This window comes from Elaeis guineensis, chromosome 1, assembly GCF_000442705.2.
Source record: "Elaeis guineensis isolate ETL-2024a chromosome 1, EG11, whole genome shotgun sequence".
Lineage (NCBI taxonomy): Eukaryota > Viridiplantae > Streptophyta > Magnoliopsida > Arecales > Arecaceae > Elaeis > Elaeis guineensis.
In genome coordinates this window covers 14191160-14249722 of record NC_025993.2, presented here as the reverse complement: position 1 = coordinate 14249722, position 58563 = coordinate 14191160, and the positions used below count along the sequence as shown (strand labels likewise).

The window sequence follows — 58563 nt, the reverse complement described above, 5'->3', positions numbered from 1 at the left end:
TTGTTGAAATTAATCTATCATCAAAAAACCATATAGTTTACAAATTCAAAGGCACAACGAAGTGTGAAAAACATAACCTAATTTTCAATGTTGATTCAGCAACACATTGATTAACATATTAAGGACCAACATACAACAATGCATATACTGTGCTGCATTTAAAGCCAACCAACTCATTGGGCACATGCAGCATTAATTATACTACAGATAGGTCCTTAGACTGAGATGGCTTCTAACCCAAACAACAATCAAGTTTTCGATATTTACCTCGAGTTCAATAATGAGAGTCATACAAATAAACTAATACAAGAAGTAAAAAAAAAAAAAGAAAAAAAAATAATCTAAGAAAACCACAAAACCGATTACAAAATCTACATAATGACAAGACCTGAGCAAAATCGGCCTACTCCCCTCGGTCCGGCCCAACCCAACATGATTTTTGTCAACCTGAGCTAGGCCTCAATTTTCTGCCCCAACTAATTTTGGGCTGAGGCTAGGGCTTCACATTTTTCTTAACTTGACTCAACCCAATAATATATGTTATATTTATATAATTTATTATTACATACCAATCATATTGTAATTTTTTTTAAAATTTAAAATTTGAAATGAAAATGGAAAGGGGAAGAATTCGAAGACCCAATCCCAGATTCTCTCCTGTCTTCTCTACATGCAAACACCACTAACCTCCATGGTTTCACCCCAACCCACCTCCTCCTCCTCCCCCCACTCCCCCACAAATCTTCGGTCGAGGCCCCAAAACCTCTCGGCTAGGGACAGACATCAGGCACCTTGGGTCAGGCCGTATATGGTCTCGAGCAAAGCCCAGGTTACTAAACACCTAGCCAAATCAGCCCAAGTGCCCAACAAGTTAGAAATAAGCTTGGGCTAAAATCAAGCTAGCCCAAATTAGTAACAATCAAAATTCAAAAAATCTTGCTACCATTCTCCCTCTGTAGTCATGTTTATAATACCAAATCTGCATCAATAATTTATATGCAAAACCTTAACTAGAAGAACGATTTCCTAAATGACTAGCATATTTACCTATATGGTATATAATTGTTAGTACTTAGTACTATATCTGTAATATTTGGTATACATGCTATATAAGAATTGGGCTGCATTGGTTAGGCTATCGAGCTCATAAATCACCAGCCCAGGCTCTGCCCAATTCTATATCAGACCAAAAGTATGCTACGCAAGCTTGGCGAACCCCATAAAAATATTGGCCCAACCTTCTTATAATGCGAGCTGGGTCATGTGGACCAAGGGCTGGCATGGCCCAATATGCACCCTTGCCCTTGGTCGCTAACCAAAGCCTAATGTTTGGCCAGCCATGGTGCCACCCCTCTTCATCTATTCTATCTCTTTCTCTCTCGTTCTAATCTTATATCAAGGCCCTGAGACCCTCGTCAGCGAAGCTTGATGGTCGGCCAATAGCAATACCACCCTCCCCTCCCCCCCCTCTCTCTCCTCCTTCCTATGAACGTCGCCTTGGTTGGCCGATGGCACTACCACCCCTCCCTTCCTCTATCGTGAAAGTCACCCCACTACCCCCACCCTGACCTTGGTCTAGCCAAGGCCACGAAGACACAAAACCTCTCTCTCTCTCTCTCTCTCTCTCTCTCTCTCTCAATTGATATCAAGCTCAAGTCGGTTCAGACCCAGGCCTCAAAGATTTGCATTGGGCCTCTAAGATTTGTGTTTGGCTAGGCTCAAACTCAAGCTCTCAAATCCAAAGTCGAGCTAGGTCATGCTAGAGCCTATGGAGCTTTCCTTGGTAGTTGACCCTGGCCTAACCTGAACCTAGACCAACTCGACCTTTGTGTAGGTCTACCAATAACATGTCTATATTGCTCAATATAATATCATCTTGCGCACTCATGATATACTCAAACAATCAACGTCATGTTTCCCAAACTATAATTACCCAAGTCCAAATCTTTGGGAACACACCATCCAAGAATTGAACCCGGAATGTCCTAGTTGCTAAGTAGAGCAGAAGCAAGAACATCTATAACTTCTTGTAATGAATAAAACAATAACTACCAAAGAAGATAGAATCAATAGTAAGTCTTATGCCAAGTTCCAAATTGAAACAAAAGACTTGTACTTATTATTCTCGAAGCCCTTTCAAATGCACACTATAAGTCACAGCAACACAACCCACACCAACCCAAACCCACTCCCATCCCCCTAGCAACAAAAAGAAATGAGAGAGAGAATCTAGATGTGAGTATGTATATATCCTTCAGACACATATAGCTCAAGTTTATATATGCATTTGAATCTCTTAATTATGTCACGAATACATAGGCAAAAGCATGCAAATAAAATGAAGAATAACTTGTATTTAGAATGGCCAATAGTACATTGGATGGAAAATATTTTTTTTACTTCTCATTTACAGACTAGAATAACCAAGTCAGGGTATATTTATGTCACAGTACAACTTGCCAATTCAAATGTTTGACTAATGGACTACGGCCCAAGAAATACTTCATTATAAATAACACTAGTAGCTAGCTTTGTGAATCTTAGTTCACTTGTTGTTCCATTTATTTGAACTGTATCCATGCCACTTGCTTTGGTTCTATCCTACTTGATGATCATTACACATGACAAGCCATATCAAACAGTTCGCAACATTGTATACTAATTTAGTGGTAATTCCAACTCTCTTTTACGTACATATTTCGAACTAAACACTTGCTTATATACTCTACAACATCCTCATCTATGTTAAATTAATCCAATCAAAGTATATATGTCATTTCAAGTTGCAGCATGGTGTTCGTCTCTGGACAGGATGAGGCCATGCTTTGAGAAGCAAGGAAGGTTAGGGGCTATAATTTTTCGGTATTTGTATGTAAGCTAAATTTGATTAAAACTGCTTCAAGCTTCTCTTGTTCCTAGAAAGGCGAATATAAAAACTAATGAGAAAGTGAAAATGGAGCCTAAATGCTGTTTAATGTATTCAACTTTATTGGTTGTAATGACAAATGGCAGTCTCAAAGTGAATATATAAAGAAGTAAATTACAAAGGAGAGATATCAAACAGCATAATTATTAAAAAGATTCTCATCAGCAAGTTGAAGTGGCAGCGCACTAAATGGTGGTTTCAAGCCTTAAATTCACTTCTTCCCTGTAAAGCTAGAGCCTTTCTTTTCTTCATGGACTTCTAACTGTTAAAAAAAAAAAACTTGTTGCTACTTAAAGTATAATTAGCATTTTTACTTGAGGACTAGAGCAACTTCACCGATGAAGGAGGATGTCTGAAATAAGGAATAATGGAAAACAAATTGCAGGCATCAACCAGCTTTGCCATTTGAAAAATCCCAAGTATGGTTATAGTTAATTATATGCCAAATTTTTGGGAAAAATTCCACCTGGAAAATCTTCAAAAAAAATCTGATGATTACTGTTTAATGCTGTCTGTGATCCCGTCCCATATTTAAGTCATAACCTTTCTTATTTGATAAGACTTACTTCTTTAAAATTATGGAGACTGATTATTAAAATTAGGGACACTGAGTATTAAACATGATTTCAACTCTGATACAATCTTAGCATGCACATATACAAAAGGAAGGTGAAACAAGACCCAGCATGATTTAGAGTTTTCGTGTGAACTATATATAAAGATAATTTATTTATGGTAACTAAATTATATAATTAAGTCAACAAAAAAAAAAGTTATATATACGGTATGCCTTTCACAATAAAGAACCGAAGCAAAATTAAGGAGTCAAGGGTTAAGAACTTCGCTAATTATACATTAATAATGAACACTGCAGTTTATGGAAGAACTTCAGTCAACCCTGCCTCAAGCGTACAAAGGACTTAAAAAGGCCAGCATAATTCATATACAAGGTGAACACCTGCATAGTGCCTAAAGTGATACTGTTGACTATTTTGACGTTTTATCCTCCCCTTTGCAACATGAAGGTGAAGAGAGGTCTAAAAGAATCAAAATATCTAAAATACAAAACGGCCAGAACCAGGTAGTTCCACTAACTTTTCTAAAAAACAAAAAATACCATCGATGATGGGGACCCTCTTCTCTGCCATGTTGGCCAAGACACTGTCCATGGCAGTCAAAAGTAACTTCTTTAAAAAAATTAATGGTCAATTTGTTGGTAAGGAAAAGAACTTTGAGAAAATTATGAATTTTTTTCCTCCTCCACCGTGCCACTATTTTCAACTCAAGGTAGCGGAACCTCTTTGGGACTTTAAGGTTGCATTTGACCAAGAAGATGATTAAAAAAATAAAAAATCTAGAAGTCACGACTTCATAAGACTGAACCTCAACCAACGTAGAATTTTGGAAACAAGAAAATAAACTTCTAGCACCAGAAGTCAAGTTGGGATGTGGATGACAAGTTCCCTCCTTGTTAATAAGTGTTCGTAGCATGGGAAAGGGCTAACGGGTGATTTATCTCATGGACACTGGAAGGTTTGCTTGTGCACCCCACCTCCAGGAGAACATCGGCAACCAGATCGAACCATGGAATGCTGGATTGCAGTTAGTGCTTGATGTGGAAAGTTAAGAAAATACACCAAGATTTGAAGAAACCCGAAGCTGATAGAGTTTCAAAAAGATAGAAAAATTCAGCCTCTTCGCACCATCAGCCCTTCCAATTGGAAATCGAATCAAAACCAAAATTCCATCATTTAAAGCTGGAGAGAAAGGAATCACTTGAAGCAAGGTCGTAGCATATGTAATGTAGTTCCTGATCCTCCCTTGAGCCGTTATGCGAATCTCGTTCTCGTTGATCGGCTCCTCGGCCCTCGGCTTCTCCACCCTCTGGTACCGATCCATCCTGGCACACGAGCCGAAAAATCGATAAACAGATTCGAATCAAATCGAACTCCAAACCCTAATTCCAAGCATCCACAGGCTCGGAAAACTCCAAATCCTCGTATATTACCAGAACTTGGAGAAGATTTTGCTGGGATTAGATCTAGGGTTAGGGTTTCAAACCTTCTCTCGACGAGCTCCTTCGGGGTGAGGGGAAGGCGAGATGGTGGCGACCGGCCAAATCCACTGCGTTCCGCGCCAAGAGGGACTTTCGTGCTCGTGACCTTATTTTATGGGCCGATGGGTGAGAGTGCAAATGGGATTGGATCGGCTCCAACGAGCACTTCAGTCCGATGCTTACAGTTAAATCACCATCCGTCCGCTCAGCCGAGTCCCATTGATCAAGCGGTAAGTGAAAGCGAGTGGAACGTTTATTGATATGGGACGGTGGAAATTGATCGAGATGGAACTGGAGAGGATCCCTGCAGCATGGAGATATCCGGTCGTGGTGGGATCCGCTACGGAGGTGACGTAACAAGACAACTACCAGGAATAACGTGTCGCCACGTTATTTGATCCGTTCTCGGGTTTATGACCAAAGGACCGTCTGTCTTCATGTGAAGGATTGGCAGTGCTTCCTTAACATGAGACAGCGTCTCAAGAAGTTGTCCGGCGAGGAAATACAGAATTTCTGTGGGTTTGGTGTGGGCCCCACGTGGGTGCTGGTTTTTCTGTGGTTAGATGGTGCTGTTTCGTGTTCCGAGTGCTTTGGGTGACTCCCTGACTTGTTTTTTTTTTTATTCCATTTCGGGTGCCCCTCACGCAATCCGGCGTAAAGAGGGTCACAAGCCCATAGATTCGGCGGCGTCCTGGTTGATTTTTTTTTTGGCAGACGTAAGGTTGGGTTCGTTGAAAAACTGATCATGCAATATACTAATTTTTAAGTTCGTCACGTATGAATTTATAAATTATATTTATATAATTAATTATATTTATAAAAAAAATTTAATAATATATCTATTTATATTTTTAATATTTATAAAAATTTTAATAATATCAATAAATAAATATAAATATATTTTAATATTTTTATAAAAAAAATTATGAATAACATGCCCATTCACATCTTTGATGTTCATAACTGAGAATCTTAATAACATCAGATAATAGATATAGATAATTTTTAATTTTATTCATTAAAAATAAAATATATATATTTATACTTTGAGATAGAAGAATTCCCGTAGCATGCATAGAAAAAAAAAGATCTACTTATGTGGACAGCTTCATCTGCAAATCAATCTTCTCTCACTTTCTGCTTTCTAATATATATATTAGATTATGTGCAGTATAAGATATAGATTAAATTTATAGGTATTTGCAAAAGATATGCGATGGTGTTGCGTTAATTTTTTTTTTTAAGAAGATCTTGAAATTACATGCATACCTATATGTGCATAATATTTATAAATTATTGCTTACATTATATGATGCTAGTTTTAAGTAGCATCTAATAAAAAAAATTTAAATACATGTATCATTATAAATATTTAAAATATATATATATATATATTTATAAATTTATTATTTATATTTTTTTACATAGCTATTCTTGTTGAGTTAATGATATTTCAACTATTATAACTTTTAAATGACTTATTTTTCTACATTGTTGAACATAGAATTATATGATAAATGTGCAAAAAATCATTTAACGAAATATATAGACAAATAATAACCTATAAGGATATGTATGTAATTTTAAATATTTATAAGAATAAATTAAATTTTGTTTTTCCTAAAGGGATTATAAGCAAGACAATTGTTACTAGTTTCTACTGGAGTCAAGGCTTAAATGTAACAGCTCAAACTATTGGGGTTCGACTGAGATTAATCCATCCTGTATTTTTGGACTGATTACGAAATCTAACATCCCATCACTATATTAAAAAATGATATCTACACCATCGCAAATAAATTTTAAGTATGTTTAAGTATTATATAGTCATCTCTTATTATAAGTAACTATGGATTTGAATTAGTTTCTGCATACTAAGTTGCCTAAATTGGCTCAAATGTAATATATGCACAAAAATAAAAGTGATATTAAATCTAATGAATACAAAAAAAAATTTTGTTAAAAACTTGAATTCAACTATTTTCCACTCTCCATATATATAATTTTAGTAAATATATTAGAACTATATTGATATGGATAGTTGGTCACTCCATTTTGTTGATTGTCCATAATAAGATACTGGATAAGTACTATATTAAATATACTAGTATTTTTACATGATACATATAAATTATTCGTGGCAAATATTATAAAAAATACATAATCTTGTGAATAGTTTTATATAAACTTTATAAAATTTTCATTACAGTAAAAAAAATTCGTACAAGATTATTCATAATACAATTTAAATATTGTGATAGAATACAAATATCTTATAAATGTATACAAATAAAAAGTAAAGTCAATACACATCTTCTCATAAAGCTGAGTATAAAGTATAATGGAGTGAAATAGGATGATGACGTCCTTTCGCGACCCTTCATAATCATTAGTATAGTATATTTGGCATACAACTCCGACACATTAACATTTGTAATTATGATCTATGACCCCGTCACCATACTCTCCATAAAGTAAATAACACAGATAACACCAAGCCTACAAAATAGCACATGCTCATAGTTTTCAAAATAAATAGATAGCATGGTACATTGGTTGATATGAATGTGTAGTTTGGCATGGACCATTATCTATCATGGTGTATTAGTTAGCATGGGCTATTTTTTGGCACTTGATAAAAAATTGAAGGACAATATTATAAGCAAAGTAAGTATCATACTTAAGAGACAGAAAATTTAAACAATAATTTTTCTAATAATATATGGGGCATAGTATATTAGTTAGTACGGATCATTATTTGACAAGATGTAATAGTTGGAAAAAAAAATTTTAGCACAGACCATTACTTGGCATGGTGTATTAGTTGGCATGGATATTATTCGATATGGACTATAATTTGGCATAGATCATTATTTGGTATTGACCATAATTTGGTATAGACAATTATTTTACACGAAACATTACTTGGCATAAAATAGCTTAGTTGTCATATTTGTTATTTTAGAAACAAATATGTCATTTACATGCATCATGTCATTTACGTGTATCATGTAAAGATGCTAGCAAACTTAATTATAGTACTTACCCAATACCCAAATGTAGGTAGTCAATAAAATAAAGTGACCAACTATTTATATCAATAGAGTAGATATCTCGTGCCATCTGAACCAAGTTATCTATAAAGATAAGGTTGTGAATCAAAGATTGTTAGCAATGCATTAATATGCACCACATTCTATAAACATGGTTCATTATCATAAATTTTCTGATGACTCTTATGTACTTTGCATCAATTATGGATGTAAAGTATTTGAAACATTTGCCCTGTAAATCCATGATAAGCATGTGCCACTATACTGATAAGTTTGTAGGCACAAACATCTGTTTGACTCAGTTAATAAATGAGACATGAAGTCTCACACAGTTTTATCAGAAACTTTCCACATGCCCAGCAACATGCTATAAAAGGAAAAAAATGAAACATACGTTAAAAGACATAGAACTAGACCAAAGTATGACATTAAATGAAAATATAAAATAATGACCATAAAGAAAGATTGCAACATAAAGCATAAGTCCAAATACATTGATGGATCAATCAATACATGCTACCGTAGAAGAGACCAAAAAACTTCTAACCTACATACTATATTACAAAAAGTAAAAATTAATTTGTATATATCTTTATTTTTGATTGATTAGTAGATAATCTTACATCGTCATCTATTAAATTATAGGATAGAATGTCATGAACCTATAGTTGGTTGATGACACAAATGCCATAACTCCAAACCTATTATCTATATGAGGAAATTAGTATCAAAATTAGAGAGAATCAGTTTTAAAGATATTCAAATAAATTAAAACTTCATAACCAATGACTACATACCAATCATTTTTTGTCCTAGAAAATCTAGGACATAGCTATGCTCCCCGTCATCTAGAAGCTGCAAGCCGGAGAAGTCATGCTAATTTAAAAAAATTACTATATATATGTTGCATAAGCATGTTGGATATGAATAAAATATAAATATTCAAGTAAATTATAATTTTACTTACCACCACATCGTCCCTTCTGCAGATTGGCTTCTTTCTAGTTTTTTTGTGGGAGCCGGAGTACTTAAAAATAGTAAGATGAAAGGACTACATAAGATATGGGAGTCCTTAAATATCTACTATATAGCTTGTTCCTCAGTAGACTGTGATCCACATGCTCCTGAGATACTGTTAGGCTATCGACACTCTTAAATTCAATATGTGTCATATCTATATCTATCTCATGGATGCTCCTCTCTGTATCCTTCCCCCCTCCTTACTCTTAGATGCTGACTATAGCTCGGTAATCAATCTCTGCTACTCGATGACAATGCTTTGGAGATCCATCTTCTTGGCATCCTCTCGAGCTCTCATCTTAGCCTCTGTAGAGGCACACTAATATTTATGCAGGAATTGCAATTAAGAATAAATAAATAATAAATAAAAAATTATGAATAAATTTTAAAAAAATATAAACAAAGCAGAGGTCAATATCATGATAGTGCTAGATACATTATCAAATCTACTTATCTTTCTAGCTGTCTTACTCATTTTGCCTTCATTCCTCTTCATCTGGTGATTAGAAAATTTTATCTCGAGAAGCAACACCTTATCCTATGTTGCTTGTAGTAGGTCTCTAATCTAAAAATGAAAATAAAATTATTAATCCTCTAATCTTACATAATAAATAAAAAATACCAAACATCAAAAGTAGTTATATATCTTCTTTTTTTATGCCCTTCAAAATCTCTCCATAGTGAGCCCATTCCCTGAACTAGGATTTCACCAATTTAGGATTTTAGAAAGCCAACTATAAGTATTTCATTTGACTATACTCGTTCTCTCAAAAAGTCAAATCCGAAAAAAAATAATCATTTATTAAGCGACATAACCAACAATTACTTATACAAATTCAAAATGATAAATATCATAAAATAAGTAAATAAATAATAACTTAATATCTCACTTACTATCAAAACTATAACGCAACTATTAATGTAATCGGTGCTTTCCTTCGCATCTCTCTCCTTTCTCTTTATCTTTTCAGTAGCCTTCGAAATGACTTGGATCAAATACTAGTGGACTACTTTGGTCAATACACGTCAACCAATCTGCCCTAGGGGGTCAACGGAGGAGAAGATACAGTGTAATGCTAAGATTCAATAAAAAAAGAAAGATTGTACCTAGAAAATATGCAATAAACAACTGCGCCATGAATCAAATTGCTTTGAAAGATGAATCAGACAACAATATTTTGATTATATCTTCCAATGCATCCCTCTTAACTATCAATTTTAAAAAATATATGAATCTAACCATACTTTAGGAAGTCTTCTTCATATCAATGGCTACCCCATTCAATAGTAACCCTAAAATAATGACAATGCCCTTAGCAGGGAAGATTAGTATCTGTCCTCTCATGCGAAAACCCCTCCTACTCTCATCTCATCAATGAAGAAGTTGGTCTATGACTATCCATTCTTATGTGATCATTGGGATATCGAGAATATAATAGAAAAGAGTTTGTCTTATCAATACCTTGTGGGCATCTGTCTGCCACTCCTGGACGCTCTTAACAAACTCAATGTACTGCTTTAAATAGCAACGATAATTAATCAACCAAGATAAAGCTCTCTTTTGCTTTCTTGAGACTCCAGAGCTCTTCTCCTGACTTCTCGAGGACTTCGCACAAGCCATCTATAAGAAACAATGGAGATTAGTTATAAATTATCTATATCTTACTATAAAAGAATATAAATAAATAAATTAATAAATTAAGCATCTTATTACAAGAGAGAAGATACTTCACTTTGCACTTGCTATAGGTCTTAATAATAATATATGATCTCAGTGTTCCATTTTCACGTAGACTTATTAACTAAAATTTACATATAATACAAAGTCTGAATATAATACTATCATTACTACATACATACATCCATGTATACATATATATATATATATATATATATATATATATATATATATATATATATATATATATTATGATTGAAAACAAATGAGGCGTTAAATACCTAGAGTCGGCTTCAACCAAATAGATAAAATAGAAAGCTTTATAAAGTTTTGATGAATGTATAGTTTGGCATGGATGCAAGCAGTTTAAGTTAGATTTACTAGCAAATGGTAAACCACTTTGAACATTTTTATATGGGTTCTCATCAATTCTATCCATTTAGGTTTATATATGATGATCTTTCATCCCAATAAAAGTATGGCTGCCTGCCAGCAAAAGGATGACTATGAAATTAAAAATATAAATTAAAAGAAACTTGCATGAGTATAGGATTTAAGTCTATATACATATACAGATTAATCAATATGTGCATATGCTAATGCACTTGCATGTGCATGGACATCCACATTAATGCTCAATAGTTACTATAAATATAAATATATAAAAAGACATGATCATTTAGTTCAAGTAAATCTTTCTTTTGTCAACCTACTATACGTGATATATTCTACCAAGGCAACTTAAGCATCAATACTTTTTATATATGTGTATTGCACAATATTCATAGCAATAGCCTAACGTCCCTATTTGATCTATGTTGAGATTACAATCATCAATATTTCTATCTGTTATCACTCTTATCACAAGATAAATCTATCAAATAGAAACTATTTAAAATCTTCGCTTACAATTTTCAAGAGTCTTTGGTTTCTTTTTCATGACCCATCAATATTATCCAAACATCAATTTCCATTAGAACCTTCTCTCATTTCAACTGTATCATTATCTCTCTCTCTAATATTTATTATTTCTAATACATAATAAAGAGGGACACAACAAGAGTGAAAAATTAAGGTGCTAATCCAAATAAGATATATGTTACCCCCTCTGATAATTAATGAGTAATTATATGTTATCTAAAACTATGATCCTCAATAAGCCTTTATAATTTCTCACTCATACGATTTCTAGTATTATAATGGAAAAGACTATGCAGATGAAAAATATTCTAGTATGACATAGTAGCAGCACATAATCTGCATGATTTTTTTTTATTTCTAAAATTTTAAAAAAATGAGGAAAGAAGAAAAGATTCTTTGATCCTTGAATAACTTAAAATGAGAGCTGACTCTAATTTATCGAGTTAGCAATCGGATTGGATGGATCATAAACAGGTTGTGTCAGATGTGGATCAGATTAGAAAATTCTAAAGCTAATCTGATCTGTTTATTAAATAGATCAGAATTTATAATCGAAATATAACATGTTTAATAAACAGGTAATCCGATCCGATCTGTTTAACTTATTTACTAAATGGATAACCTGTTAACCCAACCTGTTTAACCTATTTAAAATAAAATTTATTAGCTAACCTCATCTAATCCGGCCCAATTTATTTAACCTATTTAAAACAAAATCTGTTAGCCCAACCTAACCCAAGCTAATCCAACCTATTTAATACATTAAATAGTTAAAAAAAATCTAAATATGAAAAATTTATAATAAATTTTTCTAGGTGACAACATACAATATAATAAATTTCATAATGATATGCCGATGTATCTGATAATATACAAAACTTGAGAAGCTAAGCCATAATCCTGTAAGTATTTCTTGATTCTAAAATATAGTACTATTGAAAATAAAATTATATTCCATAAAAGCACATACCTGAAAATTAATTCTATTATAAAAGAAGAATATAAACTACAACTACCATAAAGTTAACTACCATCATAATTCATAACTCCATACATCAATTGATAGCATCCATAGTCAAATAAAAAAGAGTCCCAAACTATGATAATATCCATATTCAATAAAAAGCAAAAAAATTTCAAACAAAATATAATACAACGAGATAATATATCCAATAAATATTAGCATCACAATATAAAAAGGTATCCATGACCATGATTCATTCATCTCATTATGAGTTATGAGTTGGCATTAATACTGGCTGAGCATTGAGTTGGATTGTGCTTCATTGATGAAACTCGAGTTTATCATATCTTCTACGATCACATCTAACTCGAATTCCAAAATATCTATATTAAAATATTATAATAGTTAATAATAAATTCATTCAAAATATAATAACAATGTAACTAATAAAAGTATAAATATATACCTTTTCTTCCAAACACCTAATCTCGAGTGCAAATCAAGACCTCGACAATACTCGATTTAAGTATACTACATAACTTATCAAATACTCGTCCACCAATACTAAAAGCAAATTCAGAGACAACTGTAAATATTAGACTCCTTAAAATATCATGTGCCATAAGAGAGAGTTGAAAATATCAAAATTAATTGACTTTTCAAAAATAAAGAATATCCAAATTAAACTTTCTATCAACTCTAGGCTTATCCAAATATAATTTCAATTGCTGTTTTTATACAGTAGTCATAAAATCAAAGCTTTCAAAGTTATCAAAATCCTATTGAAAAAATAAAATAAGTTATGTATCAAAATAATACCATATACAAAGATAATAAGTTTATTTTGATAAAAAAATTTATGTTACTTTAAAACAATCTACTTTTTTATATAGATTAGTAGTCTCATAAGAAGTATCAATCTTCATGTCTCCATAACTTGATATGCTAATTGCTGGAGTTTTAGAAGAAAAATTATATATTGATTAAAGAGAGCAAATATGTAATTATGAATGTACATGCCCTCAGTATAACTAATTTCATTTAATTTTTTATAATAATATTTTACAAACTAAAATTTATATTGAGGATCTAAAATAACTACCATAGCTAAAATTAAGCAATGATTTGATCAATACTTTTCAAATTTTTAATACATCTATCATATCATTTTTTGCATAAAAGTATCTACACACCGCATCTCTTATCTTAAAGTAAGCTCAATCAAGAAAGTATGAGAAAAATATAAGTTTGATATAAGATATTTAGCTCTAAAAAATATTAGAATAGCATCGTAGAACACATTCAATAACTTGCTGATTTTCTCAATTTTGCCCTACTCATCTTCAGATAAATAATATTTATAATTAGAGTCACTAAATTTCAAATTAAAAAAAAATATAACATAATAAGTGCACTCTCTAGCATCAAAAAAGTCAAATTTCATCTTGTAGAAATATCTTACTTTAAACCTTTTTTACTTTCTAAAGATACTTGTTTAACACATTTCAAAAATTTCTGCTTTCGAACTTGCGAACCTCTAATATATTTAATACTTTCATGAATCTTGAAGATAGCTTCATCTATCTCTTCTAATCTCTCTTATACAATTAAGTTAAAAATGTGAGCACAACATTGGACATGAAAGAACTTGCTATTTAAATAAAGTGCATTCTTCAAATTAAGTTGAATCTTTAGCATATTAACAAAAATATCATTTACGGATGTAATGTCCAAAGTATATAACACAAATATTTTTCAATCCTTTAATCAATCACAAAACATAAATTGTTTCATATAAAAAGATGCCATTATATAGAGGAGGTATGAAGTGAAAGTTAAGAACTTTTTTTGCAATATTCGATTTTTATCAATAAAATGGGTGGTTAAATACAAGTACCCATCAATAGTAATAGATGTCCATAAATCTGAAGCCAAATTTATTCTACAAGGAATTGAGTATAGTGAAAATAGTAATTTTTCTTTCTCTTTTCTATACAACTTCAGCATATTTGTCTTTATAATATTCTTTGATACTAACTTGACATCCTTACAAATGTAAGTAAATAATGACCTTATATCTTCATACTTAACAAATTGAAATAGTAAATCATGCTTAATAATTGTATATGTTATTAATTTATAAAATTTCTTAAGATCAAATTTACTAGAATGCATAGATATAGACTCTTAAGATTATGATAGGATTATCTGTCATATATCACAATTCTTTTTATAACTCTGTACATATCATTTCAATTTTTTATCTCAACCTTACTATCAAATACATATTCCATATTACACTTTATGCACTTGCATCTATGGATTGCTTTATTTATGTAAAAAATTTGATACACTAGAAAAGTTAACCTTCTTTTACGTTTGTCACTTGTGGAATCACCTCTTATAACTGTATTAGATCCAATGGGCATTAATTCATTTATCGTATCATCAGCACTTCCTAAATCTACATCCACGACAAACTATTTATCCATTTATATCATGTAATTTAATTATATTAGAATATCAATCTAGAAAGAAAATGATTGACTTTCATAAGAAAAATAATATAATTTACTCTTGTACTAGAATTACAAAATATTAGATGTATAAAAAAAAATTAATCATGTTGAAGAAATTAAAAAAAATATTTAAGAAATCAACATACATAATTATTAAATAATTAGAACAATAAAGAAGAAAAAAAGAAGAAGAGGCTTAGATTTATTATTTAATCTACAACTAAATTAAAATAGCTACAATCAGTTGTCTACAAAAATAAATCATTCAAGATTATTGCTATTAAAAATAGCTGAATCAGTAAAATTCAATCCAAAATCATCATAGCCTCTTCATATAAATCTTAAAATAATTTAATTAATGGTCAAAAGCTAATCATAATATAAGTAGCTGTAATAAGTTAACATAATAATAAATAATCCTGCTTTCAATGGAGCCATCCCAGATTCAACAAAAAAAAACATCAAATATAACAAATAATCAGAATTCTAATACTCAGATTTCAGTATAATCAGAAGTCTAGAATTCATAATATTAAATATAACAAACAAATATTAATGATATGTATAAACTTTGGTAGAAGTATTTGGCTCTCTTTGAAATTGCAACTAAAGATAAAAGATTTGCTGATAAATTTGCAAAAACTTCAGGCAACTTGGCAATATAGAAAGATAGAATCTGAATTAAGAAGACCATAGGATCAACTCAGTATAGCACTATGTTGGCATATTTGGTTAGAAAGAAATTCATAAATTTTTCTTTGAAAGAGATCTTCTATCAATGTGATCCTCCATAAGATTCTAATTATATATTTTGCAACTTTAGGGACACTTAGCTTGTACAAAAGCAGAGAAACATGCATCGAAGGATAGATAAGAGAAACATCTAAATCCTCAGTCTCCAAATGATCGATTTTTTATTGCAAAAATAAAATTACAAATAAATTGTAGGTGTAAAATCATTTAAGACTCATAATTTAAGATGAAAAAAAATTAAATAAAAAAGATCTAAAAAATAACATAGAACGGGAAACAAGAAGATATCTTATTATCTTATAAATCGAGAATAGATGAATCTATATCTCTTCAGATTCTTCTCTGTCAATAGTATGAGAACATAGTGGCTCTTGACTGAGAGAGTGAGCATAAGAGAATGAGGATAAAGTGGATGGAGGATGAGGAGAAGAAAAATCATCAAAGAGTTAGAGACACCAAAGAGGAGGAAGAGGTTACCGCCTTGTCGCTTGATCGATAAGAAAATATGATGTCATTTGGTTGGCCAAGAGCAAGAGGAAGAGAATCAAAGAAAAAAACTTAGGGTTAGAGAAAAAAATCAATAAAATCAACCATTCAACCATGACATGAATGAATCGTAGTGGCTGATGGAGTAAGGCCATAACTCGTAAAGTGAAGCCACGTAAGGAGAGGACTGATCGGACGGATCCATGGCTATAAATCATAAGGGTGATATTTTGAATTTTAAATAGACCACCCTGGATTAATTTGTCTAGAAAGATAGAAATCATATACATGTTCAACAGGTTATCTAACTCTTAATCTGACCCAAAAATTAAATGGATTAAACAAGTTAAATTGATTAGATACCTGAAACCTAAATCTGATCCAAATAATAAAAAGATTAAATAAGTCAATCTGTTTATAATCCAAACCTATGTAATGCAAATCTAAACCTATTTATAATGGATCAATTGTAGATCGCATTAGCAGGTTGGATCATATGTTACCACCCCTATCAATTTATCTATCTCCTTACTTTTTTTCTTGATATTTAGATCTCCATTTAAGTCATATCATACTTTTCTTTCATAAAGAATCGAAAAAGAAGAAGAACTATCAGTTTATATAATTATAGAAAATCTTTAGTCAAACTAGATCACACAAGCATGATGCGTGCTAAACAAATAAAATTCAATATATCTTATCAAATTATATGAAGAAATAGCAAAGGAAAGAAGATGTGGATCTTAAAATCTTTAAACAAAGCATTACCATTATTATCAATGTTAACGACAAGAAATAATAGAAATTGCTTCAATGAAAGAACCAGTTAGCTGGATAAAAAAAAAATTGATAGTCGTAGCTTTTCCTTCTCTATATAACCAATATAAAAATATGCATATTATTGAATGCCAATAAAGAACAAGAGATTTTTGTGCTTGTTGATTAATTATTTCTAAAAAATTAATTTTGATGCATTAAGATCAATAGGAAAGAGCTTTTAGGGCATGTTCATAATTTCTTAGAAGATAAATAAGATTTATATTGTAGTATGTATAGTTTTAGAGGAGTAATTTCTATGCATGTAGGCAAGAAATTTCTATATATATAGGCAACAAATGAATAATTTATGTTGTTAAAGCATTGCCATCCAACTAGCATCTTCTTATCATCTGCTATGTGTTATACTTCTTAAAAATTAAAGGCATATTACCGCAAGCTTTTTAGGAAAACTTTAGAAAAAAAATTATGGAGTCATTTTTGAAAATCAGAAATCTAGAAAAGTATTCACAAATCAATCATATATTTACATTATTTCATAAATGATCAAACAATGTATCCATCAAAGACATCCATGTCAAAAACAACACAGATATGGACCTAAAAGTTGACATATTTTTAGATTTCATAAAGAATTAACTGCAGCTTCTGATCAATTAAAGCTCATACTATATTATTTCAAAATTGTCAAGATGATCATACTCTAAAGAAATACCAGAAATGAGCGAATGCTAGATACCCTCTCCCCCAAAAAAATGATTCACCGACTCAAAAATTTTATCAAATAATTAAAAATTCAAAAGTAAAAAAAATGAAGAATATAACTAATATTGTTCTATACAGGCATAACTGAGATGCATAAAGAGAGAATTTTGGCTTAAGGGTTCTAAATACTATAATACTTAAAAATATTATGAGAATGTAAAATACTAATTGTTGGTCCGTATACAATGTATGCACTTTTACAAGATCAAAATATTTAAAACCGTACTAGATTATGTACGTGAATGCATGTATGCTTACATTCGCAAAAAAATTGGTACGTACAAATTCATGCACAGTCAATCAATCTCATGAAACACCAAACTGTGGAGCAATAAAAGAAGCCCACAGAGACATACTTAAGTAAGCAAATGGGGCATAGTCATCTAATGCAAAATGATGGAAAACTTGATCATGATTAAAATCTTTGGATGAATGAGATGAATATATTCAGATGAAAATAACTCTTTTTCATTCTTCAGGTAGTACTCTCATATCAAACTAATGTCTTTCCTTGAAACTTTTGAAGTGTCACATTCGGATTGATGGTGGATGGGGTTGGGGAAAAGAGGAGAAGAAGAATTGACGATGGTGAAATTTTGAGAAAAGAGAATAATATAGGCTGACAGATGGGGTTGGGGATGAGAATAGAGGGCTAGTAGTGAATTGGGAGATTTGGGAGGAGAGGAGAAGGGCCGACGACCCTAAATGGGGAGAAAGGGGGGGGAGAGAGAGAGAGGAGAGGGGATGGGGGGTAATAGGTGGGGGTCCTCCTCTAAATGGAGAGAAAGAGAGGAGAGGAGAGGGGATTGGGAGGGGGGTGACAGATGGAGGTTCTCCTCTAAACTAAGATAAAGAGGAGAGGACTTTCCATGTTCAAATTGATAGAATATGTATTATCAATTATATACATATAAAGTAATAAAGTCTGGTCTAAAGGCTATCATTTGTCACTTCAGATTTTTTCCTCCAAAAATTACACTTCTCTAAAGTAGAATAGTCTGGTCTCAATGTCTGCCATTTGTCACTCTCTCATTTTCTTTTTTTTCTTCCAAAAGATATATTTGATTCACTTACATTTGATCTTTTCGAAAATATTATAAATCACATTTATTGATGAGTAAAGTGAATAGCTATAAAATTCATATATCTCGATATCAATAAATCTATTATCAAGACTAAACCTCAAATACTGCAAACTCATATCGATTGATGAGTACAATTAATAGTTGTAGATCACTATTCTCTATATCAATAAACCTATTCTCAAGACTAAACTTGCTGTGCTGCAAACTCATAAAAAATTCTAACAAAAATACGTTAATAGAGGCAAACATATACCATTTCCAAAATTTTCTCTAGAGACCCAAGAATGCTTCAAGTATCCTCATCTGTATAAAATTTTATTTGCATGTACTAAATGCCTCTAAGTTATTTTCCTTCCTCTAGGCCATCCTTCTTCCTCCATTTCTTTCTTCTTTCTGTATAATTCATTCTCAGGTAATTAAGAGACTAATATATCTGCTCTTTTTATTTAATCCTTCGATCTTATATATAAATTGATAATATTTTATTATTATTTTTTTTTTCAAAAGATCACCTCTGAATGTTTCATGCCTTCATCAGACTGACCCCTATTGTAAAATACTAGAAAATACATAGAGAGCTTGACTTTTATCTGATAAATATAATAATAGTTGGATATATCATGTGTTAAATATTAAAAATAATAATTATTATTGAATCCTGATTTATTAGTTTTGCAAGCAAGCTTGGTTATAAACTTTACCCTCACAATGACAAATATCTTTATCATCTCCAATGTGTTCTTTGATTTTGTTGCAGTGGTTAATAGTAACGATTCGATGTAATATGAAAGTTCATCAGCATCATGGATCATTAGCTCAAATATAATTTTTATTTTTATTACAGTTATTAATAATAACACTTAGGTCCATGATATATTTTTATTATGCCTTGCCTTCTATCGCAACTCTTATAGTTATATTAAAAAAATACAGATTGTCATCTTTGTTTTATTCTGATGCTATGTTAACTATAATAATGACTTCAAGATTTAATTTCATTGATCAAATCAATGTTGATCAAAGAATAAACTAGACGTTAAAAGTTTAGATAATATGAATGTGAAAAATACCTGGATATGTGAATCGATAATATGAATGTGAAAAATACCTGGATATGTGAATCCTCAGAAAATCAACAAAATAGAGATAATTATTATGGATGAGTGGGTATTGCCTTTAGTAATACTTCTTTCATTATTTTTTTTTTTAATTTTTCTCTGGGTTGTGATATTATTTGATGTTATACATCATCATATTAGGGAGAAAAGATATATGCCACAATCAAGAGATAGCTGTTGAGCAAAATTAGATCCGTCCTAAAAAAGGAGGTTGCCTAATGTGATATCAAATTTTATTATTCGATATAACAATGACAAGTATAGAATAACTAAGCACAAGTACATGTTGAACTTTATGCTAAAAACCTCTGTAACTATTTATAATAATATTAATATTTTAAGAAAAGTGTTTGTGTTTATCCTCTTTGATGAGATAATTTCAACAAAAGATGAAACCCACTTAGTTCGTGAGTTCTTGTGATTAAATTTTTATAATATATATTTAATATATTATTAATTTAAATAATATTTTACTACTGCAGATATAATTCATGAAGTTGTTGGGAAAGACAATACATAGAGAGAAAAATCGAGGAAAAGATGACCAGAAGAATGAAAATTGTGCTTGAGGATCTAGAGTATATTATGATATTTAGATTTATTTTAATATTTAGATCTTAAAAATTTTTATCAACTCTCTCAAATATTATAAAAAATTATATTAAAATCAACATTATTTCAGGAAGAAAAAATTATCCTGAACTTTATGAGGTGAGTTTGCTAATAAAATATATCCTTATTTAGGAGATGAAATAGCAAGATCGATAATAGTGATCCTATAATTATATCGTATGAAGATATTTAAAGGTAAACTTTTTTTTTTATTTGATAGTTGTAAAATCTTTATTTACCAATATACATTGAATATCTATATATTGAATAAAAATATAATTTTTTTTGTATGGTTTTATAATTTTAGAAGAGGTAAAGATATCAAATGCTTACTTTGAGATGAAATTATTGATCAATCCAGATGTTGCAGATGCTATTTAGTTTAGAAACAAATACTTAATGCCTCTTAACTCTTTTTCTTTTGAAGATATTTGTTCAGTCATTATATTGATGGATGAATAAATATATTTAAAATAATTTATCATACTATTTATCCAGCCATTACTGATATATATTTTTCTACACTCTATTTTTCTTTCGATGCTTTTCAATAATAGAGAAGAATCCTGCTCTCAAAGAATTAGCTAAATATCGAATCAATTAATTTATTTAATCTCTGATGATTTCTTAAGTTTGACTAAGAGAAAGATGATTGATGAAATACTTGAGTCTATTGAGGTAATTATGTAATAAAAATATTACAATAATAATTAATTCTAAGAATAATTATCTTTTAGTGTTAGTATTAATACATTAATAATTTATTATTTGTTTAGCCTTGCACATGTATCACTTTGGCTACGATAATGATAATAAGTACGAAATATGACTTATATTACAATTTCTATAGAAAATATTCAAAAAAATTGAAACAAGCTAATGGAAGATTTTTTTTGTGAATAGTATAGTAAGTTTTATTCCTCTGATATTGCAAAATAAGTTATTTATAAATATATATATATAAAGTATTCTTTCATATCTAAGTTTTATGATAGTTTAATGTATAATGTTATATTGTAGGTTCAAGGTTTAAGTGAAAGTGGGTGATGAGATTGGTGCCACTTCATTTTTGATATTTGACCGTCAAATAGTATAATTTTTGAAAAAAACTATTGTTGAAATATTAGACAGAACTGTTGAGGCAATATCTACTTTATAACCTACCACCATTTTTAACTCAAAATCTAAAAAAATATCACTTGATGTAGATTTAAATTTACAAATTATATTTTCTTTATTACACTTTCCACAGGTTGGAGTTGATGACACCTATCCTGAAGAATAAAATAATTTGCTAGAAAAGAAATTATTATTCAGGATGCAGATCAATCAATCCAATGGTGAGATGGAGGACTGTTGGTAAATTTATCCAATTGTAAAGATAACAAATAATTTGAAGTTAATTGACATATTAATAGCAACTTCACTACCTGAACATGTTTTGTATTTTTTTCACAACATGAAATAGTTCTTTTAATTTGTAATATACCATAAAATGTCACTAATTAGCATGTACATTATAGGATTATGATAATCAAATGACTGAAACCTAAGTAGTTTTTTTTTTAGCACATTGGTGATAATCTTAACTTCATGTATTATTCTTCTTGAAATAATACTTTATTGAATTTATTTTTTATATTAAATTATCTAATACTATATTACTTAGATGAATGAAGTGAATCCTATATATAATCATTGTAGGAATTAGTTTCTAATAATACAGAAGTTACTTCTCCAAATAAAAGATCGATGAAGTGTATACCATTTGAACGTGCAAATAAAAGTATTGGTGATGAAGATCCATATGCACAACTATCAAGCAATAAGATGAAAAGGACAATCGAGATTGAGAAGGATTGAGTTTGAAAATGATATTCTTTCGTAAATCTTTGTTATCAAATATGTGATTATTATAGGTGTCTATGTTTTGATGATCTTGAACATTTGAAGTTTCTTAATATTTTACATCTATTTAAGAATATTAAGTATATATTTTTTTATTATTTAATATTTTTTTTTAATAAATTATGAAATATGAGTAAGGTCATATGAGCATACATTGACTGCTCTATTGATTGTGAAGAACAAGTGTTATTGAGTCTAACCGAAAGAAAGATTATTGACGAAATCATTGAGTCTGTAAAGAATGAAGCTAAAAATATAATGAATAATAAGCTTTTTGCTTTTGAAACGATGCTAAATGGTACTGTGGCTAAAATATACAACACAAAGGATCCAATCATCTGGAATGAGAAATCTCCTACACCAGTCAGTACAAATAAGAATGCCAAGAAATTTTTATACAGAAACCATAATTCTTGTAATTCATATCCCATAATAAGAGATGATCTAAATATAGTTAGTAAAGGGATATTTGGTTTTAAAGTTTGATTGGGGTATTTGTTATTTTTATTTTTTGCTTCTTCTATTTGAAACCTACGAAAGTGTTATAAACTTCATGAATGTAATATGTTTAGTTTTTTGAATGTAATAAACCTATCAAGTAATATTCTAACTATTTCTAACTCTTTTCCATATTAATTCCCTATCAAACTCTTCTATCCCATATAGTAGAAAAAAAAAGTCTACTTGTTAGAAAAAAAATTACTTGCAAAAGGTGGTCAAATTTTTTTTAAATAATACACTTTATAGAAATTGATTATGAAACTATTTGCCATGGTATTTATAGGTCTATAAAAGTCTACTTGCCAAAATAAAATAAAATTATTCGTCATTATGCGACTGCCATGGTACTTGATAAAAGTCTATTTATAAGACTATTACTTATAATTTAATAATCATGATGAATAGTTTTGTCATAAATAGTTGCCAAAATACTTTGATGCCATTACTGGGATCATAGCTGATACTTTTACAATTACTTACTATTTTTTTGAGCAAGCATTCTAGATCCCATGCCAAAATTTTATTTGTCATGAATCAATAAATAAAGTCTGTTGTAAAAGCCAAATAAAGAAAAATGAATTTTACCTAGAACTTAAATCCATCAAAGTGTTCCCAATAATAGCCAACGATGTGTGAGCGTGAATAAGTCTTATCCATGATATTTTTTTAATCATATTAACATTTTAGAGATTCATTTTAAAATCATATGAAAATATTTAATAATTACTTAAAATATTTTTTATCTTAAATTTAAATTTTATATATCGATAAACAATGATTGTAGATATTTTATAATAATGTGTAGACTTAATACGATATTCATTAAACATATAAACAGAAATTCATTTTTCAAAATTATCTCTTGAGTCGAATGCATCTCTATATATTAATTTTTCTATTAGTTTGAATGCCAACCATCATTATATTACGGCCTCATTGATTAGTTACTTAATTATCACATTTGCATGCTATCCAACTTGTCGACTCAATCTACTAATTTGTATTCGTTGTACTGTATTTGAATGTAATAAAAAAGTCAATCGAATAGATTAGACGAACCCAAGTTTATAAGCAGTCATTCCTCTTATAATATCCTAAAATTCAAAAAAAAAAAAGGAGAATTGGGCCAGCATGTGCATAGAATGTGTTGGGCTTAGCATGGAAATGGGTGCAAGTGAATTCATGGAAGAACTTTTAAAGGAGTTCTTCTCCAATTTGAACTTCAAAAGGAAAAAAAAAGCAAAAAAAACTTAGAATTAGAGCTTCAATCAAACTCTAATTCCTTCTTATTAAGAGGCCTATTTAAAGGCCATAATCCATAATTTTTTTGATGATTAATTCCTCTATTTTTTCTCTCTTTTTTTCTGATTTTTCAATGGATTATTTCTATCAAAGAATGAGAACAAAATTCCATCCAAAATATCAAGTAAATCTTTAAGATCATTTTTCCTTCATTCTCCATAGGATTTAATCTTAGATTTTGCTGAATTTATTGCCAAAAAAATCTTAGAAAATATGGTTTGGATCCCCTATTTTTTTCCATTCTGTTCTTTTTTTTTTGCTGCCTGTTGTCACCATCGATAGCTGAATCGGGCTCATCAGTCATCGGCGTGGCTTGATCTTCCAGCTATGAGTGTCGCCAGTGGGGAGAAAACCCTCCTAGCTTGAAAATAAAGGGAAGACAAGCTTTCTTATTTCGTGGAAGAAAGAAGAAGAAAGGGACACAGGTCCCCTCCTCTGTGAAAAAAAACTAAAATAAAATAAAACAAAAAAATAAAAAAATAAATAAAAATAAAAAAAAAGAGGGTTTCTTTTGGATTTCTTTCTCTTCTCTCTCTTCCTTCAGTCTGAATCCCTACTTTCTCTCTCTAAAATGTTAGATCCTCTCTCTACTTTCTCTTTCTAAAATTTTTTATTTTTTGATTGTGTATCTCTTTGATGGATTTCTCTCTAAAAATCATCTCTCTAAGATTAGCTAGGGAAAAAATTTCTTTTAATGATTCTGATCTGATTTCAATAAAAAGAATCTTGATCTACGATCTTTGGATAGCATATCGATACCCACTTTGACTAAATTGGACACCTCTAGATTTTATTATCTATAATTTTTATTGAACCATCTATACATTAAGTCAACTATGATTTGATTAAATCATCTTGATTAGACCAATTGAATTATTGGATAGTATCATCTGATTAATCATATTTTATCTTATCAATTTTTTTCTCTTCTGATATTCTCTCTTTTTGTGATTTATGAAATTAGTGAATCCAATCTATTGCTTTAAATTTGATTCAATTTCATTGAAAGATTTTAAACTACTTTGTCCATCGATATACCAACCTCCACTTTGACTGTTATTAGACACTATGGATCTGATCACCCTCTGAACCATCACACTCTAGTCTGATTTTTATTGAATAAAGTTAATATAATTGGACTGACTCAATCCATAAAATTTGATTACCGTTCATCATGTCTTCCATAATTATTCATATCTTTTTTGATTATTAGACTTATTATGTATATGGGCGTAGTTGTCTCGATCAAAAGATGTCTAATAGTGGAATATTGCAATATAAGCTGTAAGAATTTTAAAGAGAAGAAATTTATGAAATTATTTGGATGTATTGAAATGCATATAAGATAAGTAATACTTCATTTTTTTAGAGTTATTGATAAATTATTAAATAAATTTTTATATTAAAATATACATGATTTATGGATTTGATACATGGTATTTTGAATTGCCAAATATGCTCTTTTTTTTAAATATTAAATGATTTATAATCAAATATATTAAATTTGATATGAATCATTTCATTGATTTCATTATTACATTGTTTATAAACTTTTTGAATTAGAATATGAAAATATATTTTGAATTGAGATGGATTTTGATTCACAGCCTGATTATATATCAAATCATACCAGTGGGGGTTAAACACTATAATAACTTTGATATCCTATCAGTAGGATGGTTAAATATTGATAATTATTTTGATATCCTACTAGTAAGATGGTTAAATACTGGTACTTTGATATCCTGTCAGTGAAAATTGTGCGTTGATACTTTGATACCCTACTAGTAGGATGGTTAAATGCTAAAAATCGGATATCCTGTCAGAGAGAGTTTATGTATTGGTTATTTTGATTTAGTTCATGACTGTTGAGATGAATATGATATTTTAAAAAAATTTGATTTATGAATAAAAATAAATTTATGTGGATCTTATTTGATTAGTGATGTATGTTTTGAATTGATGTATCTTGCATGCTTATTTTTAGTATATTATAATTATTTTATTTATCTAGTTAAAATATATATTGCTTATCGGGTTATCTAACTCATTATTCTTATTTACTATTTTTACAGATCTAAAGGATTAGTTTGACTCGAAGATTCGATATAGGAGAGCAAAATAGAGCAGTCATTGATATTTATTTTAGATTAGGATTTACTGAAATTTGATACAGGATTATTTATAAAATATTTAATTTAATTATTTAAATTAAAATTAAATATTAATTATTTAAATTTTATTTCACTGTTGCTTTATGATATCATGATAAGATGCCTTGCATGCTTATGGAGAGAGTTCTTCATAAGTATGCAGTGGTTACCATGACCCTCGGCTCGTGATCTCAGGTCGGAGGTGTGACAGCTCCATTTATACCTCTTACATTTGTTAATTTTACTTAATAATTTTATTAAAAAATTTGTATTGTTCTTGCTTATTCATTTTCAAGTAATAACTTATATTAAAATAATTAAATTTATTATAAGTGGTTAAGTTCCCCAATGGTTATTATAAACAAAGAAGGTTGTAATCCCACTACGAAGTCTTTGGCTAATATTAATGCACCACCACCAAATATTGTATTGGTAAATGCATGGTTTTAAGTTTTCCAATCAAATAGATGCAAACTCACATGTTAACCTATATCTGCTTAGGTGAACTTCTATTTTAATAGCCTAACAACTATCATATTCATAACCATTTAATGTAAGACTCTTCATCTCTTTTTATATATGTTTGGTCTAACGTAAAATATCATACTTATTTTTTTATATCTTTTCTTCTTTTATTTTTTGTCACGCGCTATTTTTATTGTAAATGCTTATAATATAGTACATGTATACAATTTTTTGTCAAGAGACAACTAGTCCTTCTGTTGAAGCTCTTTCATATTATCAAATTGTTTCAGTTCAAAACTAATGAGTCCAACAACTTCTCAATAGAAAATTGATTAATAAAGCACACAAGTCTAAAAAAAACAAGGATGAGAAGGGCAATGATCAGGAGTGAGAAATATATGTGCACAGCATTTGGATTTCAAGGAATAAAAAATTTATTTATATCCAATGAAACCAAAACTCTAACATTAGTGAATAGATTAAGGACTCCTTTGAGTGATATTCTAAATGGTAAATACAAAAACTTTCTTATGAAATTATTTATCAATAACATTATTGTGAACGTTAGTAATATATGAATCTTTGTTATTTCATATAGTTTATTCTTCTTTGATAAACGAAGCCAATTATGTTACTAAATCCAAAGGATTTGAAAATAAATCTGGAGAGGATGCAACTATGAAAACTTATAACTGCCACCTATCATCTACAATATGTGCATCAAGTATATTTTTTAACTAAATGCAAGCTTCAACATTATCTCATCAATTATTGATGGATGCTGATCTTCAGACGAACCGTTAATCGTAAATTATATAATCATTTATAAATAATTTTTTATTTATTATTTATGTTAGATTAGTATTCCTACATTTATTTTGATATTAGCATTATTATTATTTGAAATAAAAGAATTCTTGGCTGTCAACTATACTATAAAATATACTTTTGAATCTTAGCTTTAATTTGGTAAAAATGGGTGTTGATTAATGTATCTTTGATGTTTGATTGAAAATAAACTATTTGTTTCCATTAATTTTATATCAGATTTCTAAATTTTATCATTCTGTATTATTGATGTAATTGTCCAATGTTTGTTAGTGATATTGTTGGTCTTCAATACTGATCCCTTTTAACATTGGAACTGAAATTCAAAGTGGTGCTGCTCCTGCTATTTGTGGTAACCAGTGAGTTTGTCCCTCAATTTTTTATTTTTTGTTGATATGGTGATCGATTACGGTTTTATATTTGGACAACTAATTGTTATAAGAAGTGCATGAAGGACAATAGTTTATAATAGTAAACCTTTTCTTATTGTATAACTCTTATTTATATGGTAAAAGTAGAGCTTGACTAACGTTTTCTTAATTATAGTTTATAGGCAAGAAGATTATTTATACTCTAAGGTAGCAATATATAAGTTTTGAGTTCAATTAACTCTACGATTAGGGTTGAATAAGTATCTTTCATAGGAAAGAGTGAAGCAATGAGAAATTTTATTAAGCCCACGGCAGCTTCTTAGAGTGCTGAGATATTTGTATGACATTGGACTTATCTATTTCAGGAGATAGCTATTTTTAATCCCATTTTGCTTGGAAAAGGTCTCAATTTTGGTGATGCCATGGCTTCACATTTTGCAAAATATGCATACAAGATAAAATATGTAAGGTGATCAAGTGGATTTTTATGTTAAAACTGCTAAACTTGAAATTTTTTATTTAAGATTGGATAATGGGCATTTATCTTTTATAGTTTTTTCATGAGTACAACATGCAAACATCATACAATTTTTTTTCAAAGTAATTATATCATGGCACTTTTAATTCCAATACTGCTTCTCCTCGGTGGTATTTATGGAGGATCAATAAAAAAATCATGTATCATCATTGAATTTGATAGAATGTATTGGTGCACATATTGTTTCACTTCCAAGATTAGTGCTTGTCACTAAAATTTATATGAAATCAAGTATAATGAAATTGGCATTGCTAATTTCATAAGCATGATTGGATACGACAAATATATTTTATATGTCATTCCAATTAAAATATTCTCACTCACTGTTTACATGATTACGTAAGATCATTATTAAAATAATTACACCATGGAAAACACCATATCAACTAACTCATTTTATTTGCATATGAAATTATATGATCAACAATGTAATGAAACAAAACAAAAATATTACTTAGATGACATGTTTTTATTTTCCTATCATGGCTCCATTTAGTATAAGCAAGCGATTTCATGTTTATGTTGCAAAATAATGAGAGCCCTTTTCTCTTAAACAGAAAAATTTCCACATGAACCATTTCTACTTCAATCAAATATCTGTCCCACAAAGTCATTCACCTTTTTTTTTTTTTTTGTGTTTTGTAAGAGAAACTCATTCACCCATTTGATCCCATGTCTTCCTTCAACAAAAATCACCATTTCAGGATAAGTAATTTCAAAAAATCTGCACCATTGAGTCATGCCATGGGTCTTGACGCAAGATGAGCGCTGCCCAAGCACGGCAGAAGAGGATTTTTTTGTCAATCAGCACCGAAATGGCCCTAGGGGTACCGAACTACAGTCCGACAGAGATAACTTACGCCGCAGGTCCAAATAACATCCACACAACCACGGCGCTCCTTCAAATATCTGACGTCCATTTTGCCTACGGCGATGTCATCGAACGGCCGCAATTTTCCTATCTGATTCCTGCCACAAGCAACGAATCAAATCTTGGAAAAATTGAGAAAGAATCAAACGTTCGTTGTTCCTCGGAGCACCGTAAGACTTCTAATCGGAGGTCGCGAACTGGATAAAAGATCCAGAGCTAGGGCAAGGGGAGGGGACGCACCGTTGCGCCGTTGGAGCCCGATCTCGTCTTCCGATCCGCCATTTCTAGGGTTCGAAAGAGAGCCGGAGGGGGAGAGAGAGGGGTGGAGAAAAACCCCAGCCAAACCTCATGCTTTTGGATTTTGTTTAGCTAGCTCAGCTTCCAACTCCTCGGAACCCTCGCAGATCCTTGGAGCTTTCGTCTCTCAAGGTGAGCTCTTGCACTTTCCTTCATTCATTAGAGCATCGTTGGTTTTCTCCGTCTTTGTCTTCGATTCGCTCCGGTGCGGTGTTCTAATTCGGGTTTAAGACCGTAGCTTGCGTCTGGTGCAGTAATGGGCCTCTAGGGTTTGTGGTGGTTCCCATTTTTTGCTCTCTTTTGCCGTTTTATTACTTGTTCGATCATTTGGAATTGAATTTACTATTTATAGTTGGTCTTTTGACAAAAGGAGTGAAGAAATTTGTCATTTTTGCTGCTTTTTTTGTTTGCAGAAGAGATCGAGCGAGGATGACGGAGCCCTCCAAAGTCATTCACATTCGTAATGTTGGGCATGAAATATCGGAGGTGCTTTTTTTATTTTTTATTTTTTTGGAATGCATTGTTTCAACGAAAGCATGAAAGCTTTTCTGTTTTCGGTCAGTTTGACATATTTAGTTCTATTTTTTACAGAACGACCTTCTTCAGTTAGTGCAGCCATTTGGCCCTGTCAATAAGCTTGTGATGTTACGGGCTAAAAATCAGGTTTTACACTTTACTGTTTTTCTTTTTGTAATGATTTGTATGGATCGTATTACTCATGGGTTAGCTCTGGTATCTTCCTATTATCTCAGGCTCTTCTCCAGATGCATGATTTGCCTTCTGCTGTTAATGTCCTGCAGTACTACTCAAATGTTCAACCAAGTGTCAGGTATTATTATGTATAATTCCCTCCATTTGTCTCTTTTGCTTACATTGCCCTAAAGGGATGTTACATTATGGTGGGCACCTTTTTTTTTTTTTTTTTTCCTTTATTTATGAGCTTGTAAGACTAATCTAGTATGCATATGATGGTTCAAAGACTGCTTGTGCTGCCGCTGTTCATTTGAGAAGCATAATGTACAATGGACTATTTTTTCTAAGAGGATTCATGTCTAAGATGATCTAGTCTGGAAGTAAAGTTGTTGAGAGGACATAGAATGCACATTTTTATATTTATATTATTTTGAGAAACATGTACAAAAATACCCTAACAGGTACATTTTTGGGCATTAAGATGGAGTAGTTCTACGATAATAACACTCTGAGAATTAAATTGCAGGAACTGGCTAGTGAATTAGAAATTGGTTCTAAAAAAATGATGATATATGGAATGGCTTTGGAAACCAATAAGAATAAATGTGAAATATAGATGAAGTCACTAGGAAACCGCTCCATCAGTTATCACTTATCAGTGGTTCTCTTGTTGTTTCATCAAAATTTAACCATATTTCCATGTTGGTCTGGATCAGATATCTCATGCCATAGTCTTGTTTCCTGGAAAGTGAGTGAGGTCCATCTCTCAACTGGATTTCTTGAGAACTTTTGGTGGGAGACAGGTTGTGTTCCATTGTAAGCTAGTAACTTTGCAAACAAGTCAATTATGAACCAAATATCCTAGGAATTTATGCTACAATGTAGTGAAAGCAATTAGGTTTTTGACTTATAAAAAACTTTAGCAATATTTGAAATAGGTGCAGCATGTGGGTGATCCCTATTCCACACTTTGCAGTTGGTCTTTTAGGATTCCTCTGTTTTCTTGAGGTATGAAGTGTGGACTTCCAAAGTGTATCAAAGATATCTAGGTTAACTCGTGGAGGCAAATCTGGCAGTCATGATTGTTGCATCTATAAAACTGGTTGTCATTGATTAACTGAGCTGGTGAACTTGTTATAGATTCTCTCTTATTAGCAGATTTGGCAAGGGGTACTTAATCTTGACAGAATTTGAAATTGAATTTGAGCCCAGTTGAAGTTTAGATATTTTTGAGTTCTTTAAAATTTGATCATTCCTTGAAAAGATTACTAGGTCTTGTTGAGTTGTGATGAAAATTTGTTTGTTGGATTCTAGATATTGACATGAATGGAATGATATGATTGGTTCCTGCACCAATGGTGCCAAGAATTGGTGATAGTGGATTGCCTTTGACATGGGAACATTGTTAGTACATGTCATGTTCTGTTGATATATGAGCTTCAGTGACGATTGAAGCCTACTGGACCTTGCATGATTCCCTTACATGGGACTAGGTGAGTGTTTGGTGGGTTTTGCTAGAGTATATTGGGAAAGAAAATGGACACTATCAATCATAGAAATAGAGTTTGCTGTATGATCCTTGAAAAGTGGCGTATATATGAGGGACAATTTTAGTATGGTTTGAGCAAAAAGGTAGCCTCTATTAGCTACCTTCATGTTCTAGTTCAAATAGGTCCATTGGAATGCTTGATTCTTGGTGTATGCAATCATGGTTCTTCCATTTCTTTAAAGCAAGCGACTTTTTCCCCCGATAACCCATTGAAATTTGTTGACCACCTCTCTTTGTAGAAGTACATGTAATTGTGTTCATGTTTTGAAAATATATTTATATGTGACAAAATGATTCAATATCTCCTAGAGTACTTACTATTTGCCTATTAGATGGTAAAATCCTGATATTTATTTTTCTGTTTAATATGCATCATTGTTCTTCCTAAAAGGGGAATTCCTTAAAATTGTCTCTGACACAATGATTAGCTTTGGAAACTTCTCTAATCTCACATTGTATAAACCAAGGTTCGCCTAACTGATATGAGGGGTCGTAATGGCTGATGATAGGTTTGGTTCGGTATCCGTACGTGCCACATTGAGCTTAGGTGTACCAGAGACAAAAGATCGGGAGAAGAGGGAGAAACATTAATCCTAACCCTAATTCTAAAAGGAGGAGAACTAGGGGAGAGAGAAGGTCAAGGGGAGAATGAGTGAGGAGGGGGGGGGGGGAGGGAGAGGGAGGGGGAGAGAGAGGCATACTAAGGGAGAGGCATCGGTGTCGATCAAGGATGACAGTGTTGGCATTGATTTAGGGCTTGAGAACCATGCTGGATTATGGGAGAGGGTGTTCATTGACATCGATTGTGGGAGAGACCATCTGAACTGTCGATTGAGGAAGGGGGCATCTGTGTCGACATCTATGGAGAGATCGCCAGGGGAGAGAGAGACAGAGAGAAGAATCGGGAGAGATGGATTTCTCATCCTAGTTATCGGCCAGTCCTATTCGGTGCCCTCGAAAGTGCCTTGTTTGGCATGGTTCGGCAGTCATTTGTATAAACTAAGGAGAACTCTTATGGGTTCTTGTTATCCTCATTTTCAATGCTTAAAATTTCTTTTCGAATGGAATTTTTTAGCTTTCCATCCCTAGCTATTATTATGGTCATCATGTACATAAAATATTATAGGACGATAGCATAGCTTGTGATGTATGTTTGTTTGTAATATCCCATGGCTTGTGTTTGCATGACCTGGTACTATTTGTCTGGTTCTCTTTGATTGCAGACGATTAGAGGCCTGAGCTTTAGGTTAAATGTGGTATCTTAAACTCTCATATGCTAAAAACTGTGCCTTAGATTCAATACTAGTTTTTATTATATATATATATATATTTTTTAGTTCCTTCTTGAAAAGTTTACAAGTATCTGGCTTCGGTTTAATATCAAAAAAAGTTTTCTGACATGGGTTACAATTTTGCAATTTAAGGGGAAGGAATGTTTACATCCAATTTTCTTCGCATCAGGAGTTGACTACAGCAGACCAGAACTCTCAAGGACGAAGGGGTGATCAGGTTTGTAATGGAAGTAGTGAAATATTGTATTTGTACAAGTGTGATTTTATGATTGCGTATTCCAGAAGGTTAAATTTCAAAAGAGGGCATCCTGCTTGTTATCTTGATGTTTATTGATTGTTTGAGACGGTTTGGGTAGTTAATTTGAGGCAATGGGCAACCTTAAGCCCTTTTTGGGATTACTGTTGGTTGTAGAGCTTTTGGAATTTGAAGCTTTTGGAAAGTAAAGCTTCTGCAAAAAGTTGTTTGCTATAATCGCATTTATAAAGCCCTGTGAAACTTTAACATGTGTTTGGTAAGCAAGCTGAGCAAGTGCTTTTGGTATGACAAAATGATAATAGACAACATTGCATAGTATCGTACAATAGAGTATAATACAATGTAATATTATATATTAAAAGATTATTGCATGGTATAATATTATTATAATATAATATGATATGATATTGTAATATAGTGTAATATTATTATAATGTAATGTAACATAATATTGTATACTATAGTATAATAATATAACACAATATGATCTAATATGCTATAATATAATATGGTAATGTATTATTATGTAGTGTAACATCATTATAATGTAACATTATGTGGCATAATATTGTAATATACTGTAATGTAATATTACGTTATTATAATTATAATGTCATGAAATATTATATTGCATAGTATAATAACGTAATATGGTATAATATAATATAATATCATAATGTAATACAATGTAATATGGTATAGTATAATATTATTATGATATAATGTAATATAATATAGTAATATAATGTAATATTATTATGATATATTTTAATAATATAATAATAATATAATATCATATAATATAATGCAGTAATGTATTATTATATTATTACAATAATATAATGTAATATAATAATGCAATAATATAACATAATATATTTATGGTGTAATAATATGACATGATGTATTATATTATATCATACTCATAGTATAATAATATGATATGATGTATTATGAGATCTGTTTGTTGGCATTTTGGTCACTATGAAAATTTCATTAAAGCTAAAATAGCCAAACGCCACTATACCATGATGCATCCAAAAGTGCTTTTGAAGGATTGGAAAGTGCTTTTGAGGCCTTATTGCCTACAGCCTGAGAATTATTGTGCTCTCTCCTACACTCTTCTTGTTATATCTTATATTGAATTTAAGAACCTATCCATTTTGGTATTGTTTGTACATCAATTAGCAAATATAGACTCAGGATTTTCATGGAGCACAAAAATGCTTGCTCAGCAGTTATTCTCCCCACTTCCTTTCAAGTTGAATTTAGTGCAAATTTGATCCTTTTTCAGCAAAATTGTTTAATTCTTGGCTATGGTAATGAATTTACAAAATCGGATTATCTCGCTTCCTACAGAAAAAGTCCACTCTTGAATACATTGGGCCAGTTTTTGTTACTGAAAGTACATTGTAAACAGTAGACTAGGTAGTAATGTCTACAAATTATATTTCAATTTTAAATTGTAAACCATTTTTTGCTGAAAGTAACCTTAGTGCTTCCCACCCAACTTATAAGGAGATTGCTTTATTTCCTCAAAGTGTAATTACATATGCATAGGCAGTTCTCTTTCTTCAAGAACACTGCGTTTCATAAACATGTCTTCCATGTCAAATGTTCCAAACAGGCCTATGCAGTCCTTTACCTATGGAAGGATAGAGCTGGTGTTTGTGATCAGCAATTCATGCTGGATATATTTGGCATTTAGAGGATTATTTGGTTTTTAATGTTGAGAAAGTGTGTAGTTTTAATTATGTAATTTTGGATTTGATTATTAATGCTATTTTGGAAGGTATTATTATTAAATCAACAAATAGCCATGAAACTTAGTAGGATCTTTGGTATTCGTTGCTCTGTTAAGCATTTTGATAATGGCACATTACTTTTTGTGGTTCAGAAAACTGCTAATACAGATGCTATTTAGTGACCTGCTATGGTTCATATGTATTTTAGAATTGTATATTATGGATTCATATCCTGGAAGATCATCAGTGATTCCTGTAGCTAGCAGAAAACCTGGGTTAACAAACTCTAGATAATGTGTGTAAGGTTGAATTATAATGTATTATGAGGAGCATATCCGGCATACTTATTAACTTGGAAAGTGCTTATAGTGCACTTTGTTTGTATGTGTGTTTATGTGCGTGTGTTCTTTGTAAATTCTCAGGCATATCTTGCATTCTTATATTTCATTATTTATATTGTTCTAGGCCAATTGTGAGAGACATGAGCGGGCATTTCATTTGTTGCCAAACTTGTCAATAACGATAATAATGATTTAATCTAGTTACAAGGTTAGTTGCATGAACTGGGAGCAGATATATTTTAGGGAATTTTGTTTGATGACTTTTTAACAATTTATCTGTCGCTCTATATTTATCTTATTTCTTTACCTATTCATTCACCTCTATACAAATTTGTATATAGCTGAAAATTTTAAGCAATTTATTCTCTCTTTCCCCCCTCTCTCCCTCTGGTTTCTTCTTGTTTCAACTATACATTCTTCTCTATTTATTCTTCTCTCTGTCTCTATGATGCTCTGCTATGGTCACTCAGGATTCACAACCCAACCGAATCCTCTTAGTTACAATTCATCACATGCTCTATCCTATAACAGTGGAAGTTCTGCATCAAGTGTTTTCTCCTCATGGATTTGTAGAGAAGATTGTCACATTTCAGAAGTCAGCTGGTCAGTTTCTTCAAGTTTTCTCACTCCTGTTTTAAGTTATTGGTTTTTAATGACTGGTTGGGTGGATTTTGTGCTGTTTTGTGGTTGTATATTTGTTTAAAATATTTTTCTTAGTTTGATTACTCCCTGTAATTACTGATTTGGAGTTCAGGATACCTACTTTTGTCATGTAAGGAAGACTGTTCAGTATATATGTAAAATGTTCCTTTGCCTAATTGTGTAGGTTTTCAAGCCCTTATCCAGTATCAATCACGACAGAGTGCTCTGCAAGCAAGAACTGCTTTGCAAGTATGAAAATTTTATTGTGTTTAAATTTCTGTTTTCGTCTGAGGCCTTTGGACCAGGAACCTGATATGAATGATGGTATGATTACGTCTGTAGGGGCGCAATATATATGATGGTTGCTGTCAGCTAGATATACAGTTTTCCAAGTAAGTTCCTGTTAGATTGGCAGTGTTTTATTTTTATTTTTCCTCATGATATAGGTATTTTACTGGTTTCCTTTTCCTGTTCAAATCCAGTCTCAACGAGTTGCAAGTTAATTACAACAACGAGCGGTCTAGGTATGTTGATAACTGAAATGCAATTTGATGTATTTGATATTAAGAAAAATGTTGTATTTTTACTATTTGATTTCCAATTGGCCAGTTCAAGCAAACTGATTATTGGAGAAGTCTATTGTTAATGATAATCACATTAAAGCCGACCAATTCTGTTTTTGTGGACAAGAAACAAAAATTAAAATGTATGAGAAGATGCAAGCAAATCCTTTTAAATATTTGACAAAGAGTAAAAAGGAACAAAAATTTGTTTTTTTTTTTTTTTTTTTGGGGTCGGGGATAGGATTAGAGGGACACTTTAGTGAAAAATTGTCCACTTGCCTATCACCCCTGAGAACCTATAGGTCATTGAAAGCTTTGCAAAACACAATGCCAAAATTACATTTGCTATTCATTATTCATATTCTGAATTATATGGCATTTAATATTCAGGCTTGCATGCTCGTTCTATGTTCTGCTCTTACATTCAATGTTAGTTGGATTGGCTTAGATGTTAGACTTCTTATTGCCAACAAGGAGAACAGGAACTTGAGCATATTATACTAAATCGACTTGATGGTCCCTAATCTTGTCGTCTACAAAGAGAGCGATGTTTTCATGTTAATGTTGACTTGTTTTTTTGCAATGATAGTAATTGTGAGGTTTCTTTCTGACGTAATTGTATTACATTAAAGGCTTGAATTTGTGGGGATCATTGAATTCTGGAAACAACCGATACTCTTATTCACTTGATACGGGTCAGTTTGAAGGAATTAGGTATTATATTTGTATATTTTTATGTCATTTTATAATCTGCTTCCTATGTTAACCACCTGAATTAGTGCCTTCTTCCTGGGCATATGTTTGTATGAGATTAGGCCCTGTTTGGAAACTAGAAGGCTTATGTGGATGGAAACCTGAGTTCTAGGTTATGTAGTTTAATGCATTTGAGGAGAATTTCCAACCAATTGCATTAAGCACCTTTTTTTTGGAACCAAGAAGGGCTAAACCCCACCCACTATCCTATACGCACCCTGTCCCACGTGGTGCAGAACCTAGGCTCCTGCACACCAAGCCATTGCTCATGGAACTGGGGATTTACTAATTGGGAGTTAAAATGGGGGTGTTGGCACTCACAATCGAACCCTTGACCTCTTGCTTGGAGGATAAAAGGAGATTCCATCTGAACTAAAGTTTGGTGGTCTTGCATTCAGTACCCTACCTTGATAGTAATAGTTAGAAAGCAAGAATGGAAAATAATCCTTCAGCATTTCATGCTAACATAATCTATGATATCGTAGAAAACATGCTATTGACTTTAATCCTCTCATCTCGTTGGGTTTCTTTAACAAGTTCTATACACCACCTCTGCTGCAGAAGTAAACCAATAATCACTAACTGATGCCTAATAATCCAAATGCAACATTAAAAACTTAGGCTAGTCAACTCCTTATGGTCAAAATAAAACCTAATTTGCTGTCCTTTCAAACACTAAAGTTCATCAATGCCTCAAACTACTTAGGCTTAGCCATATGCTTACATTTCCATCAGATAACCTGGTTTTTCCATCTTGCTCATTTCTTTGTCCACCTATGTCTGCATACGAAATTCTTTTGCATTCATTTTGTCTGTTATATTCCACAATGACAAGCCATTTTTTTCCTAATTGAGAAGATAGCTCTAACATTGTGTTATTCAGCTCCATCCAATGCTAACACCCATCCCATTTGGACTGGGTGTGAGCAAGAATCCTGCAGAGTTAGCAGTCAGTCTTGGATGGAGCTGTGAAAAAAGTGCCCAGTTTGAGACCTAGAGTAGGGCAATTTTTCCCTGCTCAAGGACAATGCATTAGAATGTTTCTTGGAAAGGCCATTGCTTACATTATGGCAAATAAATTAATGGTGGGTTGGCATGAAATTTTCCAGATAAAAAGGAAAGCTTCAAAACTTGATATGCAATCTAAATCTTTATCAATATGAAACTCAAAGTTCTTATCAAATAAAAACTTAAAATAGTCATATTAAAGAAAATATGAATTAAAGAGGATCTGTACTCCAAATCCAATGAGATCTCTGAAATTTCATATTTCTTTTGTATTGTTAGTATATTTTGCATCTTCTTTCTTCCTTTCCTTTATCCATTACGGGATAACTAGTTGGATGCTTTTTTTTGTCAGAATAATTAAATTCTTTTTTGTTTCAAGAATAGGTGTTTCAATATTTGATATGATAATGGTAAAGAATAACCAATCCGTATCTAATTTTACCATTATTGCAGAACAATGAGCATAAAGTGGTCAAGATTTAAATTGTAGCTACATCCACAAGTTTATGGGACTTGAATGGATTATCAAGAGCTTGATATATTTTTATTAAATTATACATTTGAAATATTTTTATTAATTATCAATATGTCATAGTTAGCATGGGTCAAATACTAGACATTACAACAATTTTGGAAAACTTTTATCATGTTAAGAATACACAAAAATCTATAAATTTTAATTGTTATATATGCATTATGACCACTCTAATGCTATTATATTTCCATGATGATTACCATTATTCGATAGGGTTTTAAGCATTCGAGGGTTTGAACATGAATTGTATTTTGAAAGTAAATTTTCCAAGAAACCATTATTTTGTTGTTACATCTCGAAATTGTCACAAACATATTAAAAATTTATTGTTAAATCTAAAATATTTTTTTAATAATAATTCATCACATGAAATTATGACAGTTTATAATGATTTTAGATCATTTCCATTATGTAGCGATAGCAATATTGTTATCATTATGTGGTCTCATTGTTTTTCCATTTCTTGTAGCCCTCGCACTCCTGAGCTGCCCCTTTTCAAGAAAAGGAAAAAAGAAACTGCCATCCTGCTGTGCCCTTGTACAAAATCAAGTTGGTGATTGTCGTTGAAAGAAAGTAGCAGTGCCCTTAATTGACCAAATGATCTTATTACACCTCGCCATATTTAACACTTCCACTTCTTCAATCAAGTTACAACTGTTCCCCTTATGCCTTCGTGTAAGCTGGAGGCTTAAATGTGTGATATTGACTAATGATCCCATGATCATCTATTTGAATTTCATTTGAAAACCTCTGACTAAATTCAGTGAAAAACCAAACATCCACTTAAATTAGAGTGGGGGGGAATTTATATTGAGCGACATTCTTTAAATGTTTTTTTCAAAGCAAGAGGGCATCATTACATGTTTGAGCGGTTGGTATTGAAGTTGACCCTCCTGTGAATTTTCAATGCAGCTAACTGAGACTTTTCTGTTCTGGTAAACTTTTTTACAGAGAAACTCCATTGCCAGGGTTTCTTTTGAGGTTGTCAAATTTTAGTGTTGGTGTGATTAATAACTATATTACATAAGGGACAATAAATTATTGTATCTGGGTCTTTCTTTTTGTTCATTTGTCTGCTTCTCTTTTTATTCCACATCCTTTTCGTTTATCGTAATTCAGTTTTTGCTATTTTGCTGAATGTGCCCATTGTCTTTGTTCAGAGATTTCACAAATCCATCATTGCCTACCGAACAGAGAGGAAGATCATCACAGGTGAGTTGCAATTTCATTGTCTTTGTTTATGCTTATTCAGCTACCATAAGCATCCGGCTCTACTTATCAAATGCCAGATATGTACCTTTTTCCGAAGCTTATTTTTTTTTCTCTTAATACTTTGTGTTGTTTATTGTCTTATTTCTTTGTTTTGTTTTGTGACAGTCTGGATATGGTGATGCTGGGGGTCTGTACGCACTCCAACCTGGGGCAAGAGGTGCCTCTTCTAAACTTCTCTCTCACTGAAGTTTTTATGCATCATCTATTTGCTTATAGGTTCTCTTTTTTTTTTTTGTTTTTTTTTTTTTTAAATTTCAGTTGCATTTGCACAGGTGAGCATTTCTCAGCCAACTGTGAGTTGTTAACATGTTCTTTTTTTTTTTTTTTTTTTTTTTTGTGATGCTGTTTTCTTAATTTCACATATTGTTAATTTGAGTAATGTGCGTCTTCATTTACATTTTTTCTGATACCTCCAAAAAAACTTATCACAATCGTATTTGCATGCACTGCTATAATTGTTTTTATTAGATGGGCAATGCTGCGGCAATTGCAGCTGCATTTGGTGGTGGTTTGCCTCCTGGAATAAGTGGTACTAATGACAGGTGCACAATCTTAGTCACTAATTTGAATCCTGATGTAAGCCCAGCCCTCCCCATTCTATGGATTTTCTCCTTGTTTATCTAGCTCGCAGAAGGCTGCTTAATCCTTTAATTTGTATTTTTACTGCAGAAAATTGATGAGGACAAGCTTTTTAATTTGTTTTCAATATATGGCAACATCATAAGAATCAAGCTACTGCGTAATAAACCAGATCATGCACTTGTTCAAATGGGGGATGGATTTCAGGCTGAATTGGCTGTACATTTCTTGAAGGTTTGGTTGCTCTTGCCATTTCGTTAACTTTATTAGCATTAATTGTCAAATCACTATTTGATCTCTGAGATATGGATGATGTTGGTTAATAAATTAGTCGCAAGAATGTTAATTTTTGTTCAGTAGAATTTCACAAAGTCATTAGGTCTCAGAAAACACTTGCTGGTTTCCTAACTATTATGTTTTGACACGATTGGTGAACCTGTATGGCAAATGAGTCTTTTTAAGGAATTAAGAATGAAAAAAATGACAGGGGGCAACTATAGACAGATGAAAGTGAGATTCTCGGCAATAGTTTTTTTTTCCTATAACTTGCTGGCTTGAATAACCTAGTATTAATATTTCATAACAAGTTGGATTTTTATTTACCTACTATCTTACCATACTTTAAAAAACCTTGTTGATTTATCCACAAAATCAAAGGCCTTTTAGTTCCTGGTGTGACTGTCTGATGTCATGCTTCTTTTTGCTGTGGCCTGAATATCCTTTGTTCATCAATTTTCCAACTTTTCTACTTGCACTATCAATTAAAGTATTCTTGTCAGGAGTCTGTCTCTTTTTGTCAGCACCTTGAACATTGTTTCGGTATTCATCTGTATCCCGTACTGTATGCCTGCAGTCCCTGTTGAAATAGACAAAGCAAGCCACTACATTACTTTTTTCCTTGTGCATGCCACGTGCCACTGAAAGAGTGCGTATGTTGGCGATGTAAAAGAAATGATCATCTGACACCTTTTGGCTCCTACCCAATGCTGTCGCATTTGCTTCTTTGTGCCTGCGGACATCCTGAAGCATTCTGAGCTTCTCCCATTGGTGCAAGTGGTTCACATAATGTGTGTGACTGTGAATATAATAAATTCCTTTCCCTCTCTCTCATCATAATTTTGAAAGTTGGGTGGCTGGTCTAACACATGCATATAGCTTACCTGCTTGTTTCTGGCTTGATCTGGTCTGCATTATTTTGAATGAGAAGTACCTTGCATCATCCTGTTTGATTTCATTTTTTCCCCCTATTATGGCAGGGTGCAATTTTGTTTGGGAAGAGGATGGAGGTGAATTTCTCTAAGTATCCGAACATCACGCCTTCCCCCGACACCCATGAGTATGCTGGGTCCAGCCTTAACCGCTTCAACAACAATGCAGTTAAAAATTACCGATATTGTTGTGCCCCAACCAAAATGATCCATGTTTCAGCTCTTCCTCAAGACATCGCAGAGGATGAAATTGTAACTCACCTGGAGGAGCATGGCACAATTGTGAACAGCAAAATTTTTGAGGTCAATGGGAAGAAGCAGGCCCTGGTTCTGTTTGAGAATGAGGAACAGGCTACCGAGGCTCTTGTATGTAAGCATGCAAGCACCATTGACCGGTCAGTCATTCGGATTTCCTTCTCCCAGCTCCAGAGTATTTAAACCTTGGAGATATATGGGAGAAAATGGTGGGTGTGAACTTTTTTTCTCTTGTTCTTGGTATTAGCAAACATTGATTGTCATCGGAAGATGGCTGTGGCACATTTTTGAATTTGTATTTTATGTTAGGTTTTTATGACAATTCAGAATGACCATGTGTTCTATTGGTATGTATTTCTTCGATCCTAGGCATCTTTGACAGTATGAGTGGTGTCAACTTCGCTTAATTAAGAGGCTTCTTTTTTTCATGGTTATTTTGGTGCAGTGGGCTTCATATGTAGTAATGGCAAGTGTTCTTTTTATCATAGCTTGCTTGTCCACCTTTTTTTTTTTTGCTGGATGGCTAAGCATGTCATGATTATTACCTCAAAACTTACCATTTTCCAAGTGGATTACGGGGATTGCTTTGGAGAATCACAAGCAAAGGCTCAACTTTTCAAGTTCTTAACTCCATTTTTGTTTTTGGTTCTTTGTAAAGCTCATTTGTGAAGTGACCTTGAAAACTACTTGTAAAGTCTAAGCGTTGATGAACACCTAGATGTTGGTGTTTCTAGTATATCGGTGGCAGAAAGCTGTGGGATGAGTGACTTAAAAAATTATTGGTCTTTACAATCATTCAGGATAGTGGATATTCAAAATTGTTACTCCAACTTTCGGAATATGTGAGGGCAGAAATTTCAAAATGTTAATAGAAAATAAAACTGTTAATAGAAAATAAAACCAGCATGAGTGACTTAAAAATGCTAGCAAAAGCCAGGTGTGTGTGTGTGTGTGTTCAATTTTATTTTTATTTTTAATAATAATTCTAAGTAGAAGAGTGCAAAATAGTTTAGAAAGAATTCAAGCTGTTCAGCCTGATGTCTGGGTTGTTGCTCTGCTGCTCTGGTTTATTTTTGCCGCAAGTATTGCTTTCTATTTTTCATGAATAGAATAAACCGCGGGGCAAGGAGCGGGCCTGAATACAATTTTTATAGGTTATGTCTGGAGGTCATTATTTTTTTAAATAAGAAGGGACGCATAAATTTGAATAACTGGGCCTAAATGCAAAGTTTCACGATGTATTAGGGGTTTTGTTAAGGTTATTGCACAATCTAGTCTTGTACATTAGGCTATATAAAAATGAGAGGATTTGTCACGTAAGCAGACAGCAAAATGGAGGGTATGTATACCATTTTTGAGGTTTAGGAATGTTATGAAATCTAAAATGAGACCAGGTTAAGCCTTCTCTTTACGGGATTTGTGACAGCTTCGCTCTAAAAATATTCTGGATACTTATGAATATAGATCCAGCAATCTACGAATCTTATAAGATTTTGAGCCAATCATCAAAACATACAAAATTCCATGATTTTAGATATACTATCAACATACATAATTAAGTAAATTGTATTTTTAATAATCAATTATGATTAGATTTTATTATCATGAGACCAAAGCCACCTTGCCATAGAGACCGTTGAGGAGCTTTTCCACAGGGTTGACCTTAATATAAAATTTAGGGGTTTTTAGGGCACGGTACAATTATGGCATGCATCTTAATTTTTAATCTCCGTTAACTAATTCTATAGTTTCTGATCTACAGTGAAAGGCCATTTTAATTCCTACTCCCTAGAGGATAATTTTGCCCTTCATTAATATTGAATCCCTAAATCTTGTCGAATTGTCCCTGCCCCACCACGCCCTATTCAGATTTGGGGCTGCAAAAAAAAAAAAAAAAAAGAGTAATATCATCTATGCATAAATACTCCAAGCAAATGGTATTTTAATAGTTGGAAGAGAAAATTTTCTTTTTATTTAAATTTAAATCTTGTAATTTAACTAATCTATTTTCATCCTCATACATCTAAACAACATTCTCCCTCCATGACTATCTCTATCTTAAAAATTGCTCAACCTCTTGATAATTCTTATTCTCTCTCTCTCTCCCCATTATCCAAGCTCTTCAAACCTCTCCCTTCTTCTCTAAATGACCCTAACGACAGCTACGCTGCTATTTTTACTTTGTCTCGTGCCCTATTACTCATACAATCCTTCTCCAATATTTTGTTTTGTAGACTTGTTATATATATATATAAACAACATTTGAACAACTTCTTTTGGCAGCTAAGATGTAAGTGATCTTCAGAACCAAATTGAATTCACCCAGTGTGGCACTATGGTAATGTCACTACAAATTGTTGCTAGTGCCCCCTACTAGAAAAAGAAAATCCAAGATCTCTCTGTTCTAATTAAAATAACAACGATAAGTAGTGTCTCGATCTCAGTATCAGAATAACCTCTAATTATCAATAGATATTTAATGCAGAAATATCATACACTGCAACAAATGACAGAAGGCTATATGGACGAGAACTTGTAAAAGTTCATCGCCTAATCTTCTTTCCTTTTCAGATAAGAAAACTTATCTCGTCGAGGTTACAATTTGGTGCATTGTAAATTGACAACAGTAAATCAAACACTAGCTATTTCACTCCTATGATATAAATGAGTAAATTCTGGTTCTCTAATAATAACTCTCTTTTTTCTAGCATAGCACTCATTTGAGCATCTAAACTAGCGAACACACTACATTAAACACATTGCCACATGAAATGATCTTTGCAAGCGATTGACAACCGCTTCTAAGCAAAAGACCATGCAAAATCAGCATGTAGAATCCTATCACTATGATCTGAGCATGCATACATGGTTTCCATTTGCTATAAATGAAAAAAGAATGAAGAAAAAAATTGTTGCTGTCAAGGGCTCGTTGCTCGATGGATCAGATTCTGCTTCTGCATATATGAGATTTTATCCACTTTGACCTTTGGCTGCTATGGTACAGGACCTCACTATTTTGTCCTTCAAAAGATATATCTTAGAAGGGAGAGAAGGTCGCATCTATATAAATCAGAGTCCTCCTTGACTTATAACCAATATAAGACTAATGATGTCCTTCCTTCTATACCGCAACAGAAATCAATGTCAAAAACTTTCGCAAAAAGTAGTGCCACAAACTAGTCTAATACCTTCTGTTGAATTCTCCGAGCTCAAATTCTTTATGACACATATCCAACTTGCTACCAGCCAACCACCAGTAGGAATGTTGGATAGTTTGTAATATTGTGTAGGTGAATAATTCCACATTGAAAATTTATAAAACTTTTTAGTGTTTATATAAGGAGACCCACTTCACTTTATAAAATTATCTATAGAACACATGAAAACGCGACTTTCCATATATCAGGGATAGTTATCTTTGATTATTTTATAGAGGCTTATTGTATCCTGGGAAGAGAATTGTTTGCCAATCCTATTTTATGCAGGCAATAAACTCTTCAAGAAAAATGTATATACATGTTTCAAGCTTTGATCATTCTTTTATATCGATTTCTAACGATCTTAAAGAGTTTATTGTGATGGCTACTAAGATAAGTTCCATTTTTCAAATTATGAAGCAAATCTCATCAAACTTGATCGTTTTGATGGAACAAACTTCACTCACTGGATGGACAAAATGGTGTTCTTACTGACAGCATTGAAGATCTACATGTTCTTGATCCAAATCTGCCTCCACTGTCAGACTCTAAGCCAGATGATTCAAAACAGATTAAGGCATAAAACAAGAAATGTGAAGAGGATGAACTAATGTGCCGTGGTCACATTCTGAACACTCTGGCAGATCATCTGTATGATCTCTACTCTTTAAAAGAAATTTGGATTGCTCTAAAAACTAAATATAAAAATAAAAAATGAGGTACTGATAAATTTCTAGCATTATAGTATTTCGAACTTAAAATTATTGATAACATGTCAATCATGGATCAAATCCATGAACTGTAAGTTTTGATATCCAAACTGACTGATCCTGATGTTAAAATCCCTAATACACTTCAAATAGACGCAATTCTCTCTAAATTTTTTTCTTTATAAAATAATTATAGAAAGAAAATTCTGCATTCTACAGAATCTCTCACTTTAGAATAATTTCAGACTTCTCTACAAATTGAGTCAGAAACTCGTGCATGTGATGTATAATTTTATACTGATGTTAGTTCTAAACTGAATTATATTAGTCAGAACAAACCAAGTGGTTATAAAAAATTACAAAACTATTTGAAAGCCCAGAATGATAGTTTCAAGAAGACTAACAAAAGGAAGAATCTGTCATCTTTTCATTGTGGGAAAAGGGGACATTTAATTCATGAATGTAGAAAATTGAAGAAAGGGAGGGTTCTGAGAATACAAATAAGGCAAATCTAGTGGAAGAGAAAGTGATTGAACTTGTTGCAATGATATCTGATCTGCATATTGAGATAGTAACTAAATTAAACATAGTTGCTGTAATCAAAGGCCATGACTGATGGCTTGATTTTGATGTAATAATTCGTGTCTGCAATAATAGACAACAGTTCAAATCTTATATGAAACTTAAAGAATCAGAAAAAGTTCAGATAGGAAATCATGTTACTGCCAAGATGCAAGGAAAAGGAACAGTTTAATCGAACTTCACATCCGGATAAAAATTAACTTTATTGAATGTGTTTCATATTTTTAAAATTAGGAAGAATTTAATTTCTACCAATTTGCTTAGTAAGAAGGGATTTAAAATTGTCATTGAATTTGACTATGTAATCGTATTCAAGAATGGTGTGTTTGTTTGAAAAGGATACACTACTGATGGTATATTTAAACTCAGTGTTAATGTAATAAATAAGGTTTTTGCTTATATTGTTGAGTCTGATTTTTTTTTTATGGCATGCTAGATTAGAATATTTAAATTTTTAGTATATGAATTTTTTGTCTAAGCATAGTTACATTTTGTGCAAGCATTATCATAAAGATAAATGTGAAATCTGTATTCAAACCAAAATAACAAAGAAATCTTTTCTTAAGGCTGAAAGAAAAATAAAATTGTTAGAACTAGTATATGCTAATATATATAAATTAAATGGATAATTAACTAGAGAAGGCAAGAGATACTTTATAATATTTATAGATGACTGTTCTAGATTCACATATGTGTGCCTAATTAGAATTAAAAATGAAGTATTTTAGAAGTTTAAAAAATATAAATCTATTATAGAAAATTAGAAAGGAAAGAAAATCAAAATTCTTTGTAGTGATAGAGGTGGAGAGTATTTTCCATAAGACTTTAACAAATTTTGTGATGAACATGGAATTATTCACCAAAGAACTGTAACTTACACATCACAATAGAATGATTTGGCAGAAAGAAAAATAGAACTTTAGTTGATATGACAAATGCGATACTTTTGAATGCTAAATTATCTTATAATTTATGAGGTGAAGCTTCACTAACAGCATATCATATACATAATAGAATTCTTTCGAAAAAATTACAAAAATCACCCTATAAAATCTAGAATGAAAGAAAACCTAATTTAAACTATTTTAAAGTGTGGGGGTGTCTTGCCTTTTATAAAGTACCAGATCCACAAAGAACTAAATTAGATCCCAGAGGCATTAAGAGTATTTTTGTTGGTTATGCACAACATTCAAAAGTATACAGAATTTTAGATTTGTAATCAAATATCATTGTAGAATTTGGACATGTTGAGTTTCTTGAAAATAACTTTTTACATAATTCATATAAAAGATATCAGAATGATGGTACATTTGATTCATTTGTAGATAAAAGTTTAAGTGAGACAATTAAAAAGAAAAAATTATTGATACTCAAATCAAGCCTAGAAGGAGTCAAAGAATCAGAAAAGAAAAATACCTAGATTTTAGGTTTATTTCTTTTCAATCAATCATTTTTCTTGTAGAAGAAAATAGAAACATAGTATTTAGAAAAATATCCATTTTATTAAATATGGAGGATGATCCTAAAATATTTCAAGAGGCTATGTCATCAAGAGATTCAGCCTTCTGGAGAGAAGCTGTAAATAATGAAATGGACTCAATTATATCCAATAATACATAGATTTACCTCCTAGATCAAAGCCAATTGGATAAAAATGGGTATTTAGAAAGAAATATAATACTGATAGTTTTGTTCAGACCTTTAAGGCAAGATTAATAGCAAAAAGATTTTCTCAAAAAAAAGAAATAGACTATTTTGATACCTATGCATCAGTAGCAAGAATAATATCTATAAGAATACTGATTGCTTTAGCATCTATTTATAAATTGTATGTGTACCAAATAGATGTCAAGACAGCCTTTTTGAATAGAGATCTAAGTGAAGAGGTATATATGGAATAACTAGAAGGATTGTACTTCTAGATAATGAGAAGAAAGTTTGTAAATTGGTGAAGTCCCTTTGTGGACTAAAACAAGCTCCAAAATAATGGCATGAGAAATTTGATAGTATAGTATTGTCGAATGATTTTGTGCACAATAGTATAGACAAGTATATTTATTCCAAATTTACCAAAGATTATGGTATCATTATATATCTCTATATTGATGACATGCTAATTTTTGGTACTAATATGCTTGGAGTCTTGAAAACCATGAAGTATCTAACTTCGGCATTTAAAATTAAAGATCTCAATGAAGTGGGTACAATCTTGGAAACTAAGATTAAAAGAGACAATAAAGAATTTCTGTTAACTCAGTCTACTATATTGAAAAGATACTATAAAAATTTAAGCATCTAGAAGTAAAAGAAGCAAGTACTCCATATGATCCAAGTTTGAAGTTAATAGAAAATACAGAAAAAGTAGTGGCTCAATTAGAATATGCAAGTGTAATAAACAGCATGATGCATGCAATGCATTGTACTAGATCGGATATTACATTTGCTGTATGCAAATTTTTAAGATATTCAAGTAATCCCAGTATTGTTCATTAGAGAGCAATAGAAAGAATACTTGGATATCTTAAAAAAATTAAAGTGTTAGCACTTTGTTACAGTGGTTTTTTTGCTATGTTGGAAGGATATACTAATACAAGTTGGATAACCACTACTAATGGTAACAAATCCAATTCTGGATGGATTTTATATTGGGAGGAGGTACTATTAGTTGAATATCTAAAAGACAGACTTGTATAATACATTCAACCATGGGATCCGAATTTATTATATTAGCAGCTGCTAGAAAGGAAGTAGAATGGCTGAGAAATATACTGTTGGATATAGAGTTGTGGTCACAACTAATGTCAGCCATTCCAATACATTATGATAATGAGATAATAATGTCTAGAGTTTATAATAAAGTTTAATAATGAAAAATCTAACATATGAGTCTACGACATGAATATGTGAGAGAGTTGATTTCAAATGGTACCATGACTATTATGTTTGTAAAATCTTGCAAGAATTGATCTTCTCACAAAGGGACTGCCAAGAGATACAATCAAATCAACATCTAGTGGAATGAAACCGAAATCTTTTAATTATAAGACACCAGTAATGGAAACCCAACTTTAACTGGACAAAATCTGCACTCAAAGTTTAATGGATAATAACAAATTACTATTGTATCCTGAGGAAGCACTGAAATTGTATTAATTATCAAAACTCCACTAGAATGCCAGTGCTACATTAATGAGTTTGAAGGATGAGTGAAAGGGTTTACTCTTAATAAAGTCAAAGTTTAGACTAGTAACTCCATCTATGTGAATATAAAAGTGGCGCCGCTTCTAGCAAAGGTTCAAGATTGCCTTTATATATATTCATGAATCTAGGAAGAGCATATGGCTATTAAAGTGCTAAAGCTAGTATATATGAACATCACGATAACTGGCAAATATCATGTGTGTGATATTTTTGGTTTCGATACAAGAAGTTCTGGTTTAATCCTTGGACACCAATAACTTCATCAAAATTTTAAAATACTTATACTAATTGAAAGTTTAATCCTTTAGAACACTTTCTTGTATGCATGATATTACGTGAGTAAATATTACAAATTAGTGGGGGATTATTAGATAGTTTGTAATATCGTGTGGGTGAATAATGCCACATCGAAAAGTTTACAAAACTTTTAAGTATTTATATAAGGAGGCTCTCCTTACTTTATAAAATTATCTTTTGTCCATTGGTTTAATTGTGTATTATATAATATAATAAATATATATTAATATATATATATATATATTTAAATGACTTGGACTTGGACTTGGGGCTTGGGCATTAGGTCTTTGTAAAATTCAATTATTTTATTTTGCCAACGACATAACTGAATATCGATTCATTATCTATAAAATATATGAAAACATGACTTTCCAAGATAGTTATTATTGATTGTTCTGTAGAGGCTTGTTGTATCCTAGGAAGAGAATTGTTTGCAAATCCTACTTTGTGCAGGCAATAAACTCTTTAAGAAAAGTACATATACATGCCTCAAGCTTTGATCATCATTTTATATCAATTTCTAACAAAGAAAACAGAAGTTTCCAAAAAAAAAAAGAAAGAAAAGTATTGTTTCTATTAGAAAACTTATTATAAACAATGTTGTTAAGAAAATGATTGAGGCATCCATACAGAGAATCTCCTTGAAAAAAATAAAGTTTACAAAAAAAATGTCAGAGCTTATGGTAAAAACTACTCAAAAGTAATTTTAATAAAAATATGAAGAAAGAAACAAACCCGAAAACCATTGCAATAATGATGCCAAGATGTCCTATCAAATACTTTGAAAGAAGTCCTCCACCTGGAATCAATTACCACATTCTCGAGAAATCAAAATTTTTTAACAAAAAGCTAATCTAAGAAAAGTTTAGAAAAAAAGAAGAAAAAATATTGCCCTCCAAAGCTTGAGTGATAGCCTCTTCCTACATAGCTCGGCGATGAAGCTTTTTTTATGGTTGGAATGCGACTATGGTTTAGGAGATGGTGTGTCGGAGATACCTTATTCTTCTTTTTATTTATCTTTTTGCTTTAAAAGTGGAAGTTATATTATTTGTGCATGCATTTTTCCAAAACAAGCCAAAAGAAAAATCCCCGAAAAAGATGAAGGCTGGACCACTCCCAGCAAACCACAACCTTAAAGCTCAAGCAATTGTTTAGAAGTTTATTATAGTGCTCTTAGTCAGGAGGAGACAGAATGCATCTTATGACTTGAGATGTAATCTATCAGCTGACCAACGATGGTGGCTTTGGCAGTTAATTCTTATTGATGAGCGATTCCTTCTTCAGCCTGACAGTATTTGGAGTATAGTGATGAGGATGAAGTAGAGTTCGTAGGCATCCTGTGATAACATTCAGGCTGATCAGTGTAGCTCAATCATATTGAGGGGGATTTGTGCCCATAGTTTAGAGGTTATGGCTTTGACTTGATGGTTGATTGGCGATGGACCCTTTGGATAGCAGACCTCCCATTAAGTTGTTGGCTGATATTTATTAATGTGGAGGTTGGAGGTCTTTATGGATCTGTCATTTGTTACATCCTGAGGGGAGGGTTTGGAACACTCCACTAGTAACTCAGTTATTTGATGATCAGTTGGTTGAGAGGATTTTATCCCAAGCGATCCTGATTCATGGTAGTCAAGATGTGAGAGTTTGGAGGGTAGCGACTAGAGACCTCTATGACTTGCATAGGGAGCTGATAAGGTGGCTAGAGGGTGTGCGGATTTAATGACATGGGGCTCATCTAAGAGTTAGCTTATTTATCTAGAAAGTTGCTTGGGGCCGCCTTCCTATCAGGATAGTATTGAGGGATAGAGGCATGGACCTTTCATCTATTTGCTCATGTTATAGCCTGGAGGATGAGACTGTAGAGCACATCCTGTTCTTATACTTTAGAGCTGTAGGGATTTAATGTTTGACTAGCTTCTTCTCAATGATTGCTCAATCAATAGTATTGGTCTAATCATTTCTTGAGGCCTTATGATGCAGTGATGATACTGAGGTATTGAGATTGTCTAGCATCAGAGTTGTTTATATTGTCAATCATATTTGGCTGACTATGAATAGTATTATTTTTGAGTCCAAAAGGCTGCCAACGAGGTTCATCCTGAGGAGATCCTTGAGGCAAGCCATCAAAATCACCCACCCATCTCTTTCACCTGTGGCCTTGATGGACTCGGACACCTAGGGCTCCTCTGCTTGTATAATGACTTGCTTGGTTTTCATTACTTGGGAGCTTCCATCTCTGAATTGTTAGATGTATGCCCTAGAAGCAAATCTTGACTGACGCATACCTTTCTCTAGGATATATTTTTGTACTTATCAGATAATTTTTATTATCAATTATGTAGCATGTGTCCATAATTTATCCTAAAAATTAACAAAGAAGATTTTGTATATTCTCAAGATGTTGAGAATTTGAGACATACATCATTAATGATTAATTTCTAAATACTTTCGATCGTAGGATCGTCGCAGAGGATAGTGATCAATCCATTTAAGATCGATACACGGATCACCTCTCTTTCGGACAGATGAGTCTCGAGTCTGCAGTGTGGAGATATGGGTGAGAGTATAGGTGGTTGTTAGAGAACAACTTGTACTGAGTGTGACCAACATGAGAAATCACTTGGATATTTACTCACTCGTTAGTAATTTTTCGATGCTGTAGTGATGTGACTGGTCCTTTGACCTATAGTGTGTTGGCTATTCACAGCGAGGCTACTTAGTTTGACTGTACATTTTCTTAGTCTCTAACCATTCGGATCCTTGCTGTATATATTGGCTATTGTAGGTTCTGATTCGCTGTTCGGAGTAGGATGCATGTAGATGAAATCTATCAATCTTGGTAGAAAAAGAGTAGTTCTATGTGATTCGCGAGACTGAGTTCAAGAAGTCTCTAGATAGAGCAAGTGTGAATACTGGAAAGAAATTTTCATGAAATTCACAAATAACTCGAGCCAGTCAATTTAGCATACGACTGACGATGAGGTTTGACGAGTTCTCTATAACCTCCATCAAGTCGGGACTCATGATAGAGGGATTATATCACATGATCACTGCATCTAGAGATTCATTCTTCTGTTCTGCTGGATTGCCACTACATACTGCTAGGCATCACCGGTGGATCGTGAGAACTCACTAGGATCATTTTTGGATTAACGATCTTTATTAAAGTGAGTTGGAATCATTTTAGTCCATTAAAAGGAGTTTCGATGATACTGTAATGGAGATCACAGTATGTCTCACTATCAAACAAAATAGAACCTGAGAGGTCACACACACAAGGAGCATGACCTAATCAATGGCTTGGATCATATTTGAATTATCAATTGAATTGATAGTTTGAATTTTGAAAACTACTAATTTGTAAGTATTATAGACATGGCAACTGCTAATTGTTAGTAGAGAGACTTAATTATAAATTTTAAAATTTAATTTGGACTGATTAAATTATGAATCAAGTTTAATTAATTTAAATCAAATTTAATTTAATTAAGCTTGATTTAATTTAAGACTAATTGGGTTTAATCATCTAAGTCAGACTTGGATTTCAATCCTGATTGGATCATGGTTGACAGTCTTTCGAATTAGATTCGAATCAGACTCGAATTGGATTTAGTTTAAATCCAAATTGAACCTAACCAACTAAACCCACTTTTACTAGACTTCTCTCTCCTGATGTCATGCAAAAAGGAAAGAGAGCACGCATGGAGATGTGCCCCCTTTGCTTCTTACACGCGTGAAAGAAAGTTGGCACCCCACTCATCTGGGATTCTATCTCTTCATGATTTATTTTTTATTTTGAATTTGATTCAAATTAGGATTAGATTCTTATCAGAATTTGGCATTGGGAATATTTTTTGTGCGATAAAAATTAGGAGAAGATGGCGTGCATGCGTGAGGAACAATTCACGTTGTTATTCCTTACCGCAAACATCCATCAACGCCCTTCACCCCTTCTTTCTTACATCTCCATGCCTTGGATCAAATTAGATCTTATCCATTAGGGGCATTAGGAGTTGGTTGGGTATGGGAGTTCGAGGTTTTGTGCGACAAAATAAAAAGGGGTGCGGTTTGTGCATGAGAGATGTTCCTTGGAGTGTTTTTCTTCCTTGCCGCCTCATCCCATCTCAATGCCCTCCTCCTTTCCTCCCTACATCCTCCACGCCCATGATTTGATGAGATTAGATCTGAGAGAGAGACTTTAGAGAGAGAGAAAATCAAGAAAGATTTTTAATTTTTCTTGGTGATCTAAAAGAGTCTCTGCGATTCAGCATAAAGGGTTTGTGCAAAGCCCTATTCAATTATTTCTAATAGTAATAAGGCAAGATCCAAAGCTGAGGAGCGAGACCTGCAAGATGCTAGTACACCGATGGTCTCGATGCTTCGATCAGACATCTCTGTGTGGATACCAGTAGAGGTCGGACATTTGTGCGACTACGACTCGAATCTTGGATATCCGCAGAATCCGAAGGTATGGAGATCATATCTCTAGATTTATTTTATTAATTTTTTATTTTGATTTCAGATTTTGGTAATAATTTTTTATTTTGATTTCAGATTTCAGATTTGGTAATGTGCTCGTGTCAAGATCCAGTGCGTGATTTTCAGATCGATTTGGTATGTGATTTAAATTAAAAAAAATTTAATATAATTTACTCTCGCTACATCTAAAATTGTTTTATGAAAAATTTTAAATAATACGTACGAAACCACCGAGCTTTTTAACATGAATTTCCTTAAGGTCATATTGGATACCAATGTGAGTGCTGGAAGAGTGGAGTTGGTTTTTGATGGACCTGACTTGAGGTTGGTGGTTGCTAGTGGTAGTTATCTTCTTAATGTCACTATCTTGAGAGCCGAGTTAAAGGCACCTCGATCGGATATTTCTTATACAAGGCTGTCTTTGGGAGCCGACCGGCTTATCATCGAGAAGGATTAAGCCATGGTGGTTGGCTAGATTCAGGAGCGGACGAGTACTGGTACCATGCAACCCCTCCTCCATAACATTTGGAGACTAGTAATTTGGTGTCTCTTTGGTCATCAAGCATGTTTATCGCGAGACAAATAGTACCATAAACTGGGTTGCCTCCTATATCGCTGATCATTCAAGAGAGGTGTTGTAGATCGGGGTGAGGGTTGCTCTGGTACCATTCCATAATATTTTGCTTTCTAACTCTCTTGATTATATCGTGCCAATATTGCTCCCTCTAATAATTTTTTAAACAAAAGCATAGGAAGTCCATGAAGCCATGATGGATGTTTGCAATTAGCTTGGGCCGCAAGCAAATTTGTTTCTTTAACATTAATTTTAAAGAATAAATCTAAAAGTCTAAAGACTTTCTCCACCAACGAAGTCATCAGTCCTATGACTAAAAAAATTGTACAATTCTCTTTCTTCTTTATTTTTAGCATATACTTTTTGTCGATATATACTACATGGCCACATGATATATATTAAATAAATTAATTATCAAGTAAGTCAATATACACCTCTAAATAAATTGATACATAATTTCTAGAATATGGAGTTCATCAATATATAGTATATAGTCAGATAATACATACTTAGTAAATTAGTCATCTAGCAACTTAATACACGTCTCCAAGTAAATTGATATATAGTTTTCAGAATATTATGTTCATTAATGCACACTACGTGACTCAATGATATGAACTCATTGATTTTTTGATATATATTTTAAGCTTCTTTGATACATATCTAGCAGTAATCTAATATACATCTCTAGAAAAATCGATATACATTTTTCAAATATGGAGTTCAATATTATATAGTACATAGCCAAATGATACACACTCAGCAAATCAGTCATCTAGCAATCCATTATATACTTCGAGCACATTAATACATAGTTTTCAGAAAATAAAATTTACTAATACATACTATATGATATGGTAATACATACTCATTGATATTATGATATATACTACAAGCTTCTTTGATACACACTCAATAATAATTTAATATATATATCCAGATAAATCGATATACAATTTTTAAAATATGCTTTTTATCTGAAGTAAGTATTATATCAGGAAGTCGATGAGTATGTATCACCATGGCATATAATATGTATTGGTAAATATAATATTCTGAAAATTGTGTGTCAATTTGTTTGGAAGTATACTTTGGGTTAGTAGATAATTAATTTGCTGAATGTATATTACAGAGTTGTTTATTGTGTATGGATGAACTCCATATTTTAAAAATTATATATCAATTTATTTGAAAGCGTGTATTGACTTGTTGATAATCAATTTATTTAGTATGGATCATATAGTCATGCAATATGTACCTTTAAAAAGTATATGCCGAAAACAAGGAAGGAAGAATATCACTTTTTTTGTAGTCACATGACTAATGACTTGGTATAAAAAATCTTTTGATTGTTAGATTTATTCTTTAAGATTGATTTTAAGAGAAATGTGACAAACTATGAAGCCCACCCTATAAAATATTCCATGGTGCTTGCCCCATATGAATTTTGTTCTAGCAAATGGGCCCTATGTGGACCTCTAAAGTACTGCTTAGGTGGGTGTTGGGCACAGGAAGAGAACGATGACAGTGGAGAAAAAAGATGATGCGGAGGAACGAGGAAGGGGAGGAGAAAGGGTGGAGACGACATATGAGAAAGAGGTGGACCAAGGATAAGAATGAGGAGATTGGGCAGAGTATAGTGGCTCCGGAAGGTGGAAGCAGAGTTATTGCACAATGACAACTTGGCTGGGTGACCGCTGCCACATCGCAAAGCTTTATTTCAAAAGTCATGCAAGGAATTTATTATTCTTTTTGTTAGCAGCATTGATCATCAAAATATCAAACAACTGACAATGTTAGTTATTGGTTTCAACAACATGGGTCGTAGACTGTTCAAGATTCACTGCTGCGGTAAAAATGATATCTATGCACTACCATATTCAGACGTGCAGGTTTGCTTCTTTGACAGGTGTGCTATTGTTCCTCATCTGCGATGATGGATCTGCTGGGAAAGCATGTCCAAGCTCGGTAATGCACTTGATGGGTCGTGCTGTGGATGGTTCATTCTGCAATTCCTAAATCATGCAAGCTTCTGATGAAGCCACCTGATAAGGTTTTAAGTTGCACGTTATCCAGAGTCCACCAAGACTGTTATTTGACTCTCATAATGGTTATAAGAGCCATTATTTCTCCCAAAGAGCAATTTTTAAATTTTAATATTAACAATCACAGGCGATTATCATAGTATTATGTAACAATAGAAATAATTATTTTCTTCATTTTATATTAAATAAAATAATATTATTTTGGACTACAATTATTTCTGTAGGGCATTTTGATGTAAAATTTGAATTTTTAAAATATTTTATTTGAAAGAAGGTACAACTATTATTTATGTTATAACAGATTCCCAAGATATAACAGAAAATAAGGAGAAATAATGGTTGTTACAGTTTTTTTATATTATTATTCTAATCAGGTAATGGGGTGGCAAAATCCATTGTTAAACAATTATCATAACGATCGTATAAGAAATCATAACTGTAAGACGAGACTTTCTCATATCACAAATCAAAATTCGATCAACCTATCGCACATGCAATCCGATAAACGGTCTGATTTTTTAATAAAATATTATTTTACCAAATTTTCATCCTTTTCATTTTGATCATAAAATGGGATCTCCAGGTTTGATTTTGCCCGAAGCCCAAAAAGGATTTTCGAGCCAGGCTAGGACAGCCATGTGGCTTGGCCTCGCCCATCCCAATTCCAGCCCCACCGATAAAACCAACCCAAGACCTTTTTGTCCATTTAAAAAAATAAAATAAAAATAAAAATAAATCTAGATCAATTTGTAAATAGGAATAACAAGAGGCTAACGTCAAAAGTCATGGATATGCCGCCCCCTCCCCAACTAATCCC

The 58563-nt window shown here is 32.1% G+C and overlaps 1 protein-coding gene and 1 long non-coding RNA gene across 5 annotated transcripts; one reads left to right on the top strand and one right to left on the bottom strand.

Annotated features, from left to right (window-relative positions):
* Positions 1 to 4701: 4701 nt before the first annotated feature.
* On the bottom strand, positions 4702 to 5251 carry LOC140854845 (uncharacterized). The gene is made up of 2 exons (XR_012137963.1): positions 4988 to 5251; positions 4702 to 4826 (listed from the first exon to the last, which is right to left on the bottom strand). It is a non-coding gene; the product is annotated as an uncharacterized lncRNA (long non-coding RNA).
* A 24630-nt stretch (positions 5252 to 29881) lies between these two features.
* On the top strand, positions 29882 to 43092 carry LOC105038032 (polypyrimidine tract-binding protein homolog 3). Of its 4 annotated transcripts, none has more exons than XM_010913712.4 (15): positions 29882 to 30099; positions 30381 to 30453; positions 30559 to 30630; positions 30720 to 30796; positions 33634 to 33718; positions 36314 to 36446; positions 36670 to 36734; positions 36828 to 36877; positions 36968 to 37009; positions 40505 to 40556; positions 40722 to 40773; positions 40875 to 40909; positions 41085 to 41192; positions 41286 to 41429; positions 42452 to 43092. In XM_010913712.4, exons 2-15 carry the CDS (start codon positions 30397 to 30399, stop codon positions 42839 to 42841), a joined length of 1362 nt encoding a protein of 453 aa, XP_010912014.1. In that variant the 5' UTR covers positions 29882 to 30099; positions 30381 to 30396; the 3' UTR covers positions 42842 to 43092. The 4 variants fall into 4 exon arrangements, with proteins under 4 accessions (XP_010912014.1, XP_073106985.1, XP_073106982.1 ...); XM_010913713.4 differs by having other exon boundaries at positions 29883 to 30099; positions 40875 to 40888; XM_073250884.1 differs by lacking the exon at positions 42452 to 43092 and having other exon boundaries at positions 40875 to 40888; positions 41085 to 41158; positions 41286 to 41428.
* The last annotated feature ends 15471 nt before the right edge of the window (positions 43093 to 58563 follow it).

Bases quoted from the DNA above. Each gene is read 5' to 3' on its own strand.
- LOC105038032 (XM_010913712.4), top strand. From the start codon at position 30,397: ATGACGGAGCCCTCCAAAGTCATTCACATTCGTAATGTTGGGCATGAA. The intron at 41,193-41,285 runs GTAAGCCCAGCC...TTTTTACTGCAG, and splicing joins TCACTAATTTGAATCCTGAT to AAAATTGATGAGGACAAGCT. The intron at 41,430-42,451 runs GTTTGGTTGCTC...CTATTATGGCAG, and splicing joins TGGCTGTACATTTCTTGAAG to GGTGCAATTTTGTTTGGGAA.